Raw genomic sequence first — 72,089 nt, 5'->3', positions numbered from 1 at the left:
ACTGATCAGGATTGTTTTCTGCAGGTGTTAGCCCGGGATTGTGTGTCTTTGTTGTATTTGCTTTATCTCTAATGGTATTTTCAGTTGTCATATTCATAGTTGCTGCCTTTACTCTGTTTTTCTAGCTTGATTTCTAGTTTAGTTTCTCAAGTTGTATGCTAACATATTGATCGTCTCCTTATCATAAGTTGTTCATCTTTAAGAGATCAGAATACTAATAAATCACAGCTTGCTTTGAGTAGTTTTTGACTTATATCACTAACTCTTTCTTCACTTGTTACACATTACAATGTATGTTGGAAGCAGAATGTTGGAGAGAGGCAAAGTGGTGTTATAATTTGTCATCTTAGAGCTTGATTACTTTTTAGACTTATATCTAACTACTTCTTAATCGTGTTTCACATAGTACTATATGTTGGAAGCAGAGTGTTAGGAAGAGATGAACATTATAATTGGTCTTTAAAGTGGTTTTTCTTACCTTTTTATTGCAGCAGCATGAGTAGTGACTAGTGCCATTAGAAAGTGGTTTTTTATGCTTTGCTTTCAGTTTCATTTCAAGTTATTTCTTTCAAGCTCTTTCTTTGCAAGTTTAGAAGGTAGTTAGAAACCACCAGTTACACACACTCACTCATTTAGAAACCACCATACACACACAAATCACTCATTTGTTTATAAAATCATCACTCCATCTTAGGAAGTTAAATTGACCACAACACCCCCAAACGACAAAAAGATCTAAGAGGTTACTTAAGTATATAATGTACACCTTCACTTCATCAGCTTACGAGCCCCGGGTTGACAATTTATGATAGCAATTTAGACAACACTAAATTGACTAAACATTTTGGCGCCGTTGCCGGGGAAGTGAAATTAAGTAGCCATATTCTTAGAAAAAAAAAAACATAAAATTTCAAGAAAAGAAGTTGATAACCTATCAAAGTATGTTCTCCTCTTGCACTTCAAAGTGATCTGGAGGATCAGAAAAGAGAAAGTTATTGATTTAGTAGTTTCTTGAGTATGCTCTCTTCTTGCACCTAGAGTGACCTGGAAGATCAGAAAAAGAACTATTAACTTGACTTGAAGAAAAATAATAAAAAAAAATGACATGCATAGAGCTAGAGATTCTAGGGGAAGGTTTTTAGCTAGAGCTCGAAGTTCAATTTTTACAAGTCCATCTGCTTCAAGGAATAGACAAGAGACACCTCCCTCATCTCCAACCGACACTCCTAGCCCTAGAATTCCTGGAATTCAAGAGCCAAGAATTGACTCTCCCACACCTTCTATTGAATTTGAACCAGGAAGAGACCCTTCTCTTTCTCCTACAGAAAGACCAATTGTAATTGAGGAAGTAGAATCATCTGAAGAAGAAGGAGAAATCTCTTCTCATTCACCCTTTGTAGAAGAACCAGAAGATCTTGAAATCCCTAGGGGAACCATCATGGCAGAGGAAGAAGGAGGTGGTAGAGGTAGAGGTAGAGGAGGAGGAGGAAACAACAATGGAGGAGGTAGAGGTCCCCTTGGAGGAGGAAATAGAGATGGGGATAACTCATTTGGGTTTCCTATTGTTAATGAGGATTCCCGGGCTACTATGAAAAACATATCGCCATCTGTCCTCCCAAATTTCCATGGGTTAAGAACTGAGGACCCTGAAACATTTTTATTTGAGTTTGAAGTTGTGTGTCGAACTTATGACTATCTGGATGACTCTCAGAAACTCAAATTGTTCCCTTCAACATTAAAAAATCAAGCATTGAAATGGTTCATGGGGTTACTCACTCAATCCATTAGGTCTTGGGATGAAATGAAACAAACATTTTTGGATAGGTATCTGGACTATTGTATGCCTACTAATCACAAGGACGAGGTATTTAAAATGATACAAAGAGAAGATGAGAGCTTAGAAGATTTACTTGAAAGATTTCAATATAACCTGAAAAGAGCAAAAATGAGTAACTTGGATGAAGAGACCTTAAAAGCCCTCCTATTAAAAGCCATTAGAGATGAATGGATAGATATCTTGAACATGATGGGGAAAGGGGATATATCTCAACTTTCACTCAGTGATATAGCAGAACTATGTATCCATCTCTCAAGGGGCAAATCAAAAACTCAAAAAGGGCCTAGAGATCCTTCTCTCCTTAGAGCAAATAAATCTGCAACGGGATCAGTAAGTAGGGCTGAAATCGGCAATATGCTTGATGAATTCAAAACTGACATCTTAGGGAGTCTTAGTGAACAATTAGATACCCTTAAGATTCACAATAAACAAAAAGCAGAAGCTGAGGCTTTGGCCATTTTTTGCCCGAAATGTAGAAAGAAACATGCTTTAAGGGAATGTCCCTTGGATGCACACGTTGTAGAAACATGCGTAATTTGCTCAGAAACTCATGAGACCAAGGATTGTCCTTCAATTCCTGGCCTCAAAGCAGTCTTTCAAGAAGATCCAAATACACTTCAATCTCTCTGTTTTGTTGCAAGGAGACCTTGGCAAGGGCAACAGAATCAAGGGTTTAACAACTCTATGAATTTTCAACCCCAACCAAATTGGAATCCTTGGCAACAACCTTGGTCTCAACCTCAAAATCCTTTTCAATCATGGATGCAAAGCATGCAAAATCCTTATGGGAGATTTGCTCAATTCTATCAATATCCTCCATCTTTTCAGAACCAGCAAGCTCCACAACTTCCAAATCAAGGTCAACAACTATCATTGCCATACCCTCAACAACAACAACCTCCTCCACAAAATCAAAATTCTCAACTCTTGCTTCAATCCCAACAGAAGTCAAATCAACTTCCCTCTCAGCCATTACCAAATCCCAATAATAGGAACCCTCAAAATGCTTACATGATGGAAGGTCAACCATTTCCTACCTATATGATTGTTCCTCTCAATGAAGTACAACTCAGATCAAGTAGAATCCTAGATCAACCTTCTATAAATGTTCAACAGCCAAGCATTTCTGAGGAAGAATCTCTTAAAGTCAATAAGGGTTCTGAAGCATCACTTCAAAACCAAAATATCCAAAAAGAAAAAGAATCAACCCCCACAACTCCCATAGTTGAGCAACCTACATCTTTAGCTACACCTCCTTTTCCTGAAAGATTACAAATTGACAAAGGAGTGGAAAAGCAAATTTGGTTGCCTGACTATAATTTTCTAGATGAATTGAAGAATGTCTGTATCAAGATCCCCTTGTTACAAGCCATTAAGGAAATTCCCATTCTAGCAAAGACAATAAAGGAGTTGAGTTTGAAGAAAAAAGGAAAGAAAACCAGAGATACCAAAAGGATCCATCTGGTTGGAAAAATTGCAGACATTATGATGGGTAAGATTACCATGCAAAAATATGTGGATCCCGGTAGCCCTATTGTCAAAACTACTATTAATGGGGTTGAAATCCCAAATACTTTGATTGACTTAGGAGCCGCTATCAACATCATGAGTAGACAGACCATGGATCAGTTAAAGCTTCCTAACCTTCTCTTTACACCTACTTTACTGCAACTTGCAGATCGATCAATCATTAAACCTGATGGTGTATTGGAAGACATTCCAGTCTCCCTAGACTCTTGGGAATATCCAGTTGATTTTATGATTTTAACTCCCAAGAACAATCTAGGAGGACATCCTCTTATCTTAGGAAGACCTTGGTTAGCAACAGCTGATGCTTTTATCAGTTGTAGGTCTGGGGACATGTATATATCAGATGGTAATTCCACCAAGAAATTCAACTTGTATCCTCCAGCAAAGGCAATAACAGAAATAGGAGAAGATGAGTGGGTCGATGATGAGGATACTATACAACCTGTTCTAACCATCTCTGAGATCAGTGAAGACAGTCAAATCCTAAATACATTAGAAAATTTTGAAATATCTTTAGAATATGACTCTACACAGTTTCAGTTAGATGCGGACATTGAATATCTCTCCTCTAGACAGATGTCTCTCTTCTCAATGGAAGAGTTTGGTAGTTCTACAGTTGAAATCCTTCCAGGAAAAACATTGAACATTAATAGAAACTTGGAAAGACCACAACAAGAAAAATTAACCAAACTTTTGCAAAAACATTCTACTGCATTTGCATGGGAATACACTGACATGAAAGGAATCGATCCTAAGACTTGTATTCATCACATCTATATTGAAGAAAACAACAGACCTATTAGGCAACCGCAGAGAAGGATGAATCCAAACCTTAGGGAAATCGTGAAAGAAGAACTCCAGAAATTACTCAAGGTAAACTTCATTTACCCCATTTCAGATAGCCAATGGGTTTCTCCCTTGGTTATAGTGCCCAAAAAGAATGGTAAATGGAGAGTTTGCATTGATTATCGAGAATTGAACAAGGCAACCTTAAAGGATCATTTCCCTCTACCTTTTATTGATCAGGTACTAGACACTTTAGCAGGTAAAAAGTATTTCTCATTCTTGGATGGTTTTAGTGGGTATAATCAAATTCAGGTGGCACCTGAAGATCAAGATAAGACCACATTCACCTGTCCATGGGGAACTTTTGCCTACCGAGTACTCCCTTTTGAATTATGCAATGCACCTGCTACTTTTCAAAGGGCTGTATTAGGTATCTTTTCAGATCTAATCCATGATTGTGTAGAGGTCTATATGGATGATTTTACAGTTTACGGTAATACATTTGAAGAAGCTTTGGAAAATTTGGAAAAAGTACTGATAAGATGTAAGGAAACAAATCTTTCTTTAAGTCATGAAAAGTGTTTTATGATGTTTACTGAAGGGATTGTTTTAGGACATCATATTTCAGGAGATGGGATTAAGGTTGATAGATCCAAAGTTGAAGTCATCTCTAAGTTACCGATTCCAAATTGCCAGAAAGATGTTAGAAGTTTTCTTGGGTTTACTGGATATTATAGAAGATTTATTGAAAACTTCACCAAGATAGCATCTCCTCTCTTCAAATTACTTACAAAGGACTGTGAATTCAAATGGGATCCTGAATGCCAATCTGCATTTGAAGCTTTAAAAACGAGAATATCTGAAGCACCCATTCTAAGAGGGCCAAATTGGAAACTTCCTTTCCATATTTCTACAGATGCTTCAGATACAGCTCTAGGAGCTGTTTTGGGACAAAAGGATTTGATCCCTTATGCCATTTATTACACCAGTAAAAATTTGACTCCCACTGAGTTAAATTATACTGTGACAGAAAAAGAATTCTTAGCTGTGGTACATGCGATCAATAAGTTTAGACACTACATAACCGGCTATGAAACTTTTGTTCATACTGATCATTCTGCCATAAGATATTTAATGAACAAACCTGTTACTAATGGCAGAGTCACCAGATGGCTCTTACTTTTACAAGAATTCAATATTACTGTGTTAGATAGACCAGGAAAACAAAATACAGTAGCTGATTTCTTGTCTAGAATCCAAAATGCTAACGAAGATTCTCCTGTAGAGGATAAGTTTCCTGATGAGTATTTGTTTGTAATAACTACTAAAACCCCTTGGTATGCAGATATTGCTAATTATTTTGTCACAGGGAAACTACCTCCACATCTTTTTCCTAATGAAAGGAGAAATATTATTCAGCAGAGTTCAAGTTATTCATGGATTTCTAATGAATTGTTCAAAACAGGGCTAGACTGTGTGATTAGAAGATGTGTTCGGGAAGATGAGATGCCTGACATCCTTAAGGCATGCCATGACGAGCCATGCGGTGGACACTTCGCTGACAAGAGAACAGCCTATAAAATCCTTTCTTTGGGATATTATTGGCCTACTCTTTTCAAAGATGCAAAGCAATATGTCAGAAGGTGTGACAGCTGCCAAAGAATTGGGAGACCAACTCTTTCAAGTGAGATGCCATTGCAGCCACAGGTACTCATCGAACCTTTTGAAAAATGGGCTTTAGATTTCGTTGGACCCATTAATCCACCATCTAAACAAAAGAAGTATATATTGGTTTGTACTGACTATGTTACTAAGTGGGTAGAAGCAAAAGCTTTGCCTTCTGCCACTGAAAATTCAGTTGTTCAATTTCTTTTTGAGGATATTTTCACTCGTTTTGGTGTCCCAAGAGAAATTGTAGCAGATCAATGAAGCCAATTTACATCTAATCTGATGGAGAAGCTGATGGAGGAATACAAGATCAAGCATAGAACATCTACTCCTTACCATCCGCAAGCAAATGGTCAAGTGGAATCTACAAATAAAGTCCTTGAGAATATCATCACCAAGACTGTTCATCTGCATAGAAGAGATTGGGCTGAAAGGCTATCTGAAGCTTTATGGGCCTATAGAACTACATGGAGGAGTACCACAGGATATTCTCCCTATGAACTTGTTTATGGGAAAGAAGTCCTGCTCCCCATTGAGTTCCAAGTCAAAGCTTTCAAGATGGCAGTCCAGTTGGGGATGAATCTTTCAGAAGCCCAGAAGCACAGAATGGAGCAGTTAAATGAACTAGATGAGATAAGACAAGATGCCATTTTAAGAACCGATCTAGTTCAGCATCAAAGAACAAAATGGCATGATAGATACATCAAGGAGAAGAAGTTTCAGAAAGGAGATTGGGCTCTATTGTTTGATTCAAAGTTTAAAGACTTCAAAGGAAAATTTCAAACTCATTGGCTTGGGCCATATGAGATTGATGAAGTCTTTAGCAATGGAGCAGTTCGAGTGAAAACTATTGATGAATTTCATACTCCTCTTATTGTGAATGGCCATCGCTTGAAGATCTACCAGAAGCCACTCTCAAAAGAGGAATTTGTCAAGTTGTTTAAAGAAGATTCTGCAATCAGGTTGGTGGAGAAGGATTCTTCTCCTCCATCAGCCTAATCTTTGGTTTTTGAAAAAAAAAAATAAAAAAAAATATATATATATATATACAAATGTATAGGCCTGAAAACCAGTCTCTGATTGGCAGTTCTATGCAGAAAATCTGAGGTGAAAATCAGGGTCACCTGACACCTCACATTTTCCAAAAAAAAAAAAAATTCTCTCTCCTCCTTGTTCCATCTCATTTCGCCCACTTCATTCACCATCTCATTCATCCAATCACTCTCACTCCACCTCATTTCTTTCCATCCATCCATCCATTACATTCTATCTCACCAATAAAGTCATTGTCAGATTTATTTCACACAGCTAAAGTTGTTTTGTGCAGACAGAGGGTATCACTGCAGTTTCCGCAGCTGAGGAGCAATTCCGCAGCCAACATCCCAATTCCGCAGCCGATACACTTTCTGCACCTGCATAAAAAAAAACACAGTCTGTTTTAAGAAGGAATCTGCAGTCCAAAAGTCATCAGCAATAATTGAAAAAAGGTCATGTAGCAGCAATAAACAATGAAAGGTTAGTGTCATATGAGCAAAAGGAATCAAAGCGCGGATACATAAGGTATGATCTAATTTCTAAACCTATGGTTATAACATTTTGCATGGTTTCCGGATTGTGTTTTTAGCCATTTAATGTAATGATTACCAATCCTTTCCATTACTCGACCGGAAATCCACGTATCTCTCAGCCTTAACGGTCCCTACTCATTACAGTTTCAAACCCAAACACGGCTGCTCTTTCATTAAAACTCTCGTACCAGAGTGACGTATACAACTGTACTACGGCACTCTGAGTTATAATTCCGCAGCCAGATGTACACCAATGACCGATGTCTATGGGATTTAACCGTTTTCACCCATTACTCGTAACCCTCCTACGCATACATAATTCCATTCCCCCTGTTGATTCACTCCCTCATTTCCATTGTTCTTCACTGCTCTGTCTTATTCACTATTCTGTCCACCGTAAGCACTCTCTGTTTCATTTTCTTCTCATTTCTCCACTAAAACCTTGACCACTGTTGTAAGTGCATCACGGCTATTTTGCTGTAGCCGTAAACCCACTGCCTAAACACTTTTCTCCCGTATAACTCTTTCACCAAGTGTTAAAACAGTGCTGTTAAGGCAGCCAGAGAGCTGATGGGTAAGCTATTGAGGGCAGAGCCTGAGGGCTCTAAATTTTTAGAAGGCTATCCCCAAACTAAAGACGCTTTGCAAAAGGCCAAATGGCTCCAGTTCATTCAAAAATTCAAGGGATACCATAAGGAAGTCACAAAGGCTTTTTCTCGTTCTTTCAAAGACAACAAAGTGGAGATTGGAGATCTGAAATTTACAGTTACAGAAGGCAGTTTAGCACAAGCAACTTCATTACCTCAAACTGGGGAAAGGTGGTTCAAGAATCGATCAGTGAAAGACCAGGAATGGAAGCAAATATTGAAAAATCCAGGTATGAACACTAGTATTTTTACAAAGGGAATCCCTGTTAGTCTTGTCAAAGAAGAATGGACAACTTTGCTTCTGTTAGTACAGAAATTATTTACATGTGAAGGAAGATTCGGAATTTTGTATGTTTACCATGCTAAAATTATGATGCATTTCATGGGTGAGCATGACATTAATCTTCCTTATTTTCTACTATCTAGCCTTAGAAAAATGTGCTCAACAGTCCAAAGAAACATAAATAATATTGAGCCACATTTATACCATCACGGGCTTGTCAAAATGCTAATTGAAGAACAGTTAAAGGCCAAAAGGGATACATGGAAAAGATTTCTTGTGAGGAACCACTTCCAAGAGGCAGGAGAAGCCTCTGGTAGTTCACCTAAAGTGCCCAGAAAGAGTAGAAGAAGAAGAAGAGAAGAGGTTACCCCAGAAATTGCTGTCCAAGTAGAAACTGTCCCTGAAATTGTTGTCCAAGAAGAAACTGTCCAAGACCTTGTTGAAGAAGAAATTGCTGCCCATAACTCTGAGGAAGAAATTGACCCTGAGCTTGCTGTAGATATTGACCAAACAGCCCAAGAAATCATTACAGAAACCCTGCAAGAAATTGTACAAGAGGCTGCTCAAAAGAAAAAGGAGAGTAGGAAGAGACAAAAGAAGGATAAAGGAAAAGCTATAGCCCAAGAAACCTACCTTACTCCTGAAAATTCCAGTGAAGAGGACACTCAGCCATTGGCACATAGATTGGCCCAATTTCATGAGGCTGCCCTTTCCAAGAAGATGCAAAAACAAAAGCAGAAGCAACAAAAGGAAAAACAGAGCATCACCACCGTGAGGAGCAGCAGGCTACAAAGCAAAGTGGGGGCCACAAAGAACAAAGAGTCACTCTTTATTGACTCGAGCACACCTGAAAAGGTTGCTACAAGACTTGACTTTGAGGCAAGCCCACCACATGTTGAGGTTACTCCTCCACGAGAGGAAAGCCCTTTTCAACAGGAGCATGAAATCAAATTTGAGCGTGAGCCTAGTCCAAAGAGGTCACCAGAGATTGACCCAGATCAGCAGAGAGTATATAACTACTTGGAGACATTAGAACAAGCTACTGCTGGTCCAAGCACTATTCTACCTCTTGAACAACAAGTTCACTCACTTAAACAAGAAATTTTTGAGCTTGAAGTTTTAAACCGCCACATCACACAAGAGAATGAAGCATTAAAGGAACAAGGTAAAGTGGACAAAATGGTCCACAATAATACCATGCTTCATCTGGGCCTTTGGCAAAGGAAAAACAGAAAGCTAAAGAAAAAATGCAGGAAGCTAAGCAGAGCTTTGGTCAATTTAAAATTCAGATGCTTGGTGAGGAAACCAAGAGTCAATGTGGCTACACAGAGGAAGAGGAGAAGACTAGATGTCCTAGCAGAGGCATCTCAACAGGTGGATTAAACAATGTTTTCGTTGCATGAGGACATGCAACACCCTCGTAGTGGGGGTATGTAGAGCCTCTAACTTGCACCTAATTATCTATCATTACCTACAACTTTTCCTCACTTATCCCTCTCTTTTGCCCTATTTTCCTCATAAACCTATCTAGATCATTACATTTGATGTCTTTAAGCATGATTGGTTAACTTTGCTAATGTTTGACTGTTTGCCTAGATTTTTGACATATGCACAGAGATTCCGCAGCTGTCTGGCAATTCCGCAGCCATTCAGCAATTCCGCAGCTATCTAGTCATTCCGCAACCTTTTCATTGATCTCTATGTTCCACGTGTCATTTTGAAAAATGAATCACATGGGCACGTGGGAATGAAGGTGTTAAAGGTTCCTATGCTATTGGTTCGGTCAGCAACGCCACGCACACCTCCGGTCAACGTGGATCAAACTTCGGTCAACAAAGCCAGCTCAAACGGTGCTGCGTGAGCTGATAGGTCACGTAACTCCAGATGGCGATTCCTCCACGATATGCAGGTTATGGGAGACAGGATCCAACCTTGGATTCAACCTCCATGACGACCGTACCCTCCAGATAACACACGGACCTGTTTACGTGTTGTTGTACCATTTAATTAGCATGACTGTCAGTTAATTTCTAGTTTCATGTTTTACGCAGTAGGCAGTTGTTCATACGCCTATAAAATCCAGCGTCTGCGCACGCTTAAGAGTTAGTTTTTAGTTGCTTTGTTTATGTAATTGCTACAATTTTAGTGTGTACAGAAACTCTGTTTTGAAGCTGCTGTTTCAGCACTTTTTACTGTAATTTCTGCATATGAGTTAATAGAAGACTGTGCTGTTTTGACTCCTTCAAGTAGCTGATCTTTCCTTGGGTTTTGTGGATGGAGGGCCCCCATTCATAACAGCCTTTGTACAGTAAATTTACCTTTATGTTCTTGCCATTTCCTTCTTTTGAATTCAACAATTTTTCTTTTCTTTAATACATGTACAGTTTTGATTTACTTTCACTGTCATCTCATTTCCAGCATTTACTTTAACTGATCAGGATTGTTTTCTGCAGGTGTTAGCCCGGGATTGTGTGTCTTTGTTGTATTTGCTTTATCTCTAATGGTATTTTTCAGTTGTCATATTCATAGTTGCTGCCTTTACTCTGTTTTTCTAGCTTGATTTCTAGTTTAGTTTCTCAAGTTGTATGCTAACATATTGATCGTCTCCTTATCATAAGTTGTTCATCTTTAAGAGATCAGAATACTAATAAATCACAGCTTGCTTTGAGTAGTTTTTGACTTATATCACTAACTCTTTCTTCACTTGTTACACATTACAATGTATGTTGGAAGCAGAATGTTGGAGAGAGGCAAAGTGGTGTTATAATTTGTCATCTTAGAGCTTGATTACTTTTTAGACTTATATCTAACTACTTCTTAATCGTGTTTCACATAGTACTATATGTTGGAAGCAGAGTGTTAGGAAGAGATGAACATTATAATTGGTCTTTAAAGTGGTTTTTCTTACCTTTTTATTGCAGCAGCATGAGTAGTGACTAGTGCCATTAGAAAGTGGTTTTTTATGCTTTGCTTTCAGTTTCATTTCAAGTTATTTCTTTCAAGCTCTTTCTTTGCAAGTTTAGAAGGTAGTTAGAAACCACCAGTTACACACACTCACTCATTTAGAAACCACCATACACACACAAATCACTCATTTGTTTATAAAATCATCACTCCATCTTAGGAAGTTAAATTGACCACAACACCCCCAAACGACAAAAAGATCTAAGAGGTTACTTAAGTATATACTGTACACCTTCACTTCATCAGCTTACGAGCCCCGGGTTGACAATTTATGATAGCAATTTAGACAAAACTAAATTGACTAAACACTCATTCCATGCCCTTTCACTGCAGTGTTGGTCCAATTGATCTGTTCAATGGCTTTTTGTATTCTTCTGTCTATACCCAGTGCATTGTCATCTTTGAGAACTAAAGGAATGTCCTTTGCAGTGTTCTGTTTTCTCCTAGAATGATATCTTTGTATAGAGGCAAAGTAGATGGTGTCTTTATTTTATTACCATCTAGAGTGGTCCAAGAATGTTTGGCTGAGGAAGAAGATTTTGTATCAGTCATCAACACATTTTCTAATTGAGCTTTTCATTTCCAGACATAGAAAGAAATCCAGGTATTTGTTTTATCCATACACTTTTTCCACTTCTGTGATAACTTGATTTTTTCCTCAACTGTATGACTGAGACCAAATTTTTCTGCCTCAGGGTGAGTGTAGATATCCCAATTCAACATCTCTTTCATCCATTGGGACTCTATTTTGGTCTTTCTGCAACCTTCCATTAAGGTAAAGAATTTATGCATTTCTGGTACAGAGGGCTTTTTACAGTCAGGTGCTAAAGAGCAAAATCTTGACTCTGGGATGAGTTCGTTCATCTGTTCCAAATATCCTAAGTCATACCTAGGCATATTAGATGACCTCATTTTCCTGAACATTTCTATCAGCCTTGGATCTTCTAAAGAGTGCAGCTTATGCTTCATGAAAACATGGTTAGATTCATGTGGAAATAGAATATCTGAGCATTTTAGATTGGGGCACAGATTTATGGATGTGGAAGGAGGTGCTTCACCAGTCTGAAGATGATGATTCTCATGTATGATAGACTCAACAAGAATGCTCAAATTTACAGATGAATGACACTCGGGACATTTTACTTCTAATGAAGAAAAATTTACAATCTATGCAAATTCGAATAAAGAAATATGGTGGCAAGGGTTAAAAACAGAACTAGAGCAAGCAGTATCTACAATGCTTGGATCTTGATAAGCTGATGAGCTTCTGCAGGATTTTTCTATTCTTCTGCGGTCTATTGTTGATTTTCTGGGAAAAGACATGATGACAGAGGATTGATTTTCTTGAATATCTACAAATTTATTTTTCTCAAAGTAGGAGGTTTGGGATTAGAAACGACCCAGTGTTCTAGGAAAGTGAGATCTTCCCAAAAATATTCTGGTGTTCGATTTTCTGATTTTTTTGAGTCAATCAAAACAATGACACTAGACTTAGAATCTTTACTGGGCACATGCAGGATGGCTGCATACAAAGTATTAGTATGCCAGAAACAACCTCTTGTCTGGATAGCAATGTTATGCCTTTTCTTATGCATATCAAATTCGGTGGTCTAGATTTGCAATTGTAGGATGTGATCAATGGTTTCATCAAATACATAAACTGAGAAATTTGGATAACAGTCAAAATAGACTGGGCCATTAGACAAAGGAGCAACTATTCCTCCTATCAATGAATCGGTATATTTGTTATGGGTTAAGTCTCTGATAGTAGGTAACACAAAAGTATTCAGGCCTTGATGGATTAGAGGATTTATACCGATTCTAATACATCCTAAATGCAAATGTTTGGTTTTAAGCCTCTTTGCTTCATCTTGTAATTGTTTTGGATCAAGAAGAGGGATAGATTGTACACTATCAGAGTTTTCTTGGATCTGGCTTATTGACTCTTAATACTGATTCTAGTGGCAGCCTTTAAGTGAAATACAGACAAATCTAAATAAACTTCTGATACAACAATGCTAGGAAGTTGCCATCTTGCTGATGGTTGGGTTTCTTCATATTCTAGTTCTGCTTGATTTAACACACGACTAGAACAAGATGCAAACATATCTCTGAGGGGGTTTTTTATAGCATATGATTCTCTTTCTTCTATTTTGCAGAAAGAAATAGATTTTCTGAAGGGTTCCATTTTTAATACAAAGTGTTTTCTGAGTACTAACCTAAACCAAACAACTTTTTGGTTTTGATACCAATTTCTAGTAGGGGCTCGTCACACAATCTTACTCGACTTTTGGCCTTGCTGCGTCTCTTTGATTGCCTTCAACTATCTTCCTTTACATGAACCCAACATGAACCCATACACGAACCTACTCAGATATTTCTTGCTTTGTCGACCTTTCACACGGCTTCCCTCGCCTTTTAACGGTCTAGCGTCCTTTCTATCATCTGGCGAACCTTTGGCGAACTTTTGGCGAACTTCAAGGCAAAGATAATTTGAAAACAATTACTACACAACAGACATTTACTCAAGCGCAGGAGTACTCAAATGCGGAATGAAAAACAACACTCTTCTCATATTATTTCAGAAAATGGAAATGATTACAATGTATCCCTTCCAGAGATTGACTTTGTTTGCATTTAACGGACTTTTAGCTTCTCATAGAAGAGAGAGCTTTACCGAAGGCTTCCTGGCAAGACACAAACTCTATCTCAGAATATACAAACTCAAGACTTTAAACTTTACTAGATCCGGCCACTTTAGGTTCTTACCAGTGTCGAGCATAATGATACATAGGCTTCTCAGATCTCTAAGACTCTCAAACTCCAACCCCTGCGAATGAGCCTTACTCCTTTCTTATATAGGAAAAGGAGGGGACAAACATCCATTCATCGGGCCAACAAACTTTTTCCTAATATTTTGTCAGTCATTGAGATGTGTCTCAAAGCACACCAATGCTTTTTTGAACCCAACGTGAACCCATACACAAACCTACCTGGATATTTCTCTCTCTGTCAACCTTTCACATGGCTTCCCTTGCCTTTTAACGGTCTGGCATCCCTTCTATCCTTGGGTGAACCTCTAGCAAACTTTTGGAGAACTTCAAGGCAAAGATAATTTGAAAACAATTACTACACAACAGACATTTACTCAAGTGAACGAGTATTCAAATGCGAAATGAACAAAAACACTCTTCTCATATTATTTTTCAGAAAATGAAAATGATTACAATGTATCCCTTCCAGAGATCGACTGTGTTTTCATTTATCAGAATTGTAGCTTCTCATAGAAGAGAGAGCTTTACCAAAGGCTTCCTGGCAATACATAGGCTCTATCTCAGAATATACAGACTGAAGACTTTAATCTTTACTATATCTGGCCACTTTAGGTTCTTACCAGTGCCAAGCACACTGATACGCAGGCTTCTCAGATCTCTAAGACTCTAAGACTCTCAAACTTTGAACCCCCTGAACGAGCCTTACTCCTTTCTTATATAGGAAAAGGAGGGGACAAACATCCATTCATCGGGCCGACAAACTTTTTCCTAATATTCTGTCAGTCATTGAGATGTGGCTCAAAGCACACCAAAAGTCGGAGAAGTGCTCTGAGTCTCGTGACTGAAGAACATTTGTCCTAAAAAGTATTTACATAGTGGATGCTTTTGTACAACAAATCCCACGAGAAAGCTGGTCACAAATAGTCCTTGTGACTGGACATCATTATTACAAAGTGGATGCTTTAAGGACAAGCCCATGGGAACCTTTTTATCAAAAGACTGTGATTTCGGGGAACCGAAATCTTTTGTACAAATTTTCATCCCATGCTTTAGTAAATATTCTTCTAACAATCATGGGTTTATTTAAAATAACTTGATGCTTGATCTTAGTCAGAACAAGCCACTCATAATGTTTGACCATATATTCCTTTAAGATTTCATTATCAGAAAGCGGCATCATATCTTTAACAGTATTGTGAATAGAGTGAAAACAATCAGGAATATTATGTTCAAAAAAAATGTCACATCCCATCCTGCTATATGATTCATGGTAGATTGGATCAATAGCTATTATATTAACCTCATAATCTGTCCACCACTTTTGTAACCAATTGCACTGTTGATTTCTTTGCATGATTCCAGTTGTCCAAAACTTTAATTTAGTGTAGTGGGTTTCATATTTTCCATCAATATTTAGAATATCCCACCATAATTTTTTATATCCTACAAAGTCATAGACTGTATAAGGGAAAATAAGCTTGGGATCATTTCCAGGCCATAAAGCTGCATTATGTGTCATCATTGGCCAGGAAATAATTCTAGTGCGATTTATACTAAAATATCTGCTATATATTCCTCTTTGATTTCCACCATGAGACCAGATCATATTGATGTCGTGGAAGTCACTTTTAAGAGCATTTTCTGCAAGGAGTGCATTTGTTCTACTTTTTGTGTAGACCATGTCATGGATCCATTTACTACCTTTAGGGTACACTCTCCTTTCAAGCACTAGATGAAAAATATTAGTGTGTGCTTGTAGGTTTGCATCTAACACTTTTGTATTTCTTAATTGCCAGGTTGGCTTCCAATTTTCTTTATACTCATACCAACTCTGGTTATGAGGGATTGTTCTTAGAATTTCCTATTTTTGGCTTTGTTCCCATTCTGTAACAATCACCATCACATGTTCTTGTTGTTGGAAGTACTCCCTACTGAGAAAATCTGGCAAACAATTTTCTACTCCCTTAATGTGCTTTACTTCAATGTCAAAGTTAGCATTGCCATCTGGCAAACTTGGCTTCTCTTGGCTTTTTTATGTCTTTGATTAATACCTTTTTTAAAGCCGAGGCATCTGTTCTTAGCAGAAACCTTTTTTTTACTAGATGCACTTCAAACTTGTCTATATAATTCCATGCAACTTTAACTTCTTTTTCTATGGTGGAAAGTTTCGTTCTGCAGGGTTCCAAGTTCCTGAGGCGAACTGAACAATTTGTTCCATCCCATTCTTCCTTTGTTCACGGATGTCTCCCCATCCAATATTGCTGGCATCTGACTCAACTATTTTAAATGTATTATCATCGGCTACATATAGAATAGGGAGTGTTTTTACCTTGGCCTTAATTTGCTGGACAACTCTTGTGTGCACCTCTAACCACTGAGGTGGTTCCTTCTTCAATCCCTGATTTAGCTGACTTCTGTATTTTTCACAATCTTGATAGAAGTTGCTAACATAGTTGAGACATCCCACAAATCTTTGAAGTTGGGTCTTATCTGTGATGACATCTGGCAAATTATCAGAAAATTCCAAGGCATGTTTTTGCAGAGATATCTGACCATTAAAGATCGTGTGGCCAAGGAATTTTATAGAAGTTTGAAATACTTCTATATTTTTCTTGCTTAAGACCAATCCATTTCTTTTTACTAATTGTACAAATGTCTGTACATGTTTAAAATGGTCTTGGATATTTTTTGAAAAGATCAAAATATCATCAATATAAACCAAAAGCCAATTAAAATATGGCTTAAAGATGGAATCCATTACCTTTTGGAATTTGGAGGGAGCATGCTTCAAACCAAAAGGCATTACGTTCCATTCATAATGTCCTATAGGAATGCTGAAAGCAGTCTTGAATTTGTCCTTCTCAGAAATGGTGACCTGCCAGAAACCTAATTTTAAATCAAATTTTGAAAATACTTTTGCTCCTGCTATCCTTCCTATAAGATCTCCTTTGTGAGGAATAGGAGAGGTGTTATCAGCAAGGACAACGTTCAAAGGTTTATAATTTATCGCAGGTCCTGGAATACCCCTAATTTTCTCTGACCTTTTATTCACATAAAATCCATAGCAGTTCCATGGACTATCAGATTCTCTGATAAGCTTCCTATCCAGTAACTGCTTGATTTCTTGTTCACATAGTTCTATATACTCTTTATTCATTGGGATAGCTATGCTTTTACAAGGCTTTCCAATGTATTCTGCTTTATAGGGTAGTTCAACTATGTGTTGCATTCGATGCCAGAAGGCATTTGGCTCTTCTGAACAACAATCATCTTCTATCCTCTTTTTGAGATCAGCAATTTTCTTTCTTATCAGAGGATTTTTCAGCTGTTTTTCTACCTGTATCGTAGATTTCAGATCGTTGAGATTTGTCAATTTAGCTTCAACTTTGTCCAGTTCTTTGATTGTCTGGACCATGGTAGAAACTCTTGGATTTGAGATGTATGCAATCTCAATTATTTTTGAACTTCCTTTAGAGGTTGGAATAGTAATGAAATAGCCAGCTCTATTTCCTTTCAGTCTTACTGAACCATGTGGTTCACTTGCAGCCAAAAAGATATTTCCCAAAATACAATCTACTGGAATGTCTGCAACTGCAAACTTTAATTTTATATAATGTTGGTCAAAACAGATAGAAGCTTTTGGAACTTCATACCTGAGTGTTTTGTTTCCCAGAACAACTACCTTTCTGTCTGCAGAGATCCAGTATTTTGCTAGAATCACTTTAATATTTAATATATTCACATCTGCACCTGAATCTAGTAGTGCAGTTAATGAAAACATTTCTCCTTGTATGCAAATATTGATCTATACATGATGCCGCTGATATTCAATGGCCAAAATTAGCATTTCTCTAAATCCTATAATAGGATCTTTCTTTCCTTTAATGATCTCAACTTTTGGTACTTTGAAGTTAGCTATAGCATTCCATTCATTTGCATATCTGTCTATGGGCTATTTTCCTTTCTCTAATTATGCCATTTTAGACTTTAATATAGAGATTTCAGTTTTGAGATTATGTATTTATCTTCTTACCTCCCCCAAAGTGAGTGAGTGAACCTTAACCTGCACTTGGTGCTTCTAAAAAGACCTGGTGTTTCACTCAAAGGAGGCATCCACGAACAATGGTTTTTTAGCAAAACTTTTAGAAGAGATGGAAGAACGAAGCTGATCCATAAATTCTTCTGTGAGTCTGTTCTTCATTTCACCTTCTTCCATGGCATGAAATTGTGAAAGGATTTTCATCTCCTCTTATTCTGTCTGGGCCATCAACACCTTTTCTTTCTGTGGTGCTGCATAAATTTCCTCAATGGAGGATTCACTGTAGTCATCAGAATTAGAGTCAGAACAAACTTGGCATTTACAATTTTCTGAATCTGAACAATCACAAGGTTGCATATAAGTATTTAATTCTTCTCCAGATGAAGAATTAGAAGAGGAGCTATATGAATCAGCAGATGATTCTTCTAGCTGTTGCTACTGAATTTGTTCTCTGATCACTACGTGAGGACAGTGATCTGTTGCATGAATTCTTGACCCACATTTCATACACTATATTTGGGTCTCAGTTTTGACAGTTTTACCTCATCTGAACAGAGATTGAGATTTCTTACCTCTATTTTTCTTTGATTCTTCTCCTATTGGACATTTATTGGAAGTGTGTCCAGTCTTACCACAAAGCCAACAAGTAAGCTTGTTCCATTTCTCCTGTTTGGAGGTATACAAATGTATATCAGAAGGCTTGTAGTAATGTGTTCTAGGGACATACTTGTAATATCCCTTTCTGGGCCTTGGGTCCATTGGAGACCTTTCTTTTGCCTTTGTGATATTTGGTAGTATGTCTATATTCTTTCTTGGCTTTGTTTTTAGGTTTTCTCCTCCTTACCAGGGAACCATCAATGGTTAGACCATATTTACTACCAATAGATTTACTATCTGGAAGCCTTGACAATTTTTCTAAGGACCTATTTACCTTAGAGCTGGTACATAGACTGATCAATGTTTTTGTGATGAGAGAATAAATTTATCCCCAGGTATATGATTCAAATGGTAGTTGAAATACTTCTTGCACTCTGATATAATCAACAAATCTAGAAGGCAAAGTTACAAGATATACCTGTTTCCATAGCAAATTTTTTGAATCTTTCACCTCATAGATTCTTTGCATCCAATCTTGGTGAAAATATTCAAATTGTGACATCTTATTACATTTGAGATTCATTAGTATGACCTCGTGCTTATCAGAAATCTCCGTCCCAGAGCCACACCAGTGCTCTAAGATCATTGAAGTCAGAGCTCCAATTATATTGCTTTGAGTTGTCCCATCCGAATTATCTATAATATCCCCTTCTTCATCTTTGAGTACTTCACTCTCCATTTTTATGTGTAGAGATAGAGATGATTCAGTCTCTCACCATTTGAGAAGTGTTCCAGTAAAACACTGAATGATAATCTTACATGCTTCAACTTCATTCTTTCCACTGAGACACATTAACTTGTATACTGTGAACATCATATCGATCAGTTGTCTGATTTTTCCAACACTGGGATTATCAATGTTCCATTCTCTGTGTGAATCAGGGAAGAATGTGTGTGTTTTTGGAATCTTTCCTTTTCCATTCAAGTTAGGAGCTGGATATTTATTGAACTGACTTTCCAATGGTTCATAGATGGGAAGAATCTGAGATTATGATTCTTTCTCCTCCTTAAATAAGGAGGCAATTGAAATCTATTCTGTAGCTTCAGATTTATCTGAGGAGGTCTGATCTACTTCTTTTGGAAACAAATTTTGGAATCTGTCAACAGGTTTGACAGGATTATGTATCTGCACATTTCTCTTATATAAGAAATAAGTAGGGGTTGGTTTATCTATTTTTGACAGACTTATTTTGTTAATCTTTTTGGTTAAGTATATTAACAATCCCTTAGTAGTATTAATGTGGTCTACCATTTTTTCTTCTGCTTCTTCAATCTTATTGAGAGATTCTTTAACATAAGATTTTACAACAGAAGATGAATATTGTACATCATTAAGACACATATTTACATCATTAAGAGAAACTTAGACAATATCAAACTCTTCTTTTATTTCAACTGACTTTGCTGTGCTCATTTCAATCCCTTTCACTGCAGTGTTGGTCCAATTGATCTATTCACTGGCTTTTTGTATTCTTCTGTCTATACCTAGTGCATTGTCATCTTTGAGAACTAAAGGAATGGCCTTTGCAGTGTTCTAGTTTTCTCCTAGAATGATACCTTTGTATGTAGGGAAAGTAGATGGTGTCTCTATTTTATTACCATCTAGAGTGGTCCAAGAATGTTTGGCTGAGGAAGAAGATGCTGTATCAGTCATCAACACATTTTCTGACTGAGCTTTTCTTTTCTAGACATAGAAAGAAATCCAAGCATTTGTTTTATCCATATACTTTTTCCACTCCTAGGATAACTTAATTTTTTCCTCAACTGTATTACCGAGACCAAATTGTTCTACCTCAGGGTGAGTGTAGATATCCCAATTCAACATCTCTTTCATCCACTGGGACTCTATGGTCTTTCTGCACCCTTCCATTAAGGTAAAGAATTTATGCATTTCTGGTACAGAGGGCTTTTTAAAATCAGGTGGTAAAGAGAAAAATATTGACTCTAGGATGAGGTCATTCATCTATTTCAAATATCCTAAGCCATACCTAGGCATATAAGATGGCCTCATTTTGTTAAACATTTCTGTTAGCAATGGATCTTCTAAAGAGGGCAGTTCATGCATCATGAGAACATGGTCAGATTCGTGTGGAAATGGAATATCTGAGCATTTTGGATTGGGGCACGGATTTATGGATGTGGAAGGAGGTGCTTCACCAGTCCGAAGATGATGATTCTCATGTATGATAGACTCAGCAAGAATGCTCAAATTTACAAATGAATGATACACGGGACATTTTACTTCTAATGAAGAAAAATTTACAATCTGTGCAAATTCGAATAAAGAAATATGGTGGCAAGGGTTAAAAACACAACTAGAGCAAGTAGTATCTACAATGCTTGGATCTTGATAAGCTGATGAGCTTCTGTAGGATTTTTCTATTCTTCTGCGGTCTATTGTTGATTTTCTGGGAAAAGACATGATGACAGAGGATTGATTTTCTTGAATATCTGCAAAATTTATTTTTCTCAAAGTAGGAGGTTTGGGATTAGAAACGACCCAGTGTTCTAGGAAAGTGAGATCTTCCCAATGAATAGTCTGGTGTTCGATTTTCTTAATTTTTGAGTCAGTCAAAACAACGACACTAGACTTAGAATCTTTACTAGGTGCATGGAGGACAGCTGGATACAAAGTATTAGTATGCCAGAAACAACCTCTTGTCTAGATAGCAATGTTATGCCTTTTCTTGTGCATGTCAAATCCGGTGGTCTGGATTTGCAGTTGTAGGATCTGATCAATGGTTCATCAAAGACATAAACTGAGAAAATTGGATAACAATCAAACAGTTGAGGAAAAAATCAAGTTATCCGAGGAATGGAAAAAGTATATGGATAAAACAAATGCATGGATTTCTTTCTATGTCTGCAAAAGAAAAGCTCAGTCAGAAAATGTGTTGATGATTGATACAACATCTTCTTCCTCAGCCAACATTGTTGGACCACTCTAGATGGTAATAAAATAGAGACACCATCTACTTTCCAACCATACAAAGGTATCATTCTAGGAGAAAACCAGAACACTGCAAAGGCCATTCCTTTAGTTCTCAAAGATGACAATGCACTGGGTATAGATGGAAGAATACAAAAAGCCAGTGAATAGATCAATTGGACCAACACAGCAATGAAAGGGCTTGAAATGAGCACAACAAAGTCAGTTGAAATAAAAGAACAATTTGATACTGTCCAAGTTTTTCTTAATGCTGTAAATAAGTGTCTTAATGATGTACAATATTCATCTTCTGTTGTAAAATCTTATGTTAAAGAATCTCTCAATAAGATTGAAGAAGTAGAAGAAAAAATGGTAGACCACATTGTTACTACTAAGGGATTGTTAACAGACTTAACTGAAAATATTGACAAAATAAGTCTGTCAAACATAGATAAACCAGCCCCTTCTTCTTTCTTATGTAAGAGAAATGTGCAGATATAGAATCCTGTTAAACCTATTGACAGATTCCCAAATTCGTTTCCAAAAGAAGTAGCTCAGACTTCCTCAGATAAATCTAAAGCTACAAAACAAATTTCAATTGCCTCCTTGTTTAAGGAGGAGAAAGAATTAGAATCTCAGATTCTTCCCATCTATGAACCGTTGGAAATTCGGTTCAATAAATATCTAGCTCTTGACTTGGATGGGAAAGGGAAGATGCCAGAAACACACACATTCTTCCCCGATTCACATAGAGAATGGAACATTGATAATCTCAATGTTGGCCAAATCAGATAAATGATTGATATGATGTTCACAGAATACAAGTTAATGTGTCTCAGAGGAAAGAATGAAGTTGAAGCAAGTAAGACTATCATTCAGTGTTTTATTGGAACACTTCTCAGATGGTGGGAGACTGAATCATCTACAGCTCTACTCGTAAAAATGGAGAGTGAAGTACTCAAAGATGAAGCAGGGGATACTATACATAATTTAGATGGGACAACTCAGAGCAATATGATTAGAGCTCTGACTTCAATGATCTTAGAGTGTTGGTGTGGCTCTGAGACAGAGATTGCTGATAAGAACAAGGTCATACTAATGAACCTTAAATGTAATAAGATGTCACAGTTTGAAGATTTTCACCGAGATTGGATGCAGAGAATCTACGAGGTGAAAGATTAAAAAAATTTGCTATGGAAACAGGTATATCTTGTAGCATTGCCTTCTAGATTTGTTGATTATATCGGACTACAAGAAGTATTTCGACTACCATTTGAATCATATATTTGGGGAGAAATTTATTATCAGATGCAAGAACCATTAATTCAACATTTCTAATTTTCCAAGATGATTTGAATTTTAGTTTTGTTGTCCCAGTGCCCATTCAAATTTCAAATATCAAATTTTGTTTGGGCAAATGATTTCAATTTTTAGTTGATTGGAATTCAAACACTGAATTTTACGGTTGAATTTTTTTTAAGTGGTCAATTTCGTCAACGATTTTCAATATTGTTCCCTGCATAACCACTGTAGCAGCCGACACTATCGACCAAGAGTTACCAACTCACATGATCGTTGGGAACCACAAAAACTATAGGGAATCCTTCCTATACAAAAGCAAGACGTTGGGAAATAAGAAATTTCCTTGGGTATATGGGAAAACTGCGTCTAGTAGCGACACTGCAAATTTGTGCATTGTAGCAAGCCTTGATTTAATATGGTTTGTGCAAAAAAATTTCTTTGTAATCTTGGAGAGGAAAGAGTGGACTTTGGAGAGGGGACTGGTTGTACCAAACATCATGGGTGCCTGAATGATTGTTATTAACTGGGCTATTGAGAGGGATAATTTGTGAACTGATACAAGCTCCAGTGGTAGCCAACTTCTCCTCTAGAGGACTAAACCTGGTTGTTCCAAAGACAATCTAGTTGATTTCTCTAGTCATCAACATATTGGAGGCCTAGAGTGGGCATGTTAGTCCAACCCACTTGACCTCTTCCTAAAAGAAAAATAATTTATAGCTGCATGTTAGTATAAGTTCTAGTCATGTGAATCCCAATGTTGCATTCGATCTTGGTCTTGTCTGTGATGTTTAATTTGATATTTATGTTATCTTTCTGCACAACTTCAATTATAGTAGAAGCCAAATTAATATTCTCACAAGGAGATCTAAACTACCCCTCATGTTTTGTGGTCTTTAACCCGTTAAGTTTAGTTGGCACTATGAGGGTAATTGTGAAGAGGTGTTGGAAACCTCTCTTACTGCATAGATAAATGGTGGAGATAAGGACTCTCATCTTCAAAGGGAAAAATGAACAAGTGAATTATAGAGTGAGATTTTAAAGCCACGTAACATCTCACAACTAATCCAATGGATGCAATTAATTGAAACTGGTAACCATAGGCTCCTAATGAACGATAATTTTATATTCCTGTCTAGAATTCTATTATTATTTTTCCTTTCATCACAATGAATGTAACTGTGGGCATTCATTTATTATGTGTAGGTTTTTATTAAAAACATATTTAAAAACACAATATTAACATATGTAGCTATAACTAAATTAGGTATTATGTAATAGAATGATTTAAAAATGATATTAATGTATGTAGTTTGTAAGGAAATTAGATATTATGTAACTAAATTAGTGTGGACATTATGTTACATTTTTCTTAAGGCTATATTGTTATTTGCTTTGATAATTGTATTTCTTCATTTACCCATTAAATTCAACCCACAACATCATTACATTATTCAACAACATATACAAAGAAAAATATCATCATCAATGTACAAGAATGTAAGGAACAATAAAATAAAAGCATTCACACATAGAGATACCAAGATTGGTTAGAGACAAGGGTAAAACCCACTACTGAGAAAACCCTTTCGAATTCTTCTTCTTATTGTATTTCCATTGCATGATTCAACAAGAGAGAGAGAGAGTACAGTGATCCATACCTTCAACCATAATTATATCCAAAAAAATCAACTAAACAACATCCATGAAATGAACGCAACAAAGATAATAATAAAAACCCTGATTTAGAAACTTGCGATCATCTCTCAATGTATGCGATCAATTGCCAAACTCTATGGTTAACTAGCGAAAAATTTGGTCAACTATAAAATTCAAACCCCAGGTATTAACCGCAAAGAGAGAGTTTTGTTTGTGCGACTGAAACCCTTCAATTTCACACATAGGCCTGCATGCCTGTGGTCACAATGGAAATTTTCATATAGCATGCCTGCGACTGAGAACCAAAGTCCTAGAACACACGTGTGAGCTTCAAACCCTCAAATTTCGTACCTATGTGAATCAATCTCCAAAAACAACCTCAGACCTATGCGATCCAAAACCAAAGAAGAGAAGAGAATAATGCTTCATTATCATTGTCTAAATGAGGGTGACTTGACTTGTATTTATAACCTTCCAAGGATGTTCAATTTGATTTAGGGCCGGCTTGATAAAATGTGCACATGTGGGATTTAATTCAAAACTACACTTTCCCTTATCGAATTTGAGCGCTTCAATAATCAAAATTGGTCCTCCTGAAAAGAGGAATCTAGTTCCATGATTGGAAATTATCATTGAGCTACCAAATATTAACACTTCATCTCAGCTAGGGAGAAATTTCAATCCTATAATCATATCGTAACCCATATAAGATATCTCATCATTGGATGTTGTCATTAATCTATGCTTATCCATACTTATTTCTTGCTTTTCTCTGCTCATATGATGAGAATTCTCGAATCTAAAAGAAGAATAAGTTGACATTGGCGGGGAACTCAATCTACCACCTCTATCCATCAGTGAGCCACTTCTACCACTCATAATCATTGTTAGCGGGAAGCCAATGTTCCTACTCGAAAGACTCTGCCAGTGGTGAGCTAATGCTATGACCGAGGAAACTCTACCAGCAGGGTGCACAATGCTACAAACCGAGAAAACTCTACCAGAGGGAGCCTAATCCTACAACTTCGGAAACTCTACTAGTGGGGAACCAATTCTACGACCCAAGAAACTTTGCTAGCATGGAGCCAATGCCACGACTCGAGAAACTTTGCTAGCAGGGAGCCCAGTGCTACAACATGGGAAACTCTACTAGCAGGGATCCAATGCTATGAACCGGGAAACTCTGCAAGTGGGGAGCCCAATACTACAACCCTAGAAACCTCTATTTATCTTCACAACGTTACTTTTATGAGTCACCTACATTTCTAGCTTGAGCACGATTCTAGTTACCATAAGTACTAAGGATCACACCTAATTTAAGAAGCCAACACCCATTGGCCAGATGGGTGGGAAATACAGATGCCAACTGGGGTATACTTTTCATCGACCAAGATAAGGGAGAAATGTCTCCAACTCTATGGGTAATAGATAGGGGTGATACTGTATTTTCTAGAGACCCCTCAACCCTAGGAGCCCTATATCTGAATTCCTTACCTTGGGAGATCATGCAAGGGGGAAGATCTAGCTTAATGTTCTCGATCAGCCCAGACCCTTATTTCAGGAGGGTCATATCGATCAATCCATGCTGCTCTTTTTCTATAAAAAACATATCAATGTTCTCACATTACTTCAAGAGTTTCCTCAAACATCACCTAGTCAACAATCCTCTGATTTTCCTTTTCATGTTGTAACACCCTCCTCCCACATTTACCCAAGTTAACTGGTCCGCAGGGGTAAAAATTTGATGAGAGGCTAGTGTGATTTGATTCAACAACCCATGTATAGTTAAGGAAGTTGAAATGGTAAAACAAGACCAAACCAACCCTCCACACATGCTACCGAACCTCTAGGAGCCAGCCAACCTTTCCAGGTGACCAACCCCTCAAGCAACTTAACATTTTACTGAACTAGAGCCTCGGTATCTCCCATGACATGGGAATGCATGTGACTGGGACCCTCTAGTCACTCTCATAGCAAGGGGATGCAAGAGAATGAGGTCTTTTTTAGCTAGTTGTGAGCGTGCGAACCAATATTTTGTGTCACTTTTTCAATTCCAAGATTGAGGCCACTACCAAGAACTCCATGAAACTTCCATCAATGAAATATAACATTAGAATAATGATACTAATGAAAATAATTTAACAAAGACATGAATAGACCCCTACTAGCCATGACAGAAATTTCATCAAACATGTCACAAATATGCATTCCATAGGTCATAGCAACATATCTGAGCATAGGGGTCTCATACTTATTTGAGAATCACTAAGAAGCATTGATGCCTTATCACATTAGTTTCATTATCATCTATTAGGTCATATATTCATTGCTCATACATTTACAAATCAAAACATGATGAGATCCATACATCATCACTATCATAAAACATACTCATAACCAACCTATAAACAATAGAAATAATAAGGATACAACAACCATAGAATCCACATATGAACCAATACATTTTCTCATAAAATACCAAGGAGAAGGAACTTTCATCAATGAATGCAAAAGGCAACCATGTTTCAAACTTTCATGAACCACCCAACCATAGATTGGGTGAACCAAGTCTTTCTTCTAACCAATCACCCTTGTGCCATAGTCCAAGAATGAATGTGGGACCCATAATGAAAACCCAACAAGGACTTCCCGAGGATACACCACCTCACCCTCATCAATAGAACCAGGATTTACCACAATCCTCATTGGATCACTAGGACCTAAACAATCATGGATGCCACCATATTTCTCCACCAACAACGTGAGAAATTTTCCTATCTCCTAGTCTCTGAGCTTTACCACAATCCACACCGGATCACTAGGCCCTAATAGTGACCCCACCCTACAAGATTTACCGTATATCTTTCCATTCACCGGCCAAGGATTCCTAGTCCTATTTGAGGGCACCCACCTCTATATGTTAGCATATATATCACCATTCACCGGATGAGTATTCCTAGGCCCACCATGGAAGGGCTATCCTTCGCGACCTTGATGTGGCCGAGACTCTTTCAGCATTACAGGACCAGATCAAGGGCCTCACCCTTAGTATTCTAGATGTGAGGACTGACGAGCTGCCTCTGAGGTTGCAGCGACATACTACTGGCGTGCCGAGTCGATGGACTAGGATTTTGTGCATGATTGCACAGGCGGTGACTTGTGATCACCAGCATCATTAGACTAGGGTGCCCCCTAGCGTTTTGAGTTTTGGTTCATTTGACCAATTTTTGTCTTGGTTACAGAACATTATGTGTAAACCATAAATAGTTATATATATATTTTTGATTTTCGGAGATTTATTTTGGTTAAGTTACATGATCCTGATGCAAATGCTGATGAAATGCTTCTTTTTACAAATGTTGCAAATGTCTATATAACACATAATTTGCCAATGAGTCTGTTAATGTGTTTAAGTTTATGGAAATATGCTGATATTGAATAGAATCAAATTGTCTTTCCAAAATCTTGACCCTTAGGAACATGCGATAGATAGCTGGATTTCGGACGGAGTAGATACCAGTGAGTTGTAGTATGACGAGCTGTGAGTCTAGCCTGACGACAAGTCGGCTTATGCCATGTGTGATGGCATCAGAGAGAAGTTCTATCAACGTGCTATATTTAGCGATGTTATTTGTTGACCGACCAATACATACCCCTCTGAACTTACTAACTCGCCGCTTGGATTAAAAATGGCCCAGGTCGCAGAAGATAGATTCCGTGAACTACGACTCGCCCCGTCGGCATATCCAAAAAAAGATTCCAATAGGTTCGACATCTGCGACAAATGTAAAAAGTGGATTACTTGACCAAAACAATTACTCTTAGAGAAAACAAAAATGTAACAAAATCATATAGGTTACCACACTGAATCATGCATATTAACGCTTAAGGTACAACCCGTTACGGGGTTGCGCTAGTGGAATCCCGTCATAATCCATTAACTCATAGGCTCCTTTTGCTAACACTTGCTTAACAATATAGGGGCCCATCCATAAAGACTTGAACTTACCTGCTCCCAATTTATCAGATTCCTGGTCATAAAGTAAGACCAAGTCACCTTCTGAGAAGACACGGGGTTTGACATTCTTGTCGAACTGCGCCTTGACTCGTTTCTTATGGGCTTCGTTAGCCAAAGCGGCATCATGATGGGTTTCATCCAATTGGATTAGTTCCAAGAAACGAGCCTCCTCTTCTGAAGTTCTGGGAGAAGGTTGACTGCGAGTTTGAGGGACGAGATTTCACACTAAACTAGTAAGATTGCTTCTAGGCCATACACCAATTGGAAGGGTGTAAACCCGGTTGCATTCCTTACCGATGTTCGGTATGCCCACAAGGCCGAGTACAGGATCAGGTGCCAACTCCTTTTGTGGACTCCAATCATCCTTTGCAGCATTTGCTTTAGGACTTTTTTGATTGCTTCAACTTGTCCATTGGCATATGGGTAATATGGAGTAGAGCTGTCGTGGGACAACCCTAATTTGGCAGCCAATTCGACCATCATGTGATTGCGAAAATGTGATCCATGATCTGTGACTATAGCCTGTGGAACGCCGAATCTGGCGACTACATGATTGAAAAAGAAAAGGGCAACTGTTTCACCAGTGTTATCTAATGTAGACATCGCCTCGGCCCATTTGGTAAAATAGTCTACTGCGACTATGATATACCCATGCCTCTCGGTCGAGGTGGGGTTACAAGTCATGAAATCGATGCCCCATTTGGCGAATGGCTCAACAACAACTATTGGCTGCAGAGGTGTGGGTGGTCTTTTGGTTTTGTTATCGAAAATTTGACATGCATGGCAACTTCTGACTGCAATTATGCAATCTTTGAACATTGTTGGCCAGAAGTATCCTGCTCGTAAAAAATTTTGCGCCGTAGTGTAACCAGATTGATGCCCCCCACACGCGCCTGAATGGCAATCATTCAGGACTTTTTCGGCCTCCTCATGGGTGAGGCACCTCCTCAGAACTGTATCGACACCACGATGGTAAAGTGTATCACCGACGATCATGTAGTCTTTTGATTGGTATCGAATACATTTTTGTTATGAGCGAGAGGTGTTAGACCTATATTTTTGGGTTTGGAGATAGATGATTATATCTCCATACCATGGATTGCTTGAAGATATCAGAAACAAAGATTCATCCACGATTGTTTCTTCGGATGTTTCATCGTTGGACGACGATGGGAGATCGCATAGTAATTCCGCAAAAACCAGGGATTTCTTTGATTTGGATTTTACGAATTCCAGATCAAACTCTTGGAGAATTGCTATCCATTTTGAATATTTTTCCCCCAGCAACTGTCGCGACAAAATATAAGTCATGGGGTTGCAATCTGACAAGATGGTAGTTTTTCAAAAGAGGACATAATGTCGAAATCTCTGTATCGCTTGAACAGCTGCGAGAGCTAGCTTTTCAACATAGGAATATTTTCTTTCTGTGTCATTTAAGTTTCTACTTAAATAATATATGGGATGTTCAATTCCATTATCTTCTTGAACTAAAACCATTGCTATGGTTGTATCCGCTGCAACCAGATACAGGTTAAAGTCTTTTTGATAATCAGGAGCGTACATTAATGATGCTTTCATTAGGGATTCCTTTAAAGCATCAAAGGAAGCTTGCGCAACCTGATCCCAGTCAAAGGGTACTTCTTTTTTCAATAGACATGTATAACCTTTAGCAAGTTCCGCGTAATTTGGAATGAACCTCCTCAGAAAGTTTGCTTTCCCTTGTATTTTCTGAATCTGAAGCAAATTTGAAGGTGGAGGAAAATTTATGATTGCCTGAACTTTACATGGGTCAAGACGAATCCCGTCCTTTGAGACTACAAATCCAAGCAAATGACCAGAATTGACACAGAACACACATTTGTGTGGATTGAGTCGTATCTTGTAGTGTCGGCAACGTAGAAATATCTCTCTCAAATGCTGCGGATGATCGGTCCGCTTTTGCGAATGACCCTGAAGGTCGTCGAGATATGGTTGAACGATGTTTTTGATGTCATGGAAGGCATAATTCGTTGCCCTTTGAAATGTTTCCCCTACGTTCTTTAAGCCAATGGGTAATTTGCGATATGCAAATGTGCCCCACGGACAAATAAATGCAGTCTTTGACTGGTCCTGTGGGCGGATATTTATTTGATTATACCCAGAGAATCCATCCATAAACGAAAAGATTTCACATCCGGCGCATTCATCAATTATCTGGTCAATAAAGGGTGTAGGGTAGTTGTCTTTCGGACAAGCTTGATTTACATCCCTATAATTGATGCACACTCTAATCATTCCTTGTTTTTTCATTACAGGAACAATGTTCGATACCCAATCGGATAGAGGAACTGGGTAAATGAAACCAGCATGGAGAAGCTTTTCAACTTCTGCCTTGATGGCAGCGGCTTTCTTGGGGTGAACCTACCGTGGCCGTTGTCGTACTGGTTTGACATCTAGATACATCTTTATTTCATGTTCAACTATACTCGAGTCAATGCCTGGAATTTCATCATATGACCAAGCAAAGCATCTCTGAATTCACGAAAAAGAGCTTTATATATTTCTAGTTCTGAAGGAGAACAACATTTGCCAACATAAATATTCTCTACAAAATCCGTTTTGGTGGAGATATTTATGGTGATAGTCTCTTCAATATTGACGCTCGGAATCCACCGTGTTTACAGTATTTGATAGGAAATCAAAAACTAAAGTATGATGAAGGTCATCAGGAGTATCTTCTTGACAATCCGGAAGATGGGAACGATGGTGGTAATCTTCCCATGGCGCCCCTTCAATTACCATTGACTGAACAATTCCTTCATCGGTGTAATGCACTTGCGACCAAGGATCTGAAGGGGTGCCATATTCCTTAGACCTATCTATCCAAATGCTTGATGAGCGTTGATTCGGGTCTGCCTCCCATGCCGAAAACATTGATTGCTACAATATTTCTATTGGGCTTGGAGGCAATACCTGCGGATGATCCATGTTAATATCGTTTTCTGAGATCTTTTGAATCGAAGATATCATATTGCAGGTTCCTACCGTCGCCACTTCCGCCAGATTGATTGGAGGCAGGAGGGAAAAAGTCCCCATTAATATAGGGTCTTTTAGTAGGCCTACTCCAATATTTTGAAGCGTATGGGGGCTTCCATGGATCATCATAATGCTTCCCGTAACTTGGGAACTATTGGGGAGAAAGGTTTGTTGGTCAACGATTATAATTCCTCCTTGAAAAGGAAATGCAATCTTCCTAAAGTAGGTCGACACAACCGCAACCATAGCATATATCCATGGTCTTCCCAGTAGGATGTTGTAATCGAGGTTTCCATCAATTACTTCGACATCTATTTCTACTGTTTTCCCCCCCAGTTCAACTTGCAAGTTACTTAGAATACCATATGGGGTATATGTTCATCCATCAAATGCTTTTAATGTCGTCGAAGACCGTGACAAGGTTGGAGATCCTAAAGTTTTCCAGCAACTCATCAACATAATACATGTAGATGCCCCCTCATCAATAATTGTTCTATGAACAGTTTTGTTGAGGGCTTTCACCTGAATGAGGAAAGCTAGTTGAGCTGGTAACTGAGGATCATATCCTTTGTGATTAAAGGACACAAGATTAGAATCCTTTGGGTCTATCCCACCTATAGCTGATAATAAAGCCTGCTTTTGGGATGGGAAATTTTGCAGTACCTCAAGTGTTGACATAGCGGATGGTGATTGGGCCAGATCTTCCACTATATTATAATGTTGTGCTGCTCTGGCACGAGGATTAAATGTCGACTTGTGTACTACTCCCTTTGGCGGTTTTATTGTTAGCTCTGGAATGATGGGCGACGCAACTTCTGTCGAAGTTGTTGTTGAACTACTAGGTTGATCCTTATCTTTGTTGTTCGACAGCTGTGGATTCCCGTAATCTTTATTCCTTGTCGATATCAAAGCATCATTTTGCTGTTTCGAAACTGACAACATCAGTACTTGGGACGGGGAAGCATTATCACTGGCAACCAGATTTGTTCTTGGATTTGAAAACGGATCAGTTAATACCGCCGAAGTTTTTGAATTCTTGAAGAATTTTCTAAGCTCAGCTTTATATGGACATTCTCTTGTCCAATGATCCTCATCACGTATAAGACATGGACAATTTGGTTTCTTATCTCCAGAAGGGTTTGCAGAAGATTTTTCAGGTGATGATTCCTCCTGTTTCTTCTTCTTCCCTTTGTTTTTCTTCTTGCCTCCTGGTTGCTTGGTTTCTTTGCCTTTGTCTGTTGAGACGACATTTACTTCTGAGGCGAGAAGTTCTTCTTTCGTATTTTGACTAGAAATCTTACGGGCCTTTTTAGATGTGGCCTTTTTTGATTTCGTGTCTATCGTACCAATCACGCCATCACCGGCATGAGAGTCATTGTTTGATTTAGGAGGAGGAGGAACGGAAAATTCCGGTCTGGGAGCGTCAGGGATTTTATCGTAAAGTGTGCCAGACTGAGTATAAATCAAGTCTAAATATTGCGCACGAGCAATAACTTGCTCTTTAGTGACGACTCCTCCCTTTGCCAGATCTTCTGTAATGGAAGGTAATAATGACTTAATAAACCATTCAGCTAAAAGCTGATAAGGAATGTATGTTTTTACCATTCTACGACGACGTCACCACTCATGAATATGATCGGATATATGAGTGGCCGTCGTTTGCTTGAAATTGGTAAGAAGTTCTGTTCCTGTTTCCTACCTTATTGGTAACTGAAAATGGGTTAAAAAGGTTGTGGTCAGGGTACTGAAGTTGTCAAACGAAGCTCTGGGTAACTCGATATACCATTTTGCTGTCGGACCAGTTAATGTCCTCTGAAAAAGGTGAAGCCTAATCGAATCATCGTTTAGGGTGTTTGATGAACACCACAGATGAAATGTCATCACATGATTCGATGGGTCTTCACCTGGATTTCCATTAAATTTAGGAATATCTAACGAAAGTTTATGCGGAATCGCTGGACACCAAGGGGCGTAAGCAATTGGATCGTTTGTTAGCCGATTTAGATCTGGTAACTATAAAGTCGCCACGAAGGGTAACTGTTGATTCAGGTTTGGCGAAGCGTACCCAGGATAGGATGGAATGGCTTGAGCAGTTGGTCTTTGCATACCAGCATAATGCATTTGATGCTGGTAACTTTGGTAAGGTTGATGGGCATAACCATTGTAGAATGGTTGATTTTGACCGTTTTGAATATACGGCTGCCCACTATTTGCAAAAATTTGTTGCTCAGATCCTTGGTATACTTGTTGGAATTGCGGTTGTTCGTATTGCACCAGCCATGGTTGCGAAGCCATGTGTTGTTGTCCAATACTGACCGTTTGACCAAGATGAGGGGTAATTGTACCTGTTTGGGCCTGTGTCATTCCACTAGTTGGTGATTGTGGTTGAGTGGCAGGGACAAGAGGCTGTTGCATTACAGCCTGAGAAACCTGAGGTTAACATACAACAGGCAACGCTTGTACTTGCGACACCGTCACAATAGTCGACATAGTTGGTATATTTCACATAGGTAAACATTGTTGCATCGAATATACAACTCTTGGTTGTTTTGGCAGTATTGGCACCCAACTGCTAGATGTAATTCCAGCATAACCTGAATTTTGTTGTGAACTCTCGTATGGTTGTCCTCCCGGAGGAGACAATGAAAGGGTATATTGCCCCCCATATGGCGGTAATCCAGTACTGAAAGGAATTGTTGGTCCTTGATGACCGGACTGCCCAAATTGACACCCTGAAGGATCAATTTGCTGAGACTCAACATAAGAGTTCCTAGATACTATTCTGGATGAACAAACAGGAACGGACCATACTGTCGAAATAGCCCTTGAGTGGGCCCCTTCTAGCGATTGAGAGCTAGTTGGGACAGATGGTATGCCAGCGAACATTGTTGGAGTGACAATAGGAAGTTCTGCCGTCGCTGTGTCGGATGACACAGTCCTAGATGTCGACGGTTGTTCAGACATTTCTAGTCTATCCAAAAGATTGCCTAGCGATTCTACAGGAGCTTCCAATGATGGTAGACTAATTTTTGATGAAGTAAGATATAGAGTGATATCGACTCCAAATCACGATGGAGTACTAGATGGAGGATCCTCCACAATATCTTCTATAGCAATCAGACCAGGTGGAAGAGGTAGATCGTTAGGTCCGTAAAATATTTCTGGTGCTGAAGAAGGTATAAAATCTGTAGCAATAGATGTTTGGGGAATAACACCTTCCAAATCAGCTGTAGATGGAGCTTGTTCAGTAATAAAAGTGTTTACCTTCACACTAGGATCATTTCTACTATCCTTTGGTGGCTGTTGAACTTCTTCTGTAAAGGCAGGGATACCAAAAATGTTTGGAGTAACCGGAGTCTCCGATGGTGTTGGAACACTCGTTCTAGCTTTACCAGGGGATTTGGAACCGGTTAAACGAGTTCGCTTTGGCCGTAACAGTTTCGACTCTGGAGACAAAGATGGTTGACTCGTAAGCCTCCGCGAACGACGGGGTTTCAATTGACTTTCTTTCACGATTGCGGATTACTCGATCAACTAAAAATCAAGGGGAAATATGTTTCCGAATTAAATGAATTTTAGATGCTTTGACACAACTTGTTTTTTCATTTTTAAGAGTCGAGAAAAAACAAAAGATGACTCTAGTCGCCTTCGATTTTTAATGAGCTTGAAGTGAAAAGTGCTCAAATGGACCTTTTCTTTTAAGGAGTCTGGAAAGGAACAAAAGAGACTACTCTGGAAATCTAGACAGAGGGATTACCAAACCAATCACAAAACTGTAGAATAATTTTTACGGTACGACAGTCAATCTTCCCGAATGTTGTGTTTAGTGCATTGCGATAGATAAGGCAGCAGACACGGCTTCCTATGGATAAAGGATATAGCCTATACGGTACGTGGGAGCACAAGTCCGTACTAGCACTTATTGTCTTAGAGTGGAGGAATCACCCAACCAACAATGAAAATAATTGTTACCAAGCTTTACGATGCCGGAATACGTCTCTAGCCTAGACTTCTAAATGTTGTGCGTTAGGTTCCAAAGCGTTTTTAGATTCATTAAATTTATTTTATAGTAGATCTTGCTTAAGAAATTTTCCCTTCAGGTTCACCGCGTGATGTAGATGTACAATTCCTAAAATGCAATCTAAGATGATAAACAATCGTTTAATCTGCTTTTTGCAATGAAAATCCTAGCTACTAAGGAAAGAGAGGCGATATTCTTTCAACATAGAGCAGAGAGCACACACTATATGCACTGTCCTAAATCAAACCAACAGTCTAAATGCAAATGCACATGCATGTATTTGTTTTCAACATTCTTAATGTGTGAATGATAAAAAGAAAGCTAAGCGCAAATCTGAATTATTTTTCAAAGTGACATTACTAACAAGTTTCTTTTCAAGACAAAATGAAGACAACGACGACACTTTGCGATTTGGAATTGAAAAGTTGCCTTCGACACTTGAAAAACTACCAATTCAAATCAAATACAAGAGTAACAGTGTAATCGACTGTCAAGAACAATCAGATTCTCTTTTATGACTGAAAACGACACTTGCGACACTTCCAAATCAAGAAACGACAGTTCAGTTACACTACTTCTTTGTAAAAGAGAACCGACAATGGCTCAAAATACATAAAAACATTTACAGTTATTTTCACAATGGAGGCAGAATAATGGCAAGGAAGGGGGTTTCCAACAGAGGTGTACTGACTACAGACAGCAAAACTCCTGAATAGAGCTGAAAAGAGTGAAAAAACCAAAGTCTAAAGGAAAAATTAGCCCTTTCTGATCAGTGCACCTGTTACACAGGGAAAGTGAAATGCAATGCACCTACTACACTCGGGAAGTGCGATGCATTCAGGTTTCAAAGAAGAGACAGTGTGATGGACTAGGGACGAGACTTTAACTGGGTTCCAGGTCACAGTTTGCAGCTCAGTTCAGGGATTTAGGCCGAGCAAGTGGTAATCAGTAAATGAATCATAGGGGTAGATCTAAGGAGGTTACTAGAGCCACCACAAGGGCAAGTAGAGAGCTTGTAAATCAATTGTTCAATTCATAAACAAAACCCAGAGATAGACTGAAGCAACATTGATCTACTTTTCACTTGCATAGAAAATACAGTTCGAAGGCTAGCTGGCTTGACTTCAGGCTCCGTCTATAAGTTTATAAAGTAAACAAATATAGACAAACAAACAATCTATTCGCTCCCCAGCGGAGTCGCCATTTTTTTATCGGGAAATCTAGTGTCTATGCAGAGTTGCTAGTCCCACTAAGGCTGGTAGCTACCTTAGAAACAAACAAATTAAAACCACTTTTGTTTTCCTTTATGAGAAGTAGATAAGAGGGGAATAAAGGAGACCAACCTCTATCTTGCGCTTGGTTCCTTGCTTGATTCCTCTCCCTTCTGATAGATCTTTGCTACTCGCTTCCTCGTCTACCCAGCTTCAAAGAGCACCTGTAGAATCAAAGCAACATAACATTATCCAAGAACATAGATCTACTATCATAAACAATATAGGACCAGATATATATTGACCACAGAAATGCATATAACGTCAATCATACAAGAGTGTGGAGGAAAACTTGAATAGCTTTATTGATAATCAAGAAAGAGCAAAGAGGATTACAACCAATGTTTCTGACCCAGCATCATCCTCTCAGCGAGAAAGCCCTTCTTCACCTCATGAAAAGCTTAGATAACACAACACTATGATGTTACACCAAGAAACCAACAGCACTTCCTTACAAGATACAAAATTCCAGCCTCCGGATCTCTGGGATGAGGGATCCATATATAGATGTTTGAAAGGGAGGTGAGTTAGCTTCTGAGATTTGATTAGTGTCCTCTCTCTGATAGTTCTTGATTCTACTTGTAGATTGATGATCTCTTACTCATCCCTGGGCAAATGCAGAGAGGCAAGTGTCACAGGAGAAGTTTCTGGAAGATTCCATGATCCTCCACCTTGCGGATTGACCCTGCCATTTGTCCACTCTCGCCCATCGCACCCCATAGAAGGGCTTTTCAACATGCATCGCACCTACTATGTGTATTTAGGTGGGATGCAGTGCACTTTGACCATGGAGTAGGTGAAATGGTCCAGTTTTGACCAGTTCTGAGTAGTTTTTCATGGAGAACTTTTGGGAGATGCTGTAATCAGTTGACCTTGTTCTTTTAGGGGTTGGAACAACACTTTTATGGACTTAGGAGCCCTTGTTTTATGGACATTTATGATTGGGGTTGCAGTGCCCAAAAATGTCTATAACACCACAGTCCAGTCATTAATGCATGACCATATCAATCACACCTCATGACCCCATGCATGATAACTATAACCATGTGAATGCATGCATAATGAACATATGTACGACATGCATGCATACACAATACATACAAACGTTGACATGCATAACTAGTGCATAATCAACCTATACTCATGATAAACACATCCAACATCAATACCATCAAATTTCACATGGCGACAGAACTACAATCGTGGCCACCACCATGCGTACAGAACAAGTACATAGATGACATGCATAGGGAACAAATATACAACCAATATGAACGCATGACCAATGCACAACACCCATCCACTCCAAGGGGTGAACCATGCTCTAATACCACTCTGCAACACCATCCTCCAACATTCACCAAAGTTAACTGGTACATTGGGGTAAAAATGTGACGAGTGGCTAGTATGATCTGATTCAAATCCCCATGTACAGTTAAGGAAGTGGAAACGATAAAACAAGGCCAAAATGACCCTCCACACATGCTATAGAAACTCCAGTAGCAAACCAACCTTTCCAGGTTACCAACCCCTAAGGAAACTTAACATTTTACTGACCTAGAGCCTCAGTCGCTCCCATGACATAGGCATGCATGTGACTGGAACCCTCCAGTTGCTCTCATAGCAAGGGCATGCAAGCAAATGGGGTCTTTTTCAGCTAGTTCAGAGCATGCGACCCTGGATTTTGTGCCACTTTTTTAGGGCCAAGATTTAGGATACTACCCAAAACTCCATGAAACTTCCAGAAATAAAATATAACATCATAACTATGATACTAATGAAAATACTTGAACAATGACTTGACTGGACCCCTACTATCCATGATAGGAATTTTGTCAAACATGTCACAAATATGCATTCTACAGGTCTAAATAATAGATCTGGGCATAGGGTTCTCATACTTATCTAAGAATCACTAAGAATCATTGATTCCTCATCACATTAGTTACATTATCATCTATTAGGTCATATATTAATTTTTCATTCATTTACAAATTAAAACATGACGAGAGCCATACATCATCACTCTCATAAAACATACTCATAAGTAGCATAGAAACAATAGAAGTAATAATGATACAACAACCACAGAATTTGCATATGAACCACTAATTTTGCTCATAAAATACCAAGGAGAAGGAGATCTTATTAGTGCATCTCAAAGCCAACCAGGTTTGGGACTTCCATGATCCACCCAACCATAGATTTGTTGAACCAAATCTTTCTTTCAACCAATCACCCCCAGGGCATATTCTAAGCATGAATGTGGGATTCAACCAAAACTAAACCAAGGATCCCTAAGGCTATACCACCTTACCCTCATCAATAGAACCAAGATTTACCACAATCTACACTGGATCACTAGGACGTAAACAAGCATGGATGCCACCATATTTCTCCACCTACACCATGAGGAATTTTCCTGTCTCCTACCTTTCACTTGCTAAGTATTCCTAGGCTTGATGGAGGGCACCCACCTCTAGTCTTTATGTATATCTCTCCATTCACGGGTCGAGGATTCTTAGGCTCACCGAGGTAACAAAAAATCTTGCTTTACTGTAACCCAGAGTCTGATTCAAGAGTTACTAGGCCAAGTATTTACCATAGTCCACCATATGATTTAGGGATCATTAAGCCATGTGTTATTTCTTTCAGACACCACCTCACTCAATTTCAAATTCATCTGGAAATCCAGCTCGACCAAAACATGAGAACCCCATCACACCATGGCTATCTGGAAATGGCAAGGAAATGTTGAAGAACATTGTCACATCTGGAAAATACCATGCCAATGACAACAAGAACCAAGAACACACATGCGTACCATGCATGTAAAAAGTCACAAGGAAATAATACATGAAAATCAATACCTACAAATAATCTTGATGTAGCGGCTTGATCTTGCTCTTCCTTGCTTGATCCCTTCTTTCCATTTCCTTGTTTGCTTTTCATGATCCAATTTTGAAGTGCTCCAAGAAAACTCTAAGTGTCCAAGAGTGTGTGAGAGAGAGAATAGTAATAAAGCTCCAAAACTGAACTGACAAAAGGTTACCAATTGATCCTCATAAGCCTTTTTATTAATGAGGCCTCTATTTTCTTCAATTTTCCATTGCGTTCCTTCATTTTCCTCCTCGGATGCAACATGTGACCTTTCACGTTCCTTTTCTCCTAATTTCCATTATTTTCATAAATAAAATGTGAATTAATGCCTCATGGCTTTCCAAAGCATTTGTCATTTCCTTTTCCAATTTCCTTTAGCAAGAATAAACCAAATGAACACCCACTAGGATGTCTTGCCCAACATTCAGTTTAGAATATGTGTCCCATAACTGTCGTTATTAGTTTTCCTTTATTAACTTTTATTACATGTAATTTTAACTATGGTTGTTACAGAACCCTCCCTCTTCAGGAAACATTGTCCTCGGTGTTCAATGACACCTAAAACTAACAATACTGGTGTAAGAAAAACATATTGCCTATGGAGCTTTATAGCTTAGCTAGATGCAGTATTTACAATAATCAACCTGTTGAGAAGCAAACCAACATGATACATAACAACATAACAACCATATCAACATGACACCCATACCACTTATTAGATATTTATAACATAGATCATGGTAGTGTTGACATCCATATACAGATGTACCTATACAAAAAACATCACACCAAAAAATATGCAAAACATTCGCTCAACAAACGAATAAGAAAGGATACATAGTTAGCATCTAATCAGCCATCTCCCATGTAGCTTCATCAAGCCCAAAGTTCTTCCAGTTCACTTTAACCTTCTCGTTTGCCCAGTTCTGGAGCATGAGAATATTTTTCTACAATATACACTAAGGTTTCGGCTAGAACTCTCCATCTGGCTCCATGTGCAATCCAAATGAGTCAATCGTGACATGATCAAAATATTTAACATACTTCTTAAGAAATGACAAATGGAAAATATTATGGACTTTCACTATTGGAGGAAATGAAATTCGATAGGCTACATCTAAAATGAGCTCTTCTTAGGATTGATGCACAAGTACACATGTTCCCCAACATGAAACTCCTTAATCAACATGTTCTGATCTACATAACTTTTCTTCCTATCATGTGCTACCTTTATATTCTTTTTGATTACCTGCATTTCCTTCTCCATATCTGCCAACATGTCTGGTCCAATCAACACCCTATTAACTGGATCACTCCAACTAATGGGATTATTACAACTCTGCCCATACAATTCCTCAAACAGATTCATTCTTAAATATTATTGATGCCCATTGTTGTAAGAAAACTCAACCAGTGGAAGATGTTGTTCTCACTTTCATTGTCGATGCATCACATACATCCTTAACATGTTCTCCAATATCCTATTGACCCTCTCTATTTGTCCATATGTCTATGGAGGATATGTTGTACTGAAGTCTAATTCTATCCGTAAACCTTGAAACAAATCCTTCCAAAACTTGGAAGTGAACTTAGCATCCTTGTCTGACACAATCTTCTTTGAAACACCATGCAGTCTCACTACATATCTCGATGGCATGTGATACATCACTAGTTGAGTAAATAAACTTCATTGTAATGAATTGCACTACCTTTTTCAACCTATCCACTAGAACCATGATGAAATCATGCTATCTAGATGTCCTTCGAAAACCTGTGATGAAATCCATGGAAATGACCTCCCATTTCCACTCTAGAACCACAATCGAATGTAGTAGTCCACCTCGATGTTTACACTCTCGCTTTACCTGTTGATAGTCCAAGCATCTATCCACAAAGTCCACCATTTCCTTCTTTAGATTCGACTAATAATAAAACTTCTTCATCATTCTCAATGTCTTTTGATATCCTGGGTAACCTGAATATGGTTTCGCATGAAACTCTCTCAAGATAGTCTTCTTGAGCTCACTACTACCTGACACATATATCCTATCCCTAAATCTGATCAATCCATCTACTTTAAGATGATAATCCACATCTGGACCACCTGCACCCTACTGTAATCTGTGCATAAGCTTCCTATACCTGTCATCCTGCTAACCTTCCTGTAAGATCCGATCCTATAAGTCTATCCCATAAGAAATCATAGCTGCTATATAATTCACCTATATCTGTCTGCTATGAGAATCTACAACCTTATTCTCTTTACCCTTGATGTACCAGAATTCAAATTCGAACTCACTGATCTTGGCCAACCATATTGTTTTCCAGGAATTCATGTTTGGCTGATCGAATAATTATCTCAACCCACTGTGATCACTCATCAATATAAACCTCTAGCTAAGAAGATAATGCCTGCAAATCGTCAACACATGGATGAACAGTTCCAGCTCAAGATAACGTGTCAGATAATTCTTCTCACGCATATTCAGTTTCTGTGACTCATAGCACACTACCTTTCCCTCCTCCATAAGGACTCCAACAAGTCCTCTCTGTAGAATTCCTGCAGAAACTCCGATAGATCTAGAATTCTAGTTAAATTAAACACAAGTAATTTGATGATATTCAAGAGAGGAGAGAAAGAAATTTCTCCATAAAATCAATGTAGTAAATTAATGAACAATATTAGTACATGAGCAACCAAACTTCTAATCCCAAATGGGGGTGGTTATATATAAATTGCCGAATCTAGAAAACTAGGAAAAAACTAGTAAAAAACTAGAAAAGGCTAAGAAAAGCTAAAGGGAGGCCTAAATTAGCAACAATGACTCAAGACAACCTATGCCAACTATTAGCCATGAGGAAATCATGAGGAGGGGTGCATTTCCAAAGGAAGGCAACTTTGAAACATGCTAAAATGGTCTGGGGGACCAAATCCCTTGATTTAAGGGGGAATCTTCATGTGGGGCACCAATCCTCAAATAACTCAAGTGGATGAGGTGTGGTTAGGTTGGAACATGAACTTAGATGTCTAAATGGTTTAGGAAAGTGGTTGGACCAATATTTCCATAATATGAAGCCTTTAAAGGCAAAAAACAAGTGAAAGTTGGTCCACCAAGCTAGTTTACCAAAAACCAAGTGCGAACATGATTTTTAGTGCATGTGGCTAAGTCAAGGATACTTAGGATAAAAAATAAATGTAGATGCTAGGATTATATTCCAGCACCCCCCGTTCATCCTAACTCACTTATCTAAATTGAGTCCTGACGAAGATGCCATGTTAGGTACTCAGGTACAATAAATAAAAGATCCTCATAAAATGAAGAAAGAGGGAAAACCTCGTGGGAACACCACCCCCCGCGCGCCCCCCCCCCCCTCCTCCCCAAAAGAGGAAAAAAGGGCTAAGTGGCCAGAAAGGAATACTTAGTTGTCTCCACCACTCCAAGCATAACTCTTAGTTCTAAAAATTTCTTTTCAGTGAAATACTTGGTGAAGATGTCTACAACCTACTGCTTAGTGGGGTAATGCTGCAGTGATATGACTTGGTCATGGATCAGCTCGCAGATGTAATGCATGTGAATCTCGATGTGCTTGGTCCTCTACCTCTGAACTAGATCAATGGATATCTGAATGGACCCCTGATTTTTACAAAATATGATAGTCAGAAGTGGATACTAAATACCAAACTCGGAGAGAAACCCCTGCAACAAAATAGCCTGTGTAGCTACACTCACTGCACCTCTATACTCTGCCTCGGTTGTAGATAAAACAATCATGGATTGCTTCTTGCTAGACCAGAAAAAAGGCCCTGAACCAAAGCTGAAAACATAACCAAAGGTGGACTTGCAGTCTGTACCATCGCCAGCCCAATCAGAATCTGTGTACCCAATCAGTGAAAGTGGGCAATCTACAACATAAAAGATACCAAAACTGGAAGTACCTTCACATATCTAAGGATGCTCTTTGCAGATTTCCAGTGAAGCTCATGGGGCTCCTTGATATATTTGGAACAAATTCCTATTACAAAAGATATATCAGGTTGGGTGTGAGTAAGATACAACAAACTCCCAACCAACTGTTGATACAACGTATTGTCCACCAAAGGTGTAGTACCCACATCCTCAAATCTGATCCCGAAAGAAAGGGAGATGTTTTTAGCTTGAATTCTGTCATATAAAAGAGGACAAGTAGATATGATGCATAATTAAATCGTGCCATCTTGATCCCTGAAGTAAATTGAGAAACTTCAAGACCAAGAAAGTAGTGCAACAGTCCCAAATCTGTCATGGAAAATCGATTGTGCAATGCTAATTTTGCCGAATCAATAGCTGAGGTAAGGTTCTCTGTCATCAGTAAATCATCTACATAAAGTATTATAAGAAAAATGGAATCATCATGTTGCATCAAATAAACATTTGGATCATATTTTCATCAAATGAATCCAATGGAAAGCATGAAAGAATCCATATTTGCATACCAGGCTCTGGGAGCCTGTTTTAGGCCATACAAAGATTTCTTTAATCTGCAAACAAGGGAAGAGTTCTAAATGTATCCCTATGGCTGCTCCATATATATCTCCTCCTTGAGATATCCATGAAGAAATGCACCCTTCACATCCATATGATGAACTTCCCATCTCTGAGAAGCAGCAATAGCTAAAACTAGTCGAATGGAGTCCATTTTTGCAACAAGTGCAAATGTCTCTATGTAGTCTATGCCATGTACCTATGAGTCTCCTTTTGCAACAAGTCGATATCTTTACTTGCTGATATCACCATCTGCATCAATATTTGTTCGATAGATCCATCGGCATCAAACAATCTTTCTTCCTTTCGGAAGTGGAACCAAGTCCCATGTGTTGTTTTCCATGAGAGCAGAGTACTCTTCATCCATGGCAGCCTCCCAAAGCGGGTTTCCAGCAGCCTCAGAGTGTGACTGTGGATCTGAACCAAGTTTCATATAAAAATGTATGGGAATAAATGGTTCAGTGGTATTCAGGCCTTGAGGAGCCCCAAAAAATTGTGATCTAGTCCTTCTCGCATCCGCAGGATCACCGACTAGTTCACCCACATCTTGCAAGGTTTTCTCTGCCCATGTTGGCAGCTGAGTTGGAGCACCCGTGACCTAATCCTCATCCTCTAAATCAAACCCAAGAGGCTTCTCTGATGGCTTCTCTAAAGTGCTCGAAGAAGTTTCGGAACCCTCCTCATCAGTGGCAACAAGTGCTTCCTTAGCAGGGTCTGCTGAAAAATCATGCAGTGATTCTTCTTCAAACTTCACACTTCGAGCTACAAGGAAATTTTCAGTGTGAGAGTCCAGCAATATATATCCTTTGAAAGTATCAAGGTATCCAAAAAAGATACATTCAACACTTTGAGGCTCCAAAGCCTTCCTCTTATCTGTGGGATTGTGAGCCCATGCTCGTGAACCAAAAATGCAAAAGTGCGACACTTTTGGTTTCTTATCGGTCCAACATTCAAATGGAGTGGTGCCTTTGAGTTCTTTGTGAGAAACGCAGTTTTTAATGTATGCTTCACAATTAATAGCTCCAGACCATAGCTTAGGATCTAATGATTTGGACTGTAGCATACAATTGGCCATCTCTTTTAACAACTGGTTTTTCCTCTCCGTGACACCATTCTACTGTGGTGTATATGGCACTGTGCGTTGTAGCTGTATACCCACATCAATACAAAGTTGTTGCACATATTTGTTGACATACTCCCTCCCATTATTAGTACGGAGTATATTAATCTTACACCCAGACTCATTCTCAGCAAGTGCTTTAAATTCTATAAGGCATTCAAATACTTCTGATTTTAATTTTAGAAAAAATACCCAAGTAAAGTGAGAGAAATCATATATGAAGATGAGTACATATCGAGCCTTATTGATTGAAGGCTGCCAGAATGGGCCATGATGTCATTATGAATCATCCCAAGAGGTGAAGAAGCTCTTTGTGCCTTCCCTTTGTCAAAATTTTGCTCCGGATGCTTGCCAAGAATGCATCCTTGACATACATCGCTTGTGAATTTAATAGCGGACAATCCTTCTACCATGTTTTCCTTGTTGAGTTGATGCAAGTACTTACAATTTAGATGGCCAAATATTTCATCCCATAACCTACTGATATCATTAGATTGTGATAGAAATATAGTGCTAATAGATTTAGGAACAAAGTGGGAGAATAAATACAAACGAGAACCGTGATCTACAATTCCATGTGCAAGATGTGAGCCTGTGGAAATGTTAGTAATCACTACAGAGTCCGGAGTGAACTCCACCTTCCTTCTAGAGCCTGAATAAGGGATCTGATATATTAAGAGAATATTTTTAGATAGTGAGGGAACATGAAGCACATTTGTGAAGTAGCCCCCTTCAAGGTCTACAACTCCTTCTCCGCACACCTTTGTGGGTGTGGCATCTCCCAAGTAAATCGGGGATCTGGTGCTTTCTTCAATGCAGGAAAATTCATCTTTTTATGCAGCCATATTGTTCGATTGACCTGAATCAAGGATCCAAGCTTATGGAGTGAATGTGACAGCCATTAAAGCATTACCATCTCATGCTCTCCCTCTCCCATCTCCCATTATGTTATCATCCTTCTTCTTTGCATTCTCGGGCACAGTGAGATTGTGTTGTTGTAATTGCTTAGCCATCTCATCGATTGTTTTCCTCATGCAATTTTCTTTGGGATGAAAACCTTTAGAATAGTAGTTTCAAAGTGTTCTTTCCTTATTCTTCTTACCCTTAGGCAAATAATAGCTCTCTGAAGATTGTACGGGTCTCTCCTTCTTCGATTCATTAAATTTACCCTTCCTTTTTTGCTTGTCTCTTCCACTGCTCTTTGGAGCATCAGTAGCTGCAACTGCTTGGTTGTTTGAATGCTTGATGGAACCCATTTGGACTAACATAGCTTTCTCTTGAGTCTATGCCACAATGAAGCCATTCAATGGAGGCATTTTCCATTTTTCCTGAGTTAATTTAGATGCTTGAAAAGACAATACAAGTACGGAATATTCAGGGCCTAATTTCGAGAGAATCGAAAGGATGAGTTGATCTTCCTCTTTCTTGACTCCACATGGATCAAGCTCAATGAGGAGGCATGTAAACTTGGTGAAGTATTCTTGCAGGTTGCTGAAATGAGTTGCACTGAGGGATATGAGTTCATTCTCCAGTTGATGCACTATCATTTCATCTTGCTTACCTAATAGTCCTTCCAATGTGGTCCAGACCGCATTGGGAGTAGTGGCTCCACTGACATGAAAGAGGAGTTCTCTGGAAATTGATAGGCATATCAGCCCAATTTCTTCATTTAATTTATTGAAATACTTGATCTTCTCCACTATAGAAGTCATTTCAGTCTTTGTTCCCATTGTTACCCTGTAAAGCCCTTTGCTTCGGAGGAGCAGAGTGATCTTTGTCTTCCATTTGAAGTAATTGAAAGGATTTAGAACGAGTTTTGTGGGCTGAGAGAGAGAATCCATTGCTGCTTTCTGCACCTCCTGATGATCTATACCTACAAACAAAACCATGTACAATCCACTGGATTCAAGCTAGCTCTGATACCATGTAGAATTCCTGCAGAAACTCCGATAGATATAGAATTCTAGTTAAATTAAACACAAGTAATTTACTGATATTCAAGAAAGGATAGAAAGAATTGGCTCCATAAAATCAATTTATTAAATTAATGAAAAATATTAATACATGAGCAACCAAACCTCTAATCCCAAAGGGAGGTAGTTATATAGAAATTGTCGAATCTAGAAAACTAGGAAAAAACTAGTAAAAACTAGAAAAGGCTAAGAAAAGCTAAAGGGAGGCCTAAAATAGCAACAATGACTCAAGAAAACCTATGCCAACTATCAGCCACGAGGCAAGCATGAGGAGGGGTGCATTTCCCAAGGAAGGCAACTTTGAAACATGCTAAAATGGTCCGGGGGACCAAATCCCTTGATTTAAGGGGGAATCTTCATGTGGGGTGCCAATCCTCAAATAACTCAAGTGGATGAGGTGCGGTTAGGTGTGAACATGCACTTAGATGTTTGAATGGTTTAGGAAAGTGGTTGGACCAATATTTCCATAATATTAAGCCTTTAAAGGCCAAAAACAAGGGAAAATTGGTCCATCGAGCTAGTTTACCAAAAACCAAGTGTGAACATGTTTTTTAGTGCATGTAGCTAAGTCAAAGATACTTAGGCTAAAAAATAAATGTAGATGTTAGGATTATATTCCAACACTCTCTTGCAAGCATATGTGTATACCACAAATTCTTTGTCCAGATCTACAATCTTTAACAATAGAGCATTTGTCAACAACCACTTCAATTGCTCAAAACTAACTACAAATTCCTTTATCCATTCAAATTTATTACCTTTCCTTTGCAATGACATAATAGGATATGCAATGCAAGAGAATTTCCTGATGGACCTCCCATAGTAACCTGCTAACCCCATGAATGATCTTACCTCATCCACATTTCTAGGAGCTTCCCATTACATGATATATCTTATCTTCTCTGCATACACTATTACACCTTCCTTGGAAACAGCATGTCCCAAGTAATGTACCTATGTCTGAAAGAAACTACATTTTATAAGTTTGGTAAACAATTGATGCTCTCTTGGCAATATTAACACTATTTCTAAATGCTCGGCATGTTCTTACTCATTCATAGAATATATCAAGATGTCATCAATGAATACAATAACAAACTTGTCCAGATAAGGACGTAACACACTATTCATCTAGCATAGAAAGGTAGTTGGAGAATTAGTCAAACCAAATGGAATTACAACAAGCTCATAATAACTATTCCTAGTTCTAAAAGTTGTCTTGTATATGTCCTCTTCCTTAATGTGTACCTTATCATATCATGATCTCAAATAAATATTTGAGAACATCGTTGCTCCCTTCAACTAATTGAACAGTCATCAATCCTTGGAAAAAAATATCTATCCTTGATGATTACCTTGTTCAACTTCATGTAATCAATGAATAGCCTGAGAGTACCATCCTTATTCTTCACAAACAATACTAGTTAACCCCACGGTGATACACTTTTACTAATGTATCCCTTTTCAAGCATTCTCTTCATGTGCAACTTCAACTTGACTAACTCTGATGTGCTCTTATCTTCTCTGCATCCACTGTTATACCTTCCTTGGAAACAACATGTCCCAAGTAATGTACCTTTGTCTAAAAGAAACTACATTTTCTAAGATTGGTATACAACTAATGCTCTCTTAGCAATATCAACACTATTGTTAAATGCTCGAAATGTTCTTCCTCATTCTTAGAATATATCAAGATGTCATCAATGAATATAATAAAAAAATTGTCCAGATAAGGATGTAAACACTATTCATCTAGCACATAAATGTAGCTGGAGCATTAGTCAAACCAAATGAAACTACAACAAGCTCATAATGACCATACCTAGTTCTGAAAGTTGTCTTGTATATGTCATCAATGAATACAATAACAAACTTGTTTAGATAAGGACTTAACACACTATTCATCTAGCACATAAAGGTAGTTGGAGCATTATTCCAACCAAATGGAACTACAAGAAGCTTATAATGATCGTACCTATTTTTTAAAGTTGTCTTGTATATGTTCTCTTCCTTAATGTGTACCTGATCATATCTTGATCTCCGATCAATCTTTGAGAACATTGTTTCTCCCTTCAACTGATTGAACAAGTCATCAATCCTTGGAAACATATATCTATTCTTAATGGTTACCTTGTTCAACTTCCTATAATTGATGCATAGCCTGAGATTACCATCCTTCTTCTTCACAAACAATACCAGTGAACCCCACGATGATACACTTTTCCTAATGTATCCATTTTCAAAAATTCCCTCCAACTGCAACTTCAACTTGACTAATACTATTGTGCTCATCCTGTAAGGTGCCTTTGATGCTAGCGCTACCCCTGGTACAAACTCAATAGAAAATTCCACTTCCCTGTGAGGTGGAAACTTTGAAATATCTACGGGGAATACATCCTAAAACTATTGTATGATCGGATACCTACTCAATTCCTTTGCATCCTCAACATCCTTACATTTATTTCTATAAATATGTATTGCAATTAACACACACCCTTTTTTGTGACTGTGTTTTTCCTGCATAACTGTCACCATTCTAAGTGATGTTGCCTTCTTCTTACCCTGTAAGACTCTCTATTCTCCATTGTCATCCAAACACTAAATGGACTTGTCATAACAATATACTTGGTCCACTGAGGATACAACCAGTCCATGCCCAAAAGAATACTATATGATCTCAATGGTGATACATTCAAATGTGTTGGTGTGGGCATATTATTCAACTCAAAATCACAAGATCTTACTTAATGATGAACCCTCTTCTTTGTATCTATAGTCAAATTCACTAACGAGAATTTTGCATGCACTTATTTATTCATAGAACACTTATCCACCAGGGTAGGACTAGCATAACTATAATTAGATCTAGGGTTAACCAAAATGGAATCAAATTTCTCGCAAAGCTTACTGTCCAACTTGATAATAGTTTCCTGGTGCTCTGCCTTCTTGTTATCAAGGAGTGCATAAATTCGTGGAATGATTTTCCAAACATCCCCAACTATCTATGCCTCCTATTCACTATAGTTATGAGGCCTCCCACCTTGATTATGTAGAAAATCCCTCTTAAGATGTTCCTTACCACATTTCCAACACTCCAACCATCTTGTATCATCACCTCTATTCTACTGCTATGACGTATGTCCCTGTCTAGCTACGTTGAACTTCTTGTATGGTGCAACATTTTTTTTCTCTTCTGCATTCTGAGGCCTTGTTCTTTTCCACTGCCATTTACCTTTAAATTTATCTTTACCTTTCCATTTCCATCCTTTCTGAGATTATCTCTTACACTTGGACTGTTCATAGCAATGCTTCAAATTCCCAATAACTTCATCAAGTGATCGAAGCTCATCATACTCAATATGATCTCTAAATACTAATTGAAATCCACTAAAAAATCTATGAACTTTGTCCTTTTCATCCCTAAGATATGGTTCATACCTCAATAGCTCCAGGAACTTAGTTGTATACTCCTCATCTATCATCGATCCCATATTTATTTCATAAAATGCCTTGGTTTTTTCTATCATAGTGCCTTTGATAAAAGTATTTCTTCCTGAAAAGTCTCTCTAATTCATGCCAACTCAATGCTTTTTTCATGATGTCTCTGAACTGCTTTACATATTTCCACCAAATGTCTACTTTCCCTTTGAGGTTGAAGATATAAATTCTAGCCTTCATATTCTTTATGTGCTCATGTAGTTGAAAGAAATTCTTCATCCCAAGTAACCAAGTCTTTGCATCATGAGGCTTCTTCAAATATCCATTGAAAGTAGGTGGCTTAGCTTTCTTAAACTCCTCCAGAAAATATCCCCTATCACTCTTTTTCTAAGGGTGATAACAATTACGATCATAGTGCCTGTCAGAACTAGAACTAGAATAATACATGTGTCCACCACCTCTCCTATCCAAAGTGTCCAATAAACTGCAATATCTGATCGTTTCATCCTTATCCGACCTCTTCCCACCCTAATATCTACTGCCATATGCCCCATTAGTATTGTCTTCCTATCCATGGTTGATCTGAAGTGGTCTTTGTCTCTGCAATTCTGAAAAACCTTAAAGGATTACTGTAATAATTTCTGCTTGTTTCTCTTGTGCCTGAATGATTCTGTCATTGTCTACTTTACAAATTATTATGTCTTCCTTCAAACTTCTCAATGTATCTGCTAAGTTAGAAGAGTGCCCAACATCGCACTGCTCATCTGATCCATAAGGGGAGTCTCGTGAACTATAGTATACCATCTTTCTAGTCATATTCGATATATTTCCTGCAAAACATAAAATATAAACATAATCAACATACCTCAATATAGTTTGAGGAGGATATGTCATCTACAAGGTCAACTAGATTAGCGCAATAAAAGTGAAAACATAATCATAACAACATATAGATATCATCTTAACCATAGTCCAGTCATCAATGCATGACCATATCAACCACACCTCATGACCCCATGCATAAGAACTAAAACAATGTCAATATATGCATAATCAACGTATGTATAACATGCATGCATACATGATACATACAAACACTCAAATGCATAACTAGTGCATAACCAACCTGTACTCATGATAAATACATCCAACATCAACACCATCAACATTCACATGGGGACACCACTACAACCATGGCTGCCACCATGTGTACACAACAATTACATAGACCACAAGCATAAAGAACACATATGCAATCGACATGAATGCATGACCAACACACACTGCCCATCTAGTCTAAGGGGTGAACAATGCTCTGACACCACTCTATAACACCCTACTCCCACATTTACCCAAGTTAATTGGTCTACTGGGGTAAACATGTGATGAGAGGCCACTATGATCTAATTCAAATCCCCATGTATAGTTAAGAAAGTTGAAATGGAAAAAAAAAAACCAAACTGACCCTCCACACATGCTACAGAACCTCCAGGAGACAATCAACCTTTCCAAGTGACCAACCCCTAAGGAAACTTAACATTTTACTAACCTAGAGGCTCATTCTCTCCCATGACGTGGGAATGCATGCGACTGGGACCCTCGATTCGCTCTCATAGTAAGGACATGCGTGCAACATAGGTCTTTTTAAGCTAGTTGTAAGCCTGTAACCCTAGATTTTGTGCCATGTTTTCATGGTTGGGACTCAGGCCACTGCTCAGAACTCCATGAAACTTGCAAAAATGAAATATAACATCAAAAAAATGATACTAATGAAAATAATTCCACAAATACTTGACTATACCCCTACTAGCCATAACAGGAATTTCATCAAACATGTCACGAATATACATTGTATAGATCATAACAGCAAATCAAAGCATAGGGGTCTCATATTTATGTGAGAGTCACTAAGAATTATTGATGCCTCATCACATTAGCTGCATTATAATCTATTAGGTCATATATTCATTCTTCATTCATTTACAAATCAAAACATGATGAGATCCATACATCTTCACTATCATAAAACATACTCATAAACATCATATAAACAATAGAAATAGTAATGATACAACAACCATAAAATCCACATATGAACCAGTACGTTTGATCATAAAATACCAAGGAGAAGGAACTATTATTAAAGAATGGAAAATCCAGCTAGGTTTGGGACCTCCACGAACCACCTGATCATAGATTGGTTGAACCAAATATTTTTTTGAGCCAATCACCCCCTTGCCATATTCCAAGCATTAATGTGGGACTTGTAATCAAAACTAAACCAAGGATTCTCGAGGCTACACCACCTCACCCTGATCAATAGAATGAGGCTTTACTGCAATCCACACTAGATCGCTAGGCCCTAAACAAGCATGGATGCCACTAGATTTCTCCGCCTACACCATGAGGAATTTGCATGCTCCTAGTCTCTGGGCTTTACCGCAATCCACACCGGATCACCAGGCCCTAACTGAGACCCCACCCTCTAGGCTTTACCAAATATCCTACCATTTACCGGTCAAAGATTCCTAGGATTGATTGAGGGGAACCACCTCTAGGCTTTACCATATATCCCTCCATTCATGCGTCGATGATTCCTAGACCCCCCAAGATAACACAAAATCCAACTTTATCGTAACCCACAATTCGGTTCAGGGGTTACGAGGCCAAGGTTTTATCACAATCCACAGTTTGATTTAGGGATCACTAGGCCATGTGTTCTTTCTTTTAGATACCATCTCACTTTATTTTGAATTCATCTGACAATCCTACTCAACCAAAAAATGAGAACCAAATCACACGATGGCTATCTGGAAATGGAAAGGCAAGGTTGAATAACACTATCACAAATGGAAAAACCCATTCCAATGACAATAATAGAACTAGAAATACACATACATAGCCAAGTATGTAAAAACTAGAAAGGAAATTATATGTGCAAATAATCCCACTGTAGCTTCTTGATCCTCATATTCTTTGCTTCATCCTTTCTTTCCTTTGACTTCTTTTGATTTTCTTGATCCAATGTTCAAGTGCTCCAAGAAAACTCTAAGAGTCCAACAGTGAAAGAGAGAGAGAATAGAGAGAGAGCTCCAAAATTGAAATGAAAAAAGATTGCCAACTAATCCTTGCCTTTTTATTAATGAGGCATCTATTTTCTTCAATTTTCCATTATTTTCCTTCATTTTCCTCCTGACATGCAACCTGTAACCTTTCACCTTCATTTTCTCCTAATTTCCATTATTTTCATAAATAAAATGCCAAGTAATGCCTCATGCCTTTCCAAGTCCTTTTCCATTGCCTTTACAAATTCCCTTTAGCCATAATAAACCAAATGAATACCCTCTAGGATGAATTTCCCAACATTCATCTAGGAATAAGTGTCCCATAACTGTGGTTATTATTTTTCCTATATTAACTTTTATTACATGGAATTTTCACCAAGGTTGTTACACATGCACGACATCAAAATCAAACATTATGTTAGAGCAAACATATGTCATAAAAATGATATCTTATTCATGATCCCTCTCAGGGAGGCAACAACCACAAGCATAAGCTTACCTCATCTAGTGACATCATCTTAATATATAAATATATCTTTTTCATAGCAACATACAAGATATTTTTCCAATCGAAACCTGCTATTGATATCACAATATATCACTTTTATATCCAGAACCTGCTCAAACAACTCTCTAAGGAGCTTCCTTAATCAAACCTCCTCATAGCTAGGCATGGTAGAAATAATGTACTCAAGGTTATCTTCCAATTATCAGAGTATCCATGTAGACTCATAGCTATGGAACATGTTTCATCTCCAACTCAATGGATAAATCCGTCTTACACTTGATCATTAGAGGCTCACTACCTATCAAGAATATATCGCTAGTATATAAAACCAAAATCAAAGTCATACCTTGGACCAACTTATAGATTTGGATCAATGCTTCTTCTAGGCTTTAGTAACTGTCTATGCAACCTCAAGCAGCTTGATACAAACCGTACAATTCTTTGTTAGAAACTTCCATGCTCATAGAACTCTTCCAACTTCTACTCCATGTATGTAGCTTTGTCATACTCCTATTGTTTTCCTGATCTTATGCTTGAAACTCATATTTTGTGACCTATAGGCACAATGGCACCCATAGGCCTTCTTCTGTGTAGTTGTGATGCATATAACCACACTCTTAAGCCTTCTTCCATGTGTTTGTGTCATGGGATAGGATAAATATTCTTTGCTTAAATCAAAACCTTTCAAAACTTCTACAAAAATATCAAATGGTTATTCATGTCTATAATCCTTCCTTCGAAAATAAAGTATCTTCTTTTCAAATAATACTCATGAAGTGTTTCTTCCTCTGAATGAGAATACTCTTCAATCATCACTATCTATTTGTCTATCATAATATTGTCATGCTACAACAAAACTGTTAAATCAAAATCTATATCAGGTTCTTAGACATATATCATAACAAGTCACCATCATGTTATCAAACATTCATCAAGACTTAGAGTCATATAAGATTATTTTCATACTTCAAGGATCATAATAACCAATTTAGAGCTTCCAATTCTACCACATGTCATATTAACTAAACTTTACCAAGACCAATAAGAGAATCAATCTACACTTTCATCATGATTATCTCAAGCATTAACAAGAACATCAAGCCACCTATTGTAGTGTCTACAAACACCCTTGAAAATTTTTCCTTAGCCTATTTTGGAGCCTCCTTACCAACCTTCATAGCATCTTTCCTTGATTCATCAAGTCCTCAAGCTTCAGTGTCTTTCTCAAAGGTAGCCTCTCGATCACAATTTGATATTTTTCCTTCATGGGATACTCACCCATACTTGGTCCAGTTGCAGGCTGAGCAGCATCCAGTGAAATTTGTGCATTTTGGAGGGCAACCAGACTTTCCCTCCAGGAATTGCACAATTCCCTATGATAGCTTGTTGGGCTCCAAGATTGCGCAATCCTGCCATCCAACCCTTCGAGCAGGAATTGCGAAATTTTTCCCATCAACAGGTAGTTCAGCCCAGGATTTGTGTAAGTCTAGGTAGCAGTCAGCTATTTGGCCCAGAAATTGTGCAATCCCCTTGGACAGTCAACCCAGCTTACAGTCAGGAATGCACATTTTCCCCAAGCAGTTGAGCATTGGCATGCATGGACAATTCGGTTGACTAGTTCCACACAAAACTGAGGAAACTTGACTTGCATGCATGCATGGCTTGATCTTCCTGGAATAGCAAGAGACAACATGCAAAAGGCATCGCATGATTCCGGGAGCTATTTTTAGCAATCGAGGGTTACATGCAAACTTGTTTTATAAGTTTCCCTCGAAGTGTCACCTTTTCCTAGATTTCTGGCATACACGTCTTGAGACCAAACTTATTTATTCGATGCATCAAAGCTCATTAATTCACATCAATCTTGGAGCTCTGACATCCCACAGCACATCCAGGACTCTTCAACACATCCAGCTCAGCTATTTCGAGTAAGTGGTGTCAACTTGTCTTTTTCAACATTTTTGTCGCTTTTTGTGTATTCGTTTGTGTGAGCATTGTTTGCTTGATTTATTTGAATTCCTGCTGTCATTTACATGTATTCTAGCTTGTCATAGCTTTGTTTCAATTTTCATTTCTATCTCACTGTTGTCGCATGCATGAAACTATTTTGCACAGACGTTCACCCAACCGGCAAATGACCTCACCCACATGCATGTTGATCTATTTGCTCAATCTTCCATTCATGCTTTGCATGCATTTTTTATCACTTCTTCTATCACTAAGTGTCGCCATGCATTTCATTAACTTACTTGCTTTCAGTTGCCCGTCACTGAGTTGGCCAACTTTAGCCTGGTCTCTGCCTTCACCAAGGATGCACCGCACAATCTGGATAAGGGAGTCTCACCTTCGCCTCCAGATTTTCCCATTCTAGCCCAGCACTAGCCTCTTGAAATGAATTGTGCATTTCTAGAGGTCAATGGCCACTTGGCCCAAAAATTTGCACAAACCTATCCCCAAGCCAGTGGTCTTTATGAGTTAGAATCGAGCATTTTGCAATACCAGCAGCCAACTGCCCAACTGCATTGCACATTTTGCAGTTCCAGCAGTCAGTTAGTCTCTCAGCAGCCCGGGTTGTGCCTTGTGCAGTCTTGGTAGTCAGTCTCCTATCCTCTCAATTGAAATTGCGCAAGCTTCATGATCATTCACTCAAGTATGTTGCAAGTTAGTTCTCATGTTAATTTTGGTTTTCGATTGACAGGTTGCTTGCTATGAGTGTTTCCACGTCTCTAGGTATCATAAGTGTTCATCCACCTCTAAGTAGTATAGGTACAATGGTTCCCAAGGTAGCCGAGATGAAGACACCATTCATAGCACACTTGGGGATGTAGTCGATCAAGTGTCCATGGGCCTACCTACTCATGAAGACATCAAGTTGTTCGTGGACAAGGACATCAAGCAGTAGCATCACAACAAGCAACTTCATGAATAGTAGTTGAAGGCAGCATACCGAATGTAGAAAACATAGAAAATGAAGCGAACACAACAAAAACAAGAGGAAGGTTGTTGACAACATAGAGGAAGAAGCAAAGTTGCAAGATCAATCAGATCCACTGATAATGAAAGAAACTTTGGAGACTCAGGCTATGAAGTGACGACGTGACATGAAGATCACGTGATGGTAGAATATGGAACAAAGAATGAGTTTCATGTGCTGAAGCAGTAGCTTAGGAAGAACATGAAGTTGCACAAATAGTCTAATGAGTTGCAGCAGGAACAGGAACAGCCGTGGGCGCAACATGCACTCATGGATGAAATTGCACCAGTACAGGTTAAGGATCCATCCCAATAGCTAACACAGAGAAAACATGGTGAGCAGTGTGGTTCATCGCATGTAAAGGATCTAATAGCATGCATGTCGTTGAGTGCACGCATGCAATCCAACCCATTCAACACACTCACCAAGTCAAAGACAAGAAGCAAGTCCAACTGGGGCTGAAGTTGATGCGCATGACCACTAACACACACCTGGAGATCAGCACAAACACTATGCATCTGTGTGTTGCTAGTTCAACCATGCCCAATAATACCATGCGCATGTTGGCAGAGGAGTTGGATGAAGGGGTCAAACCAATGCACCGATTATAATGGAGGCAAGAGTTCGCTTCAGAAAGTTGTCACCATGAGGAGCATGCACATCATTTTGGATGACCAAGCTTGGCATCAGCTCACCACCTTCACCATCACAATAAATATCAAAGAGTTGGTCTCATCAAAGCGGATCGAGTGTTAGTGATGTCTTGCAATGCTTACTCAAGCCATGCTGTCTCACATGAGTACATGTGCATTGTAATGTTGAGTCATGTCAAGTGTAAGTCAAGTGTCAACAGTTGGATGTAACAGTCATAGAATAGGTGAAGAGTCATGAGGGTAGTTGAATTGTCACAAAGGGGAATCTTAGGGGTCACCCCACCCTGTGCTATAAATAGTCCCTCATAACTCATTGTATGGGCTTTTGGTCAACTAGTCTTCTACTAAGACTATCTTGAATAAGGCTTGGACAATATTGTAACGTGCCTTGGCTTCTCCACTGCATGGAGCTAGTACATCTATTTGGAGGAGCAGGCGGATGTGACTGCAACATTCCACTGATGGGGCTAGCACGTTTACATGGTGTATTGTATGATTGTGACTTACACTTATTTATATAATAAAAGCCAGCACATTTTCATGCATATGTTGTTATTGTAGTTGGACTGCTCTGGTTTCCTTAATGATATATGTTGTTTAACTTACGTACTTGTGTATGAACTAATTCATATGCAATTATATGAATCTTGTTGTTAATGTTTTCACTATCTGTGTCGACTACTCTGCTGGACACCAGAAAAAACTTTCTCTAAACCTTGTTATATCAATAGTCACACTCGTCTTAGATTGATCCATGAGTGTTGTTCGTATTATCTTACCTTGTATGTTGGGACTACCACATCTGTGTCATCTTCTCTGTCAAAAGTTGTGCATGTCCTTTGTGTTGTGTGTTCCTAGCTGAGTTGTGACTGATCCCTTTCAACCTTGATCTCACCTTCACCTTCTTCCCCCTTTGAAGTGTTGGAACCTCTCATACTCATTCCTTGACTCACTACATCAGTCACACCCTTGCTACTGACAAAGTTATCTTACTTTCCGTTGTGCGACATCATGGTCGAGGCATTACCTTACCACCCACTGCTGGGACTCCTACACCAAACAATCTAAGGTCTAATTGGGGCTTCTTACCTAGGAGATCCCCTAATATGTTGGTGGGTCCTAGTACCGTTAACATTTCTCACACTAGAAGCAGGGCCCGATGACAAGCAATGTCCTCTCATCCAGTTTTATACCTTTGCATATCTATCATGGAATATTGCATTCTTCTTCTCCCAAGGTGTTTCTCGAATCGTGAAGATGTCTCCATCTCGGGGAAGCTTTTCAATCTATTGTCCACTCATACATATGATGGTGAAGGCAAAGTGGCCTGGCCTGAGCACTTACATAACTTCCTTTCCGTGATTTATGAGGAAGATGAGTTTACTGATGAATAGGTTGGTTTGTTGCTCGCATTCACACTTCACGAATCCCCATTTTGTTGGGTGCTCAACCTACCGGCTGACACCATGCACTCATGTGAGCACTTCTGTGATCTTATTGAAGACATGTTCCATCATTTTGATCCATACCATCTTGACCAGAAACTGTTACAGCAACGGAGGGCTCTGCATGAATCCATTATTGACTTTTGGCAATGCTTCCGTGGCTTACAATTTCAAGCTCCGAAGAGCCAGATGAAGTTCGCTTATCTCTGGGACCGGTTTGAGTACTGTCTTAAGAAATATTCGTGTCCCATATTTCTTCATCCTACTACTTGGAGGATTATGAGGATCATGTTCACACATCTCTTCATCCTTCACACCCTCCCAACATCAATCCACTTAATTTTCATGCAAAGTTGGTTGTTAATCCTTTGAGTTCCCATATGCATTCTTTTCTTTGACATCCGTCTTCGTACCCAGGTTTTCCTCCGAATGATGTTGTCTTGTGTTTGCCCATTCGGGACTCTTCACTTGTTGTGAATGAGGAACAACCCACTAACAGAGTTGGTGTTGCACAACCAACATGCACTATCATTCATGAAGAGTGTGAGTGGGAGATTGAACATCAACACTTGGCGAAGGATGACTCCCTTCCATCTGATCCCCCTCCGTTCCTTCCTAGCTTCTATGGTGAACTTACCATCCATGATTTTGTATGTGTGTCTTCATCTACGGATGCGCCCATTATTGATCACTCGCAGGACTCACCGAATGCTAGTCCATCATTAGACAATGGAGAGGATAAGTTATTCATTGAAGATCTACTTGATCCTTCATCCTTGTTTTTGGGAAACACAGAGGATGAGTTCGTTCACTTTTCATCTACCCCTCTCCTTGATTTGTCTGATCATGAGGATGCTAAAGAATTCATTGATTTTTCTAATCATGGCAGTCGTGATTCATTTTCTTCCATTTTTTATCATGATCATGAATCTATCACAGTTGATCTTTCAAAGCCACCGTCTTATGATGATCTACCCGATGATGAAATTGAGACACCCAAGACTGTCAAGGCACTTCAACCCGAGCTGATGGTTATGTCAAGTCCTCGCTCTCTTGGGGTTAGTCTCACTTCCGATCATGAAACTGTTCAAAAACCTAAGGCTCCTCATCACTCATCTTTATGTATTGAAGATCCATCTCACACACAGATCACACTTCATCCACTTGAACTACATGATCCCATTGCTCATGCATTGGAGGAGTATTACATCACAAGCACTCATGCATGATGCAATTTATCTTTGTTTCTTTCGTTTTCTTGCATGTCACAGTCAAGAGTCTGCTTGTGTGTCAAAGTTACATGTAGTGTCACACAACACCATGATAAGTGCATAGAATGTTCATCATGCACATGCACTCACTTATGTCCCATGGGCACTTTGAAAAATGAAGTGTGGCTGTCTTCACTGTTATATCTTTCCAGTATGATGGTCCACATGACTGGGTTACTCATGGACCAAGCCTTCACCAAGATAGGTCTACTAATGCGTCGGTGGCTGCATTGGAAATATCAATTCATGTGATGAGGCCCATGCACCATCAGTGTAGGAGTAGGAGTAGTGTTTTCTTGCATGCTTGTTCGCTTACATGATTTGTTTTCTTGTTTGTTTACTTGTTTATCTTTCATTTTCACTTATGCTCTTTCTTTGTGTTTTTTATTGTTAGTTTGTTCTCTTTTTTCATTCATAGGTTAGTTTGCATGAAACCATATATGAATCATGAAATGAGTTGGGTAAAGTACAAGAGGGTTTGTATAGCTATCGCTACTCAGTTATCTATAATCTTTCCTCTGTATGATGAACTTGTTACTCCTAGTCCATGATACATCGAAGGAAAATACATACTATTCAAAGTGAACCTTGGTGTAAACACAATGTTTGCATGCTAACTAGTGTCACCTTCTCTAGTCGATTATTTTTGGGTTAACCCTTTTCAGCTCAGTCAAGAAGAGTAAGGTGAGGGGGGAAACCTTAATAGGCATGTCAGAGATATAATAAACTAATTCTCTACTGGATCAATCTCCTCTACTCTCAATAATTCGGGATCCCTCTTCCACCTCTGGAATGAATAAGTGCTATGCATAGTAAAAATTCAAAATGAAAAAATGAAAAGTCAAAAAATTCAAAATGAAAAATGAATAAGGCGAAAGAAGAGAAAGGCTTCCTGTGCAACGAGGTAATGCAAGTAACTCTGCCAGGGTACTGACTAGGCTTGCTAGCAACAGAGCCATGCTTTTGTTCCTATGTGACTCCACTGGGGTACTGTCTAGGCCTACTGGTAGTGGAGCAACACCAAAGATGAAACTAAGACTCTAACAGCTATACTGCTTGTGCACCTATGTACCCCTCAACCCAAATCAAAACAACTGTGTTTCCTTGGCTTGCAATGTTTGTCAATCAACCAAAAGTCTGGCAGATGCTACATATTACAACCAGGTTAGTGTGAAACCAAGATGAGCTAAGAACTGAACAATACTTACGGAGGTGTTAGACTTGCTTTTCACGAACAAGGTCCATTCAGAGAGTTGGAGTTCTACCAGTGTGTCGCCAAGTGTTGTAGTGGCTACAATCACCCTCCAAAATTTTTCCTTAGCCTATTTTGGAGCCTCCTTACCAACCTTCATAGCAGCTTGCTTTGCTTCGTCAAGTCCTCAAGCTTTAGTGTCTTTCTAGCTCAAAGGTAGCCTGTCGATAATAGTTTGATCTTTTTCCTTCACGGGATGCTCACTTGGACTTGGTCCAGCCGCAGGCTGAGTAGCTTCCCAGTTAAATTTGCACATGTCTAAAGGTAAACCAGCCTTTCCCTCCAAGAATTGCACAATTCCCTCTGACATCCTGCTAGGCTCCAGGATTGCGCAATCTTTCCAGCGAACCCTCCCAGTAGGAATTGCGCAATTTGTCACATCAACAAGCAGTTCAACCCAAGATTTGTGCAAATCCCCCTGGGCAGTCAACCCAACTTACAGTCAGGAATGTGCATTTTCACCAAGCATTTGAGCGTTGACATGCATGGATAGTCCAGTTGACTCGTTCCATCCGGGACAGAGGGAACTTGACTTTCATGCATGCATGACTTGATATTCCTGGAATAGAAAGAGAAAACATGAAGAAGGCATCCCATGATTCAGGGAGCTATTTTTAGAAGCTGGGGGTTACATGAAAAGTTGTTTTAGAAGTTTCCCTCCAAGTGTCCATTTTTCCTAGATTTGTGGCATGCACGTCTTGAGACCAAACTTATCTATTCGAAGCATCAGATCTCATTCATTCACATCAATATTAGAGCTATGACATCCCACAACACATCCAGGACTCTTCAACAAATCTGGCTCAGCTATTCACAGGTAAGTGGCCTCAACTTGTATTTTTCAACATTTCTGTCACTTTTTGTGTATTCGCTTGTGTGAGTGTTGTTTACTCGATTTCTTTGAACACCTGCTGTCATTTACATGTATTCTAGATTTTCCTAGGTCTGTTTCAATTTTTGTTGCTATCTCACTACTCTCGCATGCATGAAACTGTTTTGCACAAACTTTCGCCCAACCGACGAACGACCTCACCCACATGCATATTGATCTGTTTGCTCAATCATCCATGCATGTTTTTCATGCATTGTTTATCATTTCTACTATCACTTAGTGTCACCATGCCTTTCATCAACTTACTTGCTTTCAGTTGCCCATTGGCAAGTTGAGCCAACCTTGGCCTAGTCTGTGTCTTCACCAAGGCTGCATTACGCAATCTGGATAAGGAAGGCTCACCTTCCCCTCCATATTTGTGCATTCTAGCCCAACACTAGCCTCTTGGACTGAATTGCGCATTTCTAGAGGTCAGTGGTTGCTTGGTCCAAAAATTTACACAAATTTTTCCTTGGGCCAACAGTCTTTCCCGGTTAGAATTGCGCATTTTGCAATCCAAAGAACGAACTACCCATGTCGATTACACATTTTATAGTTCCAGCAGTTAGTTAGTCTCCTAGCAGCCCTGACTATGCCTGGTACAGTCTTGGTAGTCAGTCTCCCAACCTCCTGGCTGAAATTGTGCAACCTTCATGGCCATTCACTCAGGTATGTTGCAAGTTAGTTCTCATGTTCATTTTGGTTTTCGACTGACAAACTGCTTGCTATGAGTGTTTCCATGTCTCCAGGTATCACAGGTGTTCATCTGCCTCTCAAAAATACAAGTAGAATGGTTCCCAAGACAACAGAGATGAATAAACCATTCAGAGCATGCTTGGGGATGCAGTTGATCAAGTTTGTAAGGTCTTACCTACTCATGAGGACATCCAGTTGTTCGTGGACAAGGACATCAAACAACAACATCAGCAGCAGTTTCATGAACAACAGCTGAAGGCAACATACCGAATGCAGTGAACGAAGCAAATGAAGTGAACACAATGAATACAAGAGGAAGGTGGTTGACAAGATAGAGGTGGAAGGAAAGTTGCAAGATTAAGTAGATCCACTGATAATGAAAGCAACTTTGGAGACTCAGGCTATGAAGTGACAATGTGACATGAAGATCACACGAAGGAATAATGTGGCACAAAGAAGGAGTTGCATGTTCTAAAGAAGCAACTCAAGAAGAACATGAAGCTACATAGATAGTCCAATGAGATGCAGCAAGAATAGGAACAGTAGTGGGTGCAACATGCACTCACGGATGAAACTGCGCCAGTACAAGTTAAGGATCCATCCCAATAGCTGACACAGAGAAAAAATGGTGAGAAGTGTGGTTGATCACATGCAAAGGATCTAGCAGCATGCATGTCATTGAGTGCACACATGCAATCCAACCCATTCAACACACTCACTAAGGCGAAGACAAGAATCAAGTCCAAGTGGGGCTAAACATGCACTTTGGCAACTTGATGTGCATGACCACCAACACACACTTGGAGATTAGCATGGACACTATGCATCAGTGTTGCTGGTTCAACCATGCCCAAGAAGACCATGTGCATGTTGGCAGATGAGTTGGATTAAGTGGCTGGACCAATGCATCGATTGCAACGGAGGCAAGAGTTTGCTTCAGCAAGATGTCACCATGAGGCACATGCACATCATCACGGACGACCAAGATTGGCATCATCTCACAACCTTAACCATCACAAGCATGTCAAAGAGTTGGTCTCATCACAACAGACCGGGTGTGAGTGATGTCTTGCAATTATTAATCAAAAAATGTTGTCTCACATGAGTACATGTGCATTGTAATGTTGAGTCATGTCAAGTGTAAGTCAAGTGTCAACAGTTGGATGTAAAAGTCATATAGTAGGTGAAGATTCATGAGGGTAGTTGAACTGTCACAAAGGGAAATGTGCGGGGCCACCCCATCCTTTGCTATAAATAGTCCCTCATAACTCATTGTATGGGCTTTTGGTCATCCAAGCTTCTACTAAGACAATCTTGACGAAGGCTTGGATAGTATTGTAACGCACCTTGGCTTCTCCACTGCACATAGCTAGTACATCTCTTTGGAGGAGCAGGCAGATGTGGATGTAGCGTTCCAATGATGGGGCTAGTAGGTTTACATGGTGTATTATATGATTGTGACTTACACTTATTTATATAATAAAAGCCAGCACATTTTGATGCATATGTTGTTATTATAGTTGGACTGCTCTGGTTGGCTTAATGATATATGTTGTTTAACTTACGTACTTGTGTATGAACTGATTCACATGGAATTATATGAATCTTGTTGTTAATGTGTTCCATATGTTTTTAATGTTGTCACTGTCCATGTCAACTGCTCTACCAGACAATAGATAGACCTTTCTCTGAACCTTTTTATATCAACCGTCACACTCATCTCGGACTGATCCGTGAATGTTGTTTGTGTTATCTTACCTTCTGTGTTGGGACTTGCCCCATCTATGTTGACTGCTCTACGGGAAGTTGTGCATGTCCTTTGTGCTTTGTGTTCGTATCTGAGTTGGGATTGATCCCTTTCAACCTAGAACTCACCTTAACCTTCCTCCCCCTTTGAAGTGTTGGAACCTCTCATACTCATTCGTTGACTCATTGTGTCAGTCACACCCTTGATACTGACAGAGTTATCTTACTTGCGTCTATGTGACATCACGGTCAAGGCATTACCTTACGACCCACTGTTGGGACTCCTATACCAAATGGTCTAAGGTCTAATTGGGACATCTTACCGGAAAGATCCCCTTGACATGTTGGCGATTCCAACATTATCAACATTTCTGGCACTAGAAGGAGGGCCTGATGACAAGCAGTGTCCTCTCATCTAGTTTTGAACCTTTGCATATCTGTCATGGAATCTTGTATTCTTCTTCCCTCGAGGTGTTTTCCGAATTGTGAAGATGTCTCCATCTCGGGGAAGATTTTCAATCTCTTGTCCACTCACACGTAAGATGGTGAAGGAAAAGTGGCATGGTCTGAGCACTTACATAACTTCCTTTCCATGATTTATGAGGAATATGAGTTTACTGACGAACAAGCCAGTCTGCTGCTTGCATTCACACTTTGCGAATCCCCATTTCATTGTTTGCTCAGCCTACCGGATGACACTGGGCACTCATGTGAGAACTTTTGTGATCTTATTGAAGACACCTTCCATCATTTTGATCCAAACCATCTTGACTAGGAACTTGTTAGAGCAACAAAGGGCTTCGCATAAATCCATTATTGATTTTTGGCAGCGCTTCCGTGACTTACAGTTTCAAGCTTCGAAGAGCCATATGAAGTTTGCTTATCTCTGGGACTGGTTTGAGTATTGTCTTAAGAAATCTTCTCATCCCAAGAGAAAGCTTGATGTCAAGCCTCGCTCAACCTTCTTCATTGATGGAACTGCACAATCCCATGTGGGAGTAGGCATTGTCTCAATGGACTTTCCGCCTCCCTTTCATACAATAGTTCCACCATCGCCCAGTGATGTGGAGGATCATGTTCGCACATCTTTTCATCCTTCACACCCTCCCAACATCACTCCACTTAATTTTCACATGGATTTGGTTGTTAATCCTTCGAGTTTGCATATGCATTCTTTTCTTTGACCTCCGTCTTCACACCCAGGTGTTCCTCCGAATGATGATGTCTTGTGTTTTCCCATTCTGGACTCTTCACTTATTGTGAACAAGGAACAACCCACTGACAGAGTTGGTGTTGTACAACCAACATGCATTATCATTCATGAAGAGTATGAGTGGGATCTTCACATGGAAAATTTTAGGGGCGAATTTTTTCCCTTGGGCTAAATTAAGGGGTTTTATATTTTTATCGGGCAAATATTTTGTATCATGGTACATTGTTACAAACTGCCTCAAATTTATTTTATAAAAAATTAGGTATGGGGGTTAGCCCACCTTATTTTAAGGGAGAGGGTAAGAAAAGTAAATTTAGCCCTTGAAATTAGGAGTTACAATCTTCCATTCGCCCTCATTTTCAAGAAAATGTATTTATGATAGTTATAAATAAAAATATAAATACAGTGGAGGTATGGTAAATAAATAAAAGCTCTTTTTATACTTACTCCAAAGGTATGGTAAATAAATAAAACATTTTTTTATATTTACTCCATATGTCACCTTATATTTATGAACACGAAAGTGTGTAAATAAATAAAAATATAAATAAAGTGGAGGTATGGTAAATAAATAAAACCTCTTTTTATACTTCAAAGGTATGGTAAATAAATAAAAATATAAATAAACTATAGGCATGGTAAATAAATAAAACCTCTTTCTATATTTAGTCCATAACCCTCTTTCTATTTAAGAAGGCTCAAAAAAGAGGTTTTATTTAATTGAATCCTATGGGCCAAATACCATATTTATAAAAAAGTATGGTAAATTAATAAAAATATAAATAAACGAGAGGTATGGTAAATAAATAAAACATTTTTTATATTTACTCCATAAGCCACCTTATATTTATGAACACTCAAAAATGTGTTATATTTAGGTGAAGCCTATGGGCCAAATATCATGGGACAAATTGTTATTAATACCATGCAAAAAAAAATTATTAACCCTAATATTAGTATTAATAAAAATAAAGATGGCACATGGTATTGACCCATGGTAATACCATGGTATTCATGTGGGCATAGACTATTTAAAGGGGAAATTCTATCATCTTAGATCCATCTTAATTCCAGGTCTACCAAGTGCTGGGAGGGATAAATAGATTTCATCCCTATAAGAGTGGTATATGTGGAGTTAAGATGGATATAGGTTGGTTTTTATGAGAATGAAGATATTAAATAGACTTAGGAAATTATATTGTAAAAAAAATCTTAAGGTGAATGGTTAAAGCTACATTTAGTCACTTCACAAAATTTAGTAAAAAATACCGATATCTCCATTTATTTAACAAAAAAAAAATTCAAAACAATGAAATCTTAACTCTTTCTGCATCACCCTCGCAGAAGAGAGATAGTCGTTGCCCACATTTCCCACCATTTTTCAAACATTCTCAATATGATATCTTCATGAAAAGGTTAAGGTACTGATCTTGGATTAGTTGTTTGAAAAATACACTGGTTTGTACAACCTTTCATCTTCTCTGCTATTCTTAGTTTGTCATAATGATCTGTAGGGGTTGGGTCACTGCACCATATTGTCCTAAAAGGTGGAGATTCTGCACCAAAAAGGAAATTAATCCACATCTTACAATGCTGTTAAAAATGGTATGAAGGCAGTGAATTATTCTAATAAGAAATTTATATTGGGAGAGACGTAATTAAATTTTATTATTTAATTGAAGATTTGCAATTAAAATAATAATAAATCTACATTTATATATTTATATATTGATTGGAAGGCTTCTGACAATGGTCACTTCTTTCCATTAGATCCCCTTCAGGCCTTTGGGATACCTACTACTTCATTATATTATATAGTTGGGGCTTGCTACTTGTTGGCATGTTGGGGTAAACAAACTTGAAGTGTATTTTTTTATCTCGTAGTTGGAGCCTATGGAATAAGAAAGAAATTTGATAGCTTGGAAAAAGTGGTAGCTTGACAAAAGTGGTAGAGAAAACATTAATCTCTCCTACCATGACAAACATGGCCACTAAAACTTGCAACATTGTTTGTAGGAAGTGAAAAATATGTTTCTTTTTTCCAAACATGTATGTTAGTATATTACATTTTAATGAATATGTTTTATTATTATCATATATGGTTTCATACTTTACAAAACATTCGCCAAGACTTCACAATGTTTTATTATTCAGTGAATGATTTTCCAAGATCTTACAAGATTTTATAATTCAGTGAAAGATTCGCCATGACTTTACAAGATAATGTAATCTAGTGAGAGATTCTCCAAAAAAATATATATACATATTATATTAGTGATAAAATTGCCTCCCATTTTTCCTATGTATCATGGGGATTCACCCGTTTATTATACATATAAATTTAGGGTGGTTCTTAAAATTTTCCCTGGATCTTGAACATCAACACTTGGCGAAGGATGACTCCCTTCCGTCCGATCCCCCTCCGTTCCTTCCTAGCTTCATTGGTGAACCTTCCATCCATGATTTTGTATGTGTGTCTTCATTTACGGATGCACCCATTGTTGATCACTCGTAGGACTCATCGGATACTAGTCCATCATTCGAAAATGGAGAGGATAAGTTATTTATTGAAGATCCACTTGATCCTTCATCCATCTTTTCCAGAAACACAGAGGATGAGTTCGTTCGCTTTTAATATAACCCTTTGTTTGATTCGTCTGATCATGAGGATGCCGAAGAATTCATTGATTTTTCTGATTGTGGTGGTTGTGAGTTATTTTCTTCCATTTTTTATCATAGTCGTGAATCTATCATAATTGATCTTTCGAAGCCGCTGGATTATGATGATCTACCCAATGATGAAGTTGAGACACCCAAGACTGTCGAGACACTTCAACCCGAGATGATGCTTATGTCAGGTCGTTGCTCTCTTGGGGTTAGTCTCACTTCCGATCATGAAATCGTTCAATCACCCAAGGCTCCTCATCACTCATCTATATGCATTGAAGATCCATATCACACACAGATCACACATCCTCCACTCGAACTCCACGATCCCATTGCTCATGCATTGGAGGAGTCTTACATCGCAAGCACTCATGCACGATGCAAGTTATCTTTGTTTCTTTTGTTTGCTTGCATGTCACAATCAAGAGTGTGCTTGTGCTTCAAAATTACACGTAGTGTCACATAGCACCATGATAAGTCCACAGACTGTCCATCATGCACATGCACTCACTTATGTCCTGTGGGCACTTTGAAACACAAAGTGTGGTTGTCTTCACTGTTATATCTTTCTTGTATGCTGGTAGGCACGATTGGGTTACTCGCTGACCAAGCCTTCACCAACATGGGTCTACCAATGCGTCAGTGGCTACATTGGAAATATCACTTCACCTCATCAGGCCCATGCACCATTAGTGTAGGAATAGGAGTAGTGTTTGCTTGCATGCTTGTTTTCTTACATGCTTTGTTTGCTTGTTTGTTTGCCTGCTTGTTCGTTTACTTGTTTCACTTTCATTTTTGCTTCTGCTCTTGCTTTGCTTTGTTGATTGTTAGTTTGTTCTCTTTTTTCGTTCATAGGTTAGTTTTCATGAAACCATGTGTGACTCATGAAATGAGCTGGGTAAAGTACAAGAGGGTTCGCACAACTATTGCTACTCTTTTATCTATCATCTTGCCTTTATATGATGAAGTTGTTACTCTTAGTCCATGATGCATCGAAGGAAAATGCATACTGTTCGAAGTGAACCTTAGTGCAAACACAACGCTTGCACTCTAACTAGTGTCACCTTCTCTAGTCGATTTTTTTTGGGTTAACCCTTGTCAGCTCAGTCAAGTAGAGGAAGGTGATGGGGAAAGCCTTAACAAGCACGCCAGAGATATAATAAACTACTTCTATGCTAGAAAAACCTCCTCTACTCTCAATAATTCAAGATCCCTCTTCTACCTCTGGAATGAATAAGTCTTATGCATAGTAAAAATGAAAAAATTCAAAACTGGAAAGTCAAAAAATGAAAAATGAATAAGGCGAAAGAAGAGAGAATTCCTGCGTAGGGAGGTGATGCAAGTAACTCCGTCGGGGTACTGACCAGGCCCATTGGCAGAAAAGCCATGCTTGTGCTCCTATGTGACTCCATTGGGGTATTGTCTAGGCGTGCTAGTAGTGAAGCAACACCAGAGATGAAACTAAGACTCTGACGACTATACTACTTGTGCACCTATCTACCCTTGAACACTTAATCGAAACAACTATGTTGCCTTAACTTGAAATGTTTGTTAATCAACCATGATTCTGGCATATGCTACACCTTACAATCAAGTTAGTGTGAAACCAAGATGAGTTAAGAACTGAGCAATACTTTCGGAGGTGTTAGAATTTCTTTTCACAAACAAGGTCCATTGAGAGAGCTGGAGTTCTACCAGTGTCTTGCCAAGTGTTGTAGCAGCTACAACCACCCTCCAAGATTTTTCCTTAGCCTACTTTGGAGCCTCCCTACCAACCTTCATAGCATCTTACCTTGCTTTGTCAAGTCCTCAAGCTTTAGTGTCTTTCTTACTCAAAGGTAGCCTGTCGATCACAGTTTGATCTTTTTCCTTCACGGGCTAGTCACTCAGACTTGGTCCAGCTGCAAGCTGAGTAGCTTCCCAGTGAAATTTGTGCATTTCTGGAGGGAAACCATCCTTTCCCTCCAAGAATTGTGCAATTCTGTCTGATAGCCTGTTGGGTTCCAAGATTGCGCAATACTGCCAGCCAACCGTCCCATCATAAATTGTGCAATGTTTCCCATCAATAGCCAGTTCAGCCTAGGATTTGTGAAAAATCTGGGTAGCAGTCAGCTGTGTGGCCCATAAATTTCACACTCCCCTTGGGAAGTCAACCCAGATTACATTCAGGAATGTGCATTTACCCCAAGCAATTGAGTACTGGCATGCATGGACAGTCTGGTTGACTAGTTCCACTCGGGACCAAGGAAACTTGACTTGCATACATACATGACCTGATCTTCCCATAATAGCAAGATACAACATGAAAAAGGAATCCCATGATTCAAGGAGCTATTTTTAGCAGTCGGGGGTTACATGTAAAGTTGTTTTAGAAGTTTCCCTCCAAGTGTCGTTTTTTCCTAGATTTGTGGCATGCACGTCCTAAGACCAAACTTATCTATTCGATGCATCAGAGCTCATTCATTCACATCAATATTGGAGCTCTGACATCCCATAGCACATCCAGGACTCTTCGACACATCTGATTGAGCTATTCACGAGCAAGTGGCCTCAACTTGTCTTTTTCATCATTTCTGTCGCTTTTTGTGTATTCTCTTGCGTGAGTGTTTTTTGCTTGATTTCTTTGAATGCCTACTGTCGTTTACATGTATTCTAGTTTGTCCTAGCTCTGTTTCAATTTTTGTTGCTATCTCACTACTTCGCATGCATGAAACTATTTTTCATGGACGTTTTCCCAACCAGCGAACAGCCTCACCCACATGCATGTTGATTTGTTTGCTCAATCCTCCATTCATCTTTTGCATGCACTATTTATCACTTCTTCTATCA

The sequence above is a fragment of the Pinus tabuliformis genome, chromosome 3_2 (genome assembly GCF_031772625.1).
Source record: "Pinus tabuliformis cultivar Carrire ecotype Pingquan chromosome 3_2, CPIR1, whole genome shotgun sequence".
In the NCBI taxonomy this organism is placed as follows: domain Eukaryota; kingdom Viridiplantae; phylum Streptophyta; class Pinopsida; order Pinales; family Pinaceae; genus Pinus; species Pinus tabuliformis.
Note: the sequence above shows the minus strand (reverse complement) of the source record.